A 57,605-nucleotide genomic window follows, 5' to 3' on the forward strand; every position below is an offset into this window, starting at 1 on the left:
TTCCAGCAACCAAAGTAGTCCCCGTCTCATTGAAAGTGCTACGCTCTCCATTTTAGAATGGTCCAAGATATTTATCACGTGAGAAAAGTCAAAGCAAATTTTAGTTTGTCTTTTCAATATAATTCTTATTTTTAAGAGTGAATGGCCCAAAAGGTCATTAAACTATTAAAAATGGCACCCTTTCGTCATCAAACTTTTTTTGTGGTCCAAAAAGTCACTAAACTCACAAAAACGCACTAGCGAGGTCATTTTACTGATTTTTAGCAGTTTCTCATCCGGTGGCACCGGCAAGGTGGAGTGGAGGAATATTTTTTAAGGGGTAAAAATGTCCAATAAAATATGACAGACCTGTTTTGTCCCCGCAAGCCATGCCCTTGGATCTAAAACTTCATTGAGCCCTTCTTTCATCTATTAGACAAATCTTCTTTCATCTTCCCCATTCTTGCGGCTCACCACTTCAAAATCTACTCTTGTGGCTCTCGGAATGCCATGACTATAATAGACTCCGACAAGACTCTTATTTGCCTCCGCAACGCCTGCAATTTCGTCGGCAACCTCGTCAGGTTAAAAGGGCAGTTTCTTTTCGTCAACACCAACACCCTTTTCGACGAAATCATCGAGGAAATGACGAAAGCTATTGGGATTAAGAATGACAAGTCGTGGCGTCTTGAAGGCTTTTTAACAAACAGTTCGAGTCCCAAAAAGTTTCGCGGCCGGAATAAGAAGTTGAACTTGGGAGCCATTCACGCTCCTGATTGTGTGGTGATTTTCGATACGGAGAGGAAGTCTTCGGTTATTTTGGAGGCTGAATGGTTGCAAGTTCCGATTGTGGGGCATGTTGATTCGAGTATGCCGTGGGAAACTTATAAGAAGATTACTTATCTGGTGCGTGCCAATGATTCAGTTCAATTTGTTTACTTATTTTGTAATTTGATCACTAAATTTTTTTTGTATGAGCAAAGAAAAATGAAGACTGCACAAGGGGCAGATGATTTAACCGCTGGGACTCGGTATGAACTCTACTAATTTTACTTTTTGTGTTCATTTTTGAAGAAAGAAGATTTCTCTCTGAATAGATGAAAGAGAGACTCAATGAACTTTTAGATCTAAGGGCACGGCTTGCGGGGACAAAACAGGTCTGTCATATTTTATTGGACATTTTTGCCCCTTAAAAAATATTCCTCCACTCCACATTGCCAGTGCCACCGGATGAGAAACCGCTAAAAATCGGTAAAATGACTCCGCTAGTGCGTTTTTGTGAGTTTAGTGACCTTTTAAGCCACAAAAAAAGTTTGATGGCCAAAGGGTGCCATTTTCAATAGTTTAGTGACCTTTTGGGCCATTCACTCTATTTTTAATCGTATGCATATTATCATTCAAATTTAAAATTTGAATTTATAGGGGTAAAATTGAAAAAAGAAATACAAACATCACAATCAAATCACTATTTTTAAAAAGTTGAATTTCCGAAACATAACTAAATAATTGGAACGGAGGGAGTAGTAGGGTTGTAGCACATGAATGATGAAACTGTAGTGCGAAAATTTGGAGCAATGCAAAAATAACTCTCTTAGGGGGTATGTTGGTCGTTGAATTGTAGTAATCAAGGATATAAAGCTTCTTAGAATATTCGATCAATGGATGTTTAGCTTGGCTTTGTGCACATGCGATGCATACGTAAACAGCAGTACCGTAATCAAATCAGGTCCGTTAAAATGTGCTCTTTATCTTCATTAGGCCTATATTTATAAATATTAGCGGGGAATAGCACATACTATGTGTGTGCACATTAAGCAAATATTTTTAAAGCAAGGAAAAAAAAAAGGGCATAATTTTTTTTTGGAGATTATTGAAAATTTTTTGGTGATTAAAACGTGAGTATATTATGTTGAATTTTGAAAGGATACACTTCAAATAAGAAAAAATAATGATATAATTTTTTAACATCAAACTCGTGAGCCATCCATTATATATGGAGTGATATATAGAATTCAGCCTCAAACATAATAAGTGTACAGCGTTGATGTCGTTTCAAGAACCGACCGACCAGATTGTGTGATGTGGCAGTTTTAATTGTTTACTTCCTTTTTAAAAAAAAAAAATTAAAGTCATGCATTTGTGGCCCAACGACATGGTGGACGTCACCGGTCTTGTCTTCCCGTACTCGATTTTGTCCGATGAATCGATATTTTAACCATAAAATTGTACTTACGTCTCCTGGTAACTATTTTACCCCAAAAAGAATGGAGTATTACGGTATATGGAAACAAGACAGTAGTGATGCATGATAGATACTATAAGAAACAGTTTCCTGGATTATGATCAGCTGATCATATGATTTGTCTGTCAACCGAAAAAATTCTTCCCATGTCCGCACCGGAGAGTAGTTCCTGCGTACCAAACCCCGTTTATTTTACTCCAGAGCCACACTGAACATAAAGATGAACATTGAATGTTAGGAGGAAAGATTGTAAGTAAACCTTTAAGACCTCGACATTTATTTGATAAAAAAAAAAAAAGAAAAAAAGCAAGTAGTAGAAGGACGGTTAACATTTTGTTGAGTGATGAATAAATTTGATGGTACGGAAGAAGTAATTCAAGAGATATGTCTCGAGTTTCAACACTTTCACTTATATTAAAAAAAGTTTTTTTAAAAAAAAAACTGATATTACTGACGTGTCATATGAGATCTCCGACGTGGTTAAGGGACCAGTGGCACACACGTAATCGGCGTCGGGATGTTGTCATAATCCCCGTGCCAGCCCTGCGCTGCACCACGCCTCCCCTGCTTCCGATCCACTTCTATAGTTTTATATACTCCCCTGCTACCCAGTCTTCCTTTACACCAAGTCCAGTCTAATCAACAAAAAAAAAAAAAAACTTCTCCAATACGTAGTCCTCGTACTTCACTTACCAGAAGTATATTTAAATTTTCCTTTTCCATTTTTGTCTCCTCGGTGAAGTTTGAGTTGATCCGACTACCCGACAAGAGAAAAAAAATAAATGTCGATTGCTTTTAGGAACGTCATTATTGAGTCGTCATGGTACGAGAAGAAGATGAGGAGGCAGCACGCAGATGGAGATGACGATGATGATAATGGCGGCTATGATTATGCCCCAGCCGCATGCGTTGAAGGCGATGGCGACGACGATGACGGAGATTATGACTATGCTCCGGCTGCATCCCTGGAGGAGGAGGGTGATGACGACGATGACGATGACGATGACGGTTATCATTGTGCTCCAGCTGCATGAACTTCATTTACTTCACCCAAAATTTCATACTTGCACCTGGGAATCTTTTCGCATGTTCTTTTTTTTTTTTTTTTTTTTATCAAATCGAACCTTCCAAGTTACAACTCAATTAGTATTGATTAATTGTAGTATTCCTCGTTTCTGATATTTTAGTCTCAGAACCCTAATAGCGAAATCTATTAACTTCCTTTTGCCGGATTTTTATATTTTCTGGTTCTGCTGCTCTTTTTGGTTTGTTTAATTGTACTGCTAACGTTACGTGGGTTGCAGTGCTGTTTACGTATTTTTGGACTTTGACCGACCAGAGTTTTTTAGGCTTCCAGTCAGTCAGAGTGATAATTTAAATAAAGTCACAATATTACATAATTTATTTGTGACAGTATAATACTACCATCAGCATGAAGAAATTTTGCAACTGACGTGTTTTAAATTTCTTTTCAAACGACAAAGCACAACTGAATGGGCTCTCTTTGGGGTCGCGGGGCTTATAAAAGAGAAAGAGGAGGAGGAGGAGGAGGAGGAGGAGGACAGAAAAAAACAAGGGAAGGAGGGTGTCAGTTGGCAGTGATGGGTTGAGGTAAGGGAGGAGGAGGAAGAAAAAAAAGGAAAGAAAGGAAAAAATTGTGTGTGTTTTTGTAGCATGTATTTTAAAACTCTTGGGGATATTTTAGAGGGTTATTATAGTTAAAGTTGCTACAAAATTTATCTATTAAAAATCGGCCAAAAAACCCGTCTCCCAAATAGAGCCGTAATTTCACCTCCTCTCCCATAGAGACAAATATTAATTGCAAAGAGAACAGTTTTCCTTAACTAAAATGAATACGCAAGAAAATAATTTGTTGGCTTTGTTTGAACAGAGGATTATTTGTCAAAATTTATTTGCTTACATCATCATTACAATTTCCAACACACCTTTTTATCTTTTCAATTACCTTTTTATCTCACATACATCACATCACAATTTCCAACACACCTTTTTATCTTTTCAATTACCTTTTTATCTCACATACATCACATCACAAAAAGTGCTACAGTAAAAATATCTCAAATAATTAACAATCCAAACAGAGTAATTAATGATATCCTATTGGTTAAGAAAGTCATAACAATTTTGCCCAAATTAAATGGATGACGCAGCTAGATACCTTGCTGATAAGTGACGGGGGCAGATTTAACCTATGGATAATTGGAAGTCAGTCTTCCATTGTGTCGTGTCATAGCGATATCCAATAATGATCCAACAGGACCGGTACTACAACTCAAAACAGGTAATATCTGGTAATACTCGTTCATAAGTCCCTGGAAGGACCTCAAGAGTTGCCGGCTTTTGAGGTTTCTTCTGGGATTAGGTTTATAAAAGCCGAATTTCTAGACTTCAGTTTAGAAAAGGTCAAGAAGTGGTAATACTCGTTCAAAATTCAACATTCAATGACTTGGCAGAGTACTTGCAGGCCCGTGCTTTTGCTGATTGATGAGTTGTAATCTACATGTTTACATGCATGATTCACTTCAACATATCTCGTGTAAAACTGGATGTGGGTGATCAGCATAAAACCCCCCTGGCGAATGTCAGCCAGGTGTTGCTTCCGTTTCTTTGCTCTTTAATAAAGGAAAAACAAGCCATAATAAGATCCTTATCCTTTCTGAACATGTAGCTTGGCTACATTCTTCACGTAAAAATGGCATCATCTACGTTTAGCTGTCACCAGTCACCACCATGCACAAAAACTTTCAAACTCTTTTGACTGATTCTGGACTGACAATTCGCCTTTTTGCCCATCCATGATGGTGAACTATTGACTTGCCAGCCAATGTGCTTGCTGACTTGTCATATGAATATCCGATCTGGAGTGCAGTTTCCTGATCTGGCAAAGCTATTTGATGCCACATACAACCCGAGTTGGGTATTCACATCCATCAGGTACCACTCCACAAATTTCCACGAGCTAGCCCTGTGCCAAATTCGGTATACCAGTGCTTATTAGAACTCGCTTATACAAGCTTTTATGGCATCCTCATCCATGCAATCCCACTTCCCGTTTCTTTCCCAGTCGCACTCTTCAACCCAGAAACCATCCATTTTTCCAACTACTTGCCCGAAGTACAAGAAGGCCATCCAAATGGATTTGATGAGAGCATACCAAAGAATCATGCTCCAGCAGAATGTCTGGAAGGAGATGAAGACAATGTTAGGCGGTTTAAAACTGTGCTCTGGCAGGATTCCTGGAAATTGATGATGTTGGCAATGATCAGGGGCCAGCTGCACGAATGCACCCAAAGTAGAAATATATATCAACAAATTCATATCACTTGGACAGTCAAGCAAACCAGCAAGAAGCCAGTGAAGGTTGTAATGATTAAAAAAGACTAAATGATTTCAAATAACACCAATGCTTTGTCAGTTGTGCTCGAATTCAGGCTCACATAACAGCTTAGGCCTTCAATCTGCTAATATTATTATATGGGGACTACTCTGAAGAAAACGCTAACTTCGTTAAGCATGTATTTATGGTGCAATCCATTTTATTAGCTCGTAAGCAAAATTCTATTGCGGTTTTTCTTGTTTAAGTGGGCAGTTTAGTTCTTTCTGGTATAGGAAAGAAAATTGCTTGATTGGCAGCTAGTAATGACAGCAATCATATTGAATGGTCTCTGTTATGAGTAAGAACAGCAACTTAGCCATGGTGATAGTTCATGTCACTCTCCAAAGAAAAAATTACATACACGACTTTCAGATACGTTTGAGTTGTGTTTAGTAGTTGAGCCGGACGAATTACGAGAAGACAATTTCCTCAATGACAGCTTAGTAATTCATAGTAATAAGGCTTAAATATCTAGGCAGATTAACAATTGCATTCTTGATTTTCATTTTAAGGTAACTTCACAGTTCACATAAACCCGGCTGGCACAAAGGCTTACTTATATGTGAAAAGTTTCTTTTGTTTGGCCAATGATTCGAGAAATCTCTCCACACATCAGCAATCTTCTATCAAAGTCTAGATATATTAAGCATCATTGTTAACCTAATAGTAGGAACCTCAGAGATCCCTACTCTCTAACAACAATAATTTTCTGATTCACTTAAAACTTGCGACTACAGTAACTATGTGTAGAGCTAGTATGGCTATTACTTACCTGATCTTGTGCTGCCCACTCCCTCTAGACCTGCATGATTTGTGATATGCTTGTGTTTGAAGACCCCCACTTTCGTTGATGCAATTCCCTTGAGTACCTTTCTTGTCAAAGAACAAAACAAGAAGCTGAGCAAATCAAAACACATGCAGCGTGGCAAGGATTGTTGTCTTCATCTGATACTGGCTTTGCTTGTGTTAATTATTCCTCAGCCCTCATTAAACTGATTTAAGTAAAACCAATAGTTTGAGAACCTCTTATCAAAGATGTGAAGTTTACATTTTTTATGTTTCCAGCACTTAAATGTATGATCATTGTCATACTAAAGAACTTCAAAAGCTCTGAAGAACTTCCAGAAGATCAAGGCTTAGAAATCTGAACTACTAGAGTGGTGAAATCACTGATTCCTGATCCATCACAAAAGCACATGCCTTCATTTTGTTGCCTTATTCGGCTTTTGTCTCTTCTATGTGCAATACTGGGCTAGCCATGCTAGACAAAGTGAACTTAGTCTATTTCATTCCAGTGCTGCAAATGGCCAGCAATCAACTCATGTATATTGCTATCAACTTCAATTGAACTGCATCCAGGGGACTTCTTAAATCCAAGGGTGCTCATTTCCCTTCTGACCTTTTTGACATCTTCCCACCTGTTGGCAGACGCATAAATGTTGGCCAGAAGAGAATGAGTACTAGAATCACTACATTGAATTTGTATCAAAATGTTAGCAATGCGTTCACCCATATCGACATCACCATAGGTTCTGCAAGCGCTGAGCAAAGCACCATAAAGGGGTACTACAATTTTGTTATCTTCATTGGGTATATTTGCTATCATGTCTTGAGCTTCCCCTAATAGTCCAGCGCGACCAAAAAGATCTATCAAGCACCCATAATGCTCTAACTTTGGTTCAATGTGATAGACATTTTTCATGGAATCAAAATGTTGGCGGCCTTCCTCTACTAGTCCACCATGACTGCAAGCACTTAAAACTCCAATGAAAGTGATATCATCAGGTTTAATTCCAGCTTGTTTCATTCCTGAGAACAGTTCCAGCGCCTTGCAGGACTCACCGTTCATGGCTAGAGTACAAATAAGAGCAGTCCAGGATGCTGTGTCTTTCTCCTTCAACGTGTTGAAAATTGCCAGGGATTTTTCAATAAATCCACACTTTGCATACATCTCTATCAAAGCAGTGCCGACAACAGCATCTATTGATATCCTGTTTTCCTCAATGCAAGCATGAAGCCATTCCCCTTGTTCCATGGCACCCAACTGAGCACATCCAGTAAGTAAAGTAACCAATGTGAATTTATCTGGTATTATCCTTTCCATTTGCATCTCCCTAAACAAGGCGAGTGCATCATCGACACGATTAAACTGTACATACCCATTGATCATAGCTGTCCAAAGAACAAGATCGCGAACTGGACTTCTATCAAACAATTCTCTGGCATCATCGAGCTTACCATTACTGATATAACCTGAAACCATACTTGTCCAACATATGACATTCCTGTTTGGTATGGTATCAAAAATTTGCCTAGCTATATTCAAGCATCCACACTTGGAATACATATCCAACAAGGCATTTCCAATTATAACAGTCAATTCAAGTTCATTGCTCACATAGTCATGTATTTCTCGCCCAAGTTCCAAATTTCTCAGTGCAGTACAAGCAGATAAAGTACTCACAACCGTAGCCTCATCAGGTTTAAGATTTGCTTCTTGCCTCATCCTCGTATATACCCCAATGGCATCCTCGAATTTATGGCACCTAACAAACCCAGATATTAAGACATTCCACGAGACCAAGTCTCTCTGACGCATTTCGTCAAACACCTTTCTCAAACTGTCCACAGAACCTTCCACGCCATAACAATCCATGATTGAGTTACAAACATAGCAATCAAATCCATCCCCACTTTTCAACACAAAGCCATGAATCTTTTCACCTTCTCTTACCGATTTCAACTCTCCAATGGCCTTAAAAACAAAGGGATAAGTGTAATTATCAGGCCACAAACCGTGCTTTCTTAGCTGATCAAACAAACAAAGGGCTTTTCTGAAATTTCCAGCTTTCGTGTGTGCTTTGATCATCACATTGTAGATAAATAGACTCGGGGTTTCAACGTGGTCAAAGATTCTTTGTGCATAGCCGAGGTTTCCTAGAAAAGGATCAGCAGTGAAGGCCACAAGCTTGTGGATAATGTCTAAGTTTTGGTGGAGGCCTAATATCAAGACTTGCGCTTGGATTTGCATCAGGTGGGTCATGGATTTGCAAGTCTTGAGGAGGTATACGGATGATTTCTTGGTGAGGATTGTTGTTCGTGAAGAGGGGGCAGTTGACAAGTGCGAAACAAATTGGCGGGAAATAGGTTTCATGGGCGACGGACGGCCGTCTCGCTCCCCCGGTATTTGTATTTGCTATTTGCCTCAAACTTCCTGATTGCTTTCATCAGCGAGGAATAAAGGCCTTTTGCGTCTTCAAGGCCACATCAAATTTGGCCTCAAATTTAATTGATTAAGAAAATCTTGGTTGAAGTTTGAGCGCCTTCATTTTTTCAAAACAACAGAAGAATGGTACACATTTTTTGCTTGCATTTCTTTCTTTTTCTGAGAACTATTTTAAGAGACTTGGCTGGGAAATGTTTGAGTATTTGTCAGTGACAATTGACAGTCGAGATTTTTTTGCAACATGGTGGGAGTGTTTTAAGAGATTTAGTTCTGTTTCTATGGAGTGTTTTTCAAAAACTAATTTTTCAAATACAATAAAAATTTTTAAAAAGTACTCTAAAAGGTAATCTAAAAATTAGTTTAAATTTTTTAAAAATTTTAAAAATATCTCAAAATATATTCTAGAAACTCTTCTACTCTTGAATATCCCAAAATATTTTCTGAAAATATCCCAAAATATAATCTAAAAACTCTGCTACAACAAAATTTTTAAAAAACACCCCTATTCAATCTAAATAGTATCATTCACACGTTTAAATTATATTTATTCAACAAACTCATAGAAGTACTAATGAAACCTCATAAATTAATAATCTTTGAACCTTACAAAATCTATTAATTAATTGATAAATTAATAATTTATCGAGTGTATTTATAATTCAAATAAGCGCTCATTTAATTAAATAGAGTACTGTTTTATTTTATAAAAATATGAATTTTTTATTAATAAAATGAGGCCAAAAGTGTAAGGAATATAAACCAATCCATAACAACTTAATTTGGAAGTATATAATTTAATTATGTTAATGTCTTCAATGTACATATGCAACTAATATCATTTTTCTATCATCGAAAGGTCAAAAAGAATTATAAATACTAAATGATAGATGTCCACTACCATTTTATGAAAGGAAATGTTATTTGCACTTTCATTTTTATTAATCACACTTCTGCTATCATTTTATTCATATAGATTTTATTTAGGGATAATTTCAGAAACCTTCCCTGAGATTTTTACTATTTCATTTGCCTCCTTCCATGTTCTGAAAATTACATTAACCTTCCTTGAAATTTATTATTTTGTAACATTTAGGTTCAACTAATAATAAAAAATGATATTAGAAGAAAGAAGATAATATGATTTCATCATTGCCCCTCATCTACTAAATTATTTAATTAATTTAATATCAATCTAAAAATTAAAGAAAATACTAGAATTTGTTGTTTATCATTATAAATTAAATCGTATATGGCATCAGAAATAGTATATCATTCTATATATTTCATTTGATGTAAGATTCAAATTGCTCTTTTCAGTTACAAACTTGTTATCAAACATGATCAACAATAAATAATCAAAAAAATCTGTAACAAAAATATTAAAAAGAGCGAATTTTAATATTATAAAAATCTTAGTGACTAATTTTAATATGTTGACAAGAATATTTATGATGTTAAAGTTTGTTCTCTATAATATTTTGGTTGCAAATTTTTTGATTATTTGTTATTGACCATGTTTGACAATAGGTATGTAATTGAAAAGATTAATTTAGATCTTACATTAGGTGAAAATATAAAACGATACATTATTTTTTGATATTATATGTAATTTGATCCCTAATGATAAACATCAAATTTTAGTGTTTTTCATTAATGTGTGGGTTGGTATTAAATTAATTAAAGTAGATGAGAGGTTTGATGGAATCATATCATCTTTTCTCTTCTAATATCATTTTTTAATTATTGATTGGATTTAAATATTATCAAATAATTAATCTTAACTGGGGTTAGTATAATTTTGAAAATCTGGAATGAGGCCAATGACATAGTTGAAAACCTCATGAGAGGTTTCTGAAATTATTCCTTTTATTTATTAGATTATATGATAAAACAAATAGTGAGAATATAAATAATAAAAAATAGAGTGCAAATAACATTTTTTTATCAAATGCACATAATGAATTAGATCAACAATATTATGTATATAGATGATAGAGAAATTTTTTTTTATATAATAAACAAATACCAAGTTTTTTTTTACACATTTCATTGTTAAACTATGGTTGTGTACATAAATCAATCACGACTCATCGAATATGCAAAGTATTAAATGAGAAATAGGAAAGAAAACGATAGATTAAATGAGAAATTGGATCATCATCATCAACTGAGTTGCCAAATTTACTTTTCAAAAACTATTCATGTGATGGGTTTATGACCTTTTATTGTCAAAATTTGACTGGAAAGATGACGATTGGTTAGTGTAATTTATATTTTGCTGCAACAATAATATTTTTATAACTTAATTTATCATATTCTACAGGGAGAGAGAATCTAAAGAATGGAGAGAAAGTCTAAAGAAGCTGTATAAGGGGTTAGAGTCTAAAGAGGGACAATGATAACATTTTTATAATATAATTTATCCTATTTTACAATGAGAGAGAGTCTAAAGAGAGGAGTGAGAGTTTTAAAGAAGAGGCTGTGTAAGGAGTTAGAACCTAAAAACGGACAACGATATATTTTTATAACTTAATCTATCATATCAACATGCAGAGAGAGCCTAAAGAGAGAAAGGAAAGTCTAAAAAGGTTGTATAATTTAATCTATCATATTTTACACGGAAAGAGAGTCTAAAAAAGGTAATGGGAGACTAAAAAGATTATGCAAGGAATTAGAGTCTAAAGAGAAAATGAAGAATCTAAAAATCCTGTGTAGGGTGTTAGAGTCTAAAGAAGGGAGGAATAGCCTAAAGAGGTATGGTTAGAGCCTAAAGAGAGGAGAGAGAGCCCAAAAGGGGAGTTGTGTTAAAGTCTAAAGCTCTGTTTTCAAATTCGGACCGGACCGGCCGCTCGAACCGGGAACCGGCCAGGCAGTCGGTCCGAGTCACATAAAAAAACCGGAAATTTCAAAACCCGGTCAAAGTCGGGTTTGACCGGAAAAAATCGGTTTTTTCGGTTCAACAGTATTTTTTTTAAAATAAATTCAAACTTTTTAATATTATGTTTTGACCCCCTAAATTGTTAAAACTTATTGATATACCTCAAATATTTGATACTTTATAAATATTGTCCTAAAATTTGATGTTATTTTTCAATTAAATTCATAATTTTAATTCTAAACTTGTTAATATTTATTAAATAATATAAATTGCTACTTGATTGTTCTAATTTCTTTGTATTTTATTGTTAAATATATTTGAAACATCAAATATATATGGATATACCTTTATTAATATCAATATATTATTAGATATTATATATATAATATTTTAATTTTTAAATAATTTTTATTTATGACGTCATCCGGTTCGACCCCCGGTCGAATCCATTGACCCCTGACCCCTGACCTCGGCCGAGTTGCTATCCGGTCCAGTTCTGAAAACATAGGTCTAAAGGAGGAGTTTAAAGACACTGTACAAAAGATTATAGGCTAAAGAGGGGATCAAGAGCATAAAGAGATTGTGTAATGGATTAGAGGCTTTAGAGCCTAAAGAGGGGAGGGAGAAATTAAAGAAACTGTGTAAAAACCTAAAAAGAAAGCCTAAAAACAGGTATATTTTTTTTCAAAGCAGGTGGGTTCGAACCTGACATGCAGCGTAACGAGAAATGGCCATTGAGCATTTGAGCTTATGCAAACGTGGAAAACGAAAACGTTCTTAACTCTAACCCCAGCCCTGCCCAATCTTGATTGCTCCCTCTCTCTCTCCTCTGTCCATTCATTGAAGTTACTCCGTACTTTTCTCTGAATCTCTCTCAGATCATTCACGTGATAAAAGGTTTTGCATTTAAACCCTCCTCCTGGGATTTTACCTCCATCCTTAAATTAATCAACGACAATTATCTGTGTCGGCAGTGCAAATTGGATTCTCATTAGGGCTCTCTCTGTCTCTTTTATGTTTTTTTCACCCACCCAACCACTTTATCTTCATATGCTCTGTTTTGCTTATTGCTATTCGCCAGATCATATGATTTGATCTTTTAGTTCAGACCCAAAGTTTACTTTAATTCCATTTAAATTTGTTCCTTTTTAAAACTTTTCTCGGTCTTGAATCCATTTTCTTTCTGCACATTAGTTGAAATTAATAATTGTTTTTAGTGAAACTGAAATCCCACCGGTATTTAGCGGTTATTTTTCTGTTCTCCCCCTTCTTTCCCCTCGAAATTCAACTCAGATAGGGAGAACTAACTAATAATTGTGATTTTTTTTTTGGGCATCTTGTTTATCCAAGTTTCTTAGATCGAAAAAAATTTGAGTCAATATGTTCCCGCTCCCAAATGTACGCCTTGAAGCTTATATTTAGCTCAATTTCCAGTATTTCCAAGATCAAATCCTTGCATCAAGGTCCCTGATCTTGGTGATACTTGCCAATCTTGCTTGATCTTTGTAGAGAAGGAAGGGGAAGCGAAAATTCTGAAAACCCTTCTTGATTTGAAGAAAATGGCTTCGATTCGATTTGATTCATCCAAGCAAGCTTATGCTACTAGCAGTCTTGTGGTGGGCTATGCATTATGCTCTAGTTTACTTGCTGTCATAAACAAGTTTGCCATAACTAAATTCAACTACCCGGGTCTCCTCACTGCATTGCAGTACTTAACTTCAGCTCTGGGCGTTTGGGTCTTAGGGAAATTGGGATTCTTGCACCATGATCCATTCACATGGGACATTGCCAAGAAATTCTTGCCTGCAGCTACTGTTTTCTACCTGGCAATCTTCACAAATACCAATCTTTTGCGACACGCCAATGTGGATACTTTCATAGTCTTTAGATCTTGCACACCCCTTTTGGTGGCTATTGCCGATACTGCATTTAGGAGGCAACCATGTCCATCAAAGTTGACCTTTTTATCGTTGGTGATTATTCTGGGTGCCGCCATTGGGTATGTTGTTACTGATTATGGTTTTACGATAACTGCTTATTCGTGGGCATTTGCATATATGGTGACTATTACGACTGAGATGGTTTATATTAAACACATGGTGACTAATCTTGGATTGAATACGTGGGGTTTTGTGTTGTACAACAATTTGTTGTCCTTGATGATGGCTCCTCTATTTTGGATCATTACTGGAGAGTATGTTGAAGTATTCACGGCTTTGGGAGTGAACAGGGGAAATCTCTTTGAGCCTGTTGCGTTTCTGGCTGTATCGTTGTCTTGTGTGTTTGGAATGCTTATTAGTTTCTTTGGCTTTGCAGCCAGGAAGGCAATATCTGCTACCGCATTTACTGTGACTGGTGTGGTGAATAAGTTTCTGACTGTGGCTATTAATGTGTTGATCTGGGATAAGCATGCTAGCCCATTTGGTTTGGTCTGCTTGCTACTGACTATTGCTGGTGGTGTCCTTTATCAGCAATCTGTTACCGGAGTTAGCAATGCCCCAGTTCAAAGGGAATCTGGAGCCTCTATGTATTCGGAACGTAAACAAAGTGAAGATGATCGTAGTGCAGATGATGTAGAAAAGGGTATCCAGTAAATTTTCTGGTGTATAAGGTATTTTGCAGCATTGTATGTTGCTGAAAGTGGAATTTAGTATGGACTTTGATGCATATTCTTTTGACTTGAATATTCTCATGTACTGAATGGTATTATCATTTTTGAGAATCATTCTAATTTTTCTTGTTAATTTGGTTTAACAATGATCAATTATATTATCACTATCTTGATTTTCTGGTGAATATTGCAATTTTGAACTATCATGTATTTTGTTGTGGTTCATCTGGTGACCGGAGTATATATTCGATATTGGAAAGCTCATATTGCCAAATTCGGCCATTGTGTTTCCTTTTCTCAGACTTTGCTTTAAGGAAGCGCATTTGTTGTGCCGAAAAACTTCTATTAGGCTGATCTTCTAGTACATGTTTTTCTGTTTCAACATTACCCTGTTCAATTGCTTTAAGCAGGCCTTGGTAGCTGTAACCTTGTAATTACCGTACATGCGGTTTATCTCTTACACATTACTTTATGAAGTCTCTTTTGTGGCTCTTCACAAAGAAGGTAAGCAGGTTTTGATTTTAGGGTCTATTTTTGATATTCAATGATTGGATATACTATCTTTGTTCCACTCATAGTGGTGCTATGTGCTTTGCTTATCTTGATATACACTGTTTGGCTATCTGTAAACTTGATTTGGAATAAAACATCTGGAATACTATCATATCATATGTTGCGATACAACCTTTTAGCTCATGATCTCTTGGTACATTATGTTCAAGACCATGAAATTCACATTTCTCCTTTCCCCCCCCCCTCTAGACCATTAAGATTGGCCTCTTTTCTGAAGCATCAAATACCTTCAGATACTGGCCACTTCTGTTCTCCTGTTCTGCTCAATCAGTAACTGTATCAACTATGCACCTTTCAACGTGCTTTCGATCTTTTAATAACAGTTGATGGTCTCGAACATTTTTACTGTAGTCATTTGCATCCTTGTCTTGAAATAGACAACCTGGTTATAGCAACTTGGTACCAAAATCTATGACTTACCAATAGAGAAGAATTGTGAAGTTTTTCGGTTCTTTGCTTGGAAAAAAATGTAGGGAATGAATGGACAATCACTTTCTTTGCTTTCCCTGCTTCTCGCTCTTTCTGCATCTCTCACTTTCTTCCTATCCTTGGTCGCAGTTCCAAAAATGGTTTTGGTTTTTAGGTTATTCAAGTGTATGATATGTTTATAGCCGTGTCGATAATCATGCCTTACGGCATAAATCTTCTTGTCCCGTGGCATAATGTCCCCCGGAATTTCAGATATCGCGAGTTTAAGCTTTTGCCATGCTGGAATCTGCTGCGCAGTGATTCAACTGCATGGATGACTGTTGCTATGAGAACTGGCGAGTCATAACTTTATTGTTCTTCCAGGGAGGGTATGATTGTGTGCTTCGAAGTCTAAAATACCCTCTATTCTGTTGATATAGATAGGTGCCGGCAAGCTTATGTTTAGACGCGAATATTCCAACTTCTGAATATTTATTTAGGGTGGTGACTTGCGTTTTCTGTAGAGAAAGATTTTTACGGCAACGTCCAGCTAAAGGACGACAAAATTGTGGAAACTGCTCTGCACTTAATGTCACCAGGCATCAAATCAAAATTTGCATTCCTGCCTCAGCAGAATTTGAAGAAGAAATAATTCTCACTGATAACTTGTTTCTGAAAAATGATTCTATGGAGACTCTCTAAACACGCTACTGTCTTTCTCTTTGGTTTAGTTATTATTTTAACTCACATCTCAAAACAGATTTTTGCATTTCTTTTTTCGCGACTAATCTTCACTCCAAATGGGAATTTCAACATAAGCATTGCAGATATGAGTACTGAAAGTATATTTTCTTAGCATTACATAAAGTGTATCAGGAGCCCGTGAAGCACAATCTGTATTTTCCAAAAGCATTCATAAGCTATTCCAGCCACGAGGACCATCGAAACCCTACTTTATTTTCGTTGATGAGCCCGTGCAGGCATTTTACTGTATGTGTAGGTCCCCTGCTCTTCTTTTTTCTGGTAGAACAGGTCCCTTGTTGTTCAACAAGCCTTCAATCAATTGAGCAAAATAGTCTGATTGGCCCTAAAGTTTGCTCTTCTTTTTTTGGTAGAGTAGGTCCCTTGCTCCTCAACAGGCCTTCAAACAATTGATCAAGGTAATGTCATTGGCCCTCAAGGTTGCAAATTTTCATCACTCGATTATTCGTCAAACAGCACAATGATACATGAGAGCTCGATATCAAAGTTTCAATCGTGCTGTGAGGAGAGTGGTCTGACTTTTTTGGGGTTTTCTCCAAATTAAAATCAGGGCGGTCTAAATTTAGCCCAAATACGCCCTTTTGTTGAAAAGTTAAAAGCTCCGTTTGGATTTAACAGTTTTTTAAAAAATTATTTTTGTCTTTCAAATATACAGTAATAAATTCTAAAAATAATTCAAAAAATACAACACATCTCAAATATATTTAAAAAAAAAACTCTCTTTCTTCTACCATACACTATCCACCACCACCCATCACTCTCCACTAACACTGCCATCACCTCCACACCCAAGACCCTCCCTCCTCCTCCTCCTCTCTTCTTCTACTTCCTCCTCTCCCTTCTCCTTTCACCCTTCTCCCTTCCCTTTCCCTGTCCCCCAATCCCCCCTCCCCTCCACTGACCACGACCTACCTGGTCGAGACTATAAATGTCGCGGATAGAAGCCACGACTTGTGGCTTCTGACCGGAACCTTTCTGGTCGCGGCTGGAGTCACAGTCACCACGTGCGAGTAGGAGAGGGATTTGGGGGCAGGAGAGAAGGGAGGAGGGAGGAGAGGAAAGAGGGAGGAGGAGGGGAAAGAGAGGGAAGGAGTAGAGGGAGAGAGAGGAGAGCGGGGGTGGTGGCATGGGTTGTGTAAAATTTTTAAAAAATAGCCCAAAAAAGCTGTAAATTATAAAAATAAACCAAAATATATTTTAAAAACCCTTAAAAATATTTACAATAAAAGTTTTCATACGTACAGCAACAACAGTAAAGTTTTTCAAAAATACATCGAATTGAAAAACAACTAATCCAGAAGATTGTGTATTTTGCCTGCGTCAAATACATTAGTAAACAGTAACAGAGGTCATAGTTCAATTCTGTCTGATTAGTTCTCCATTACCACTTCTTTAAAGCAAAGTCACTAGAAGAGCGTCAACATCAAAGGAAGCCTCCCATCTTCCGTAACACCTCCACCATGAATGATCCGTCCAACCTTGTTTGTATATTAAGAAAGATACCAACAACTGCTCTAGGATTTCACTTATTTTAGTTACTTTGCCCAACTCATCAATCTCCACCAATCAATTTTGTCAAACCCTTCTGTCTTGTTTAAATCGCATGCCTTCCAGTTTTGTCCAAACTGTGACCATAAAATCAGCATCAGCCTTCAGGTTCCTTGTAAGCACAATTTGTCTTTTCCTTGGTGACGTTAATTCGCTATAAATCTAAGCCATTATGCATGTAGTTAAAAAGCATGTTTACTTAAAAAAATCGGTAAATCCAAGTTGACTATCACAATATAAATGAAAGCATACTCCTCTAGAACTTGAACTTCTGCACAGAAGCAAAAGCCAGCAGCCCAGATTGTCTCTCCTTTTAGTTATGGAGGGTTATCGGAGTTTGACCACGAATGCCATCGGTTTTTGTCTACTCCCATCGGAACTCATACAGTACATAATTCTCCGGTTGGCTTTACCTGATATTGTCCGATTAAAATCGGTCAACAAATCCATCTCATCGATGATCTCGGACCAAGACTTTGTCCGAGACTATAATCTCCATTCCAGCTCCGTCACCTGGCTATTTATATACAAGAAAAGATGGCATCGGGATTCCATGCTTCAGGGCTACACCAACTGTTCCAATCGATGGTTCAAGATTCTGATTGCTGATATGTTGAAGTCCGTGGCTCCACCAGGGGAGGACCTGTACTTGCTGACGGCATCGGGTAATATTTTTCTGTTTGCCTTGAATAACCGCCTGGAAGTTATTTCAGTTAACCCCATGTCCAAAACGGTTAAGAAAATCCCCCCAAGTCCATTAGGTCCACGGGGCACGTCATCCTGGCGACGATCGGGCATCAAATTACTATCTGGCCCCCCAGGTTCAGATCATTTTCGATTTTTATTCGCAGAAATGCGGGAAAATCAACCAATTCTATTCGAGTATGATTCCAGAAGCAATGAGTGGAGCTCCACTGAAGCAGGAGAAAATGTTGTCAGTGCCGAAACAGGAAGAGATTACGGTACCATTTATCTGAGCGCATACAATGGAACCAGTGGAAGTGTGATCATTGCCAAAGGCAAAGGGACTACCGACCAAGATGAACGTGACGCGGCCGCGGTTGTACGGCCAAGATTTGTGGGATGGGGAGGAAATGAAGGGGGACAGCTAGCTGTTGGATTTAGCTGGGGAAATGCGATTGATCGGCTATACGTGTACGGCGATGGGAAGGCGATGATCGTGAGATCCAACGGCGTTGAAGATGGGAATAGGAGGGCGATGAGGATGTTGAATGGGTTAGAGCTGTGGGGGCTGAGCTCAAGTGGGGGGCATTGGGAACTGATATCAACGGTTCCGAATGAACTGGTTGAGAAAATTAGGAAGCCTTATGGGGCTATGATGGGGTGTTTGGAGCAAAGGCTGGGAGTTGTAAGAGCCATCTTGATGTCCAACTTGGAGGGCGTATGGGACATTATATGGCTATGTTATGAATTAGAAAGCAGGATTTGGAATTGGGTTCCAATTCCGGATTGCAAAATGAAGGGTGCCAACATGGCCGGAATTGCCTTTTCTTCTGGCCTCACACTGAAGTAAAGTAGCACTAAATTGATCCAAGTACGCTCCCGATTGGTTGTTAGTAGTAACTATTTCATTTTTTGTTGAAAGTTTGCTGTGACCGTAAGTTATCGATTGGAACCATTTGTTGTTGTTGTTGTTGCTGTTGCTGTATTGTTCCAGCTCAGCTATGGAATGTAATTATCACATTTTTCTTCTTGGCAAAGTATTTGTTCTTTACGATCCATGTATTGATTAGTATAGTATGAGAGCTCGTCCCATATTCTTTCCCAAATTCTCTTTTTTCTTTGAAGCATTTTCCCACATTCTCTTGGGGAGAGAGTAATGAGAACTTCTTTTATGAGGAATGGAAATAAAAATAGACCATCAGATCAATAGAAAGCGTAAAATGGGAGACAGAAGCCCACAAAGAGCTAGCTATTCCATGAGATCATATTGGGCTGACAAAAGCAAGAGAAAAGCACAGGAATGCCCAATCCATAACGGATTTCAGATTTCTCATGGTGACTGAATGCTAGAAAGAAGCCAGCAATATGAGTCACATTACAAGGCAACTGTTCTTGATGGTTGACCGAAGAAAGAAATTCAAGGAAATGATAAAACTTGTTACTCTTTTGTAAATTGACATCTACCTGAACCCCCAAAAACCAAAAAGAAGGAAAAAAGAAGGCACAACTATTAGTACTACACTGGTGCGTCGAGTTACCGACAGTAAAAGTAAGCGTACTAACGCACGAGATTGCAGACTGTTGTTGGAGGATATGTTTATGTTTATGCCCGCCGGGGAACGGGAAAGATGCCTCCTTGTTGAACAGTGGAATTCCAAAAGCTGCCACAGTTTGGACTCGGGGCACGGACGGTTGCAGGTGCAACCGTCCAGGGCAATTTTGGCCATTATCAACTGCGCGTAACTTTTTTTGTACATCGTGTAACTTTTTTTCCACAGGATGTATTTTCACAACAGATAGTGATGGGCCCCACACTTGGTGCGGAAATCGAGTTACATGGTGTAATCTCAGCCGCACAAAATTTTGAGGGTAAATCTTGGCTCTTAACCGTGCAGGGACGGTCATCAGTATGACCGTCCCTGCCCCAAATCCCCACAGTTTGACCTCTGTCATATTGATTTTTTTTTTTTTAAATTTTCCTTGGGTAAAGCAAATCTTCATTAAGAAAGAGAGAAAGCATAACAAAAAAAAAAAAAAAAAAGGAAGAGTACCGTGCTGCAGCTCTCCAGGTAAACTTTTGGTGCAGCGAAAGTAAGGGTCGAGTCAAATTTTAACTTAATCGAATCGAGATTTAACATAATTTTAAGAATCTCGAACTCGATGAGTTCAAATTATCAAGTTCAACCTCAAGTTAAAAAAAAATAAAAAAAAATTATTATTTTATTTATTTTTAATAAATAAAATAATAATTTTTAAATAAATAATAAAATATTATATATATTATTATATAATATATATTATATATAAACAATTGTATTTGAGTCGATTTGGGAGCTAACGAGTTAGTATTTTTGAATTTTTTTAATAAATAATAAAATATTATATATATATATAAATCGAATTTGAGTCGACTTGCGAGTTAACGAATTAGTATTTTTAAACTCGAATTCGACTTGATCAGTTCAAATTCGTCTCGAGTTCAATGTTGACCGAACTCCAGTCGTTCATGATCGAACTCGATTCATTTACAACCTTAAACGAGAGACTAGTTAATCTTTAAAGTAAGAGACCAAGAGACATAATTGAGCATTAAGAAACTGAGAAAAGGAATCAACTTATCTCCCAATTCAGTGGCTATGAGGCCATCATGAGTCTATGACAACCAAGGAAAATATTTTAAACAAAAGATGCAGACGTTTAGAGGCTATAGTAGCTAATCAAGATTTAATCAACAATGAGGCCTTTTTGGGAGCTATCTAACTCGAAATTTTAAGTTTATCCCCTTGCAAAATGGAGATCTTCCTTTTGAGAAGTCGTCTGGAAAATTTGCCTCGTGTACGTTCCTCAACATCAACTTTGTCCCTTCAAAGGCTCCAACGGCAATGGTGCTGCCCCAGCTTTACCCGTGATGGCTACCTTCCTCCGTGTGTTCCTTTCTCCAGCCTTTTCTTTTTCTTTTTGTGGGTAGCATCCTTACTCCGGCATTCGTTGTTGTGGCTAATTGCCTAATAATTAGGGCTCTCTTTGAAAGTGAGTTTTTTTTTATCAAAATTTTCTTCAATAAGTATTTTAACAACTTTTATTACAATAAACTTAAATTTTTTTTTAAAATTTTCAAAATATGCACATCAAAATGCTAAAAGATAAAACACAAAAAAATTTCCTTCTTTCCTTTCTTTTTATTCCTCCCTCCAATCTCAACCCACCACCACCTCCGCCACTAATAGACGCCTCCACTGACGCCAGTGCCGACTTTTTCTTTGTTTTTTTGCCCTTTCTTTCCTCTCTCTCTCCTCCCTTCCTCCTTTCTTTCCCTTTCTTCCCTCCTTCCTTTTCTCTCTCCACCTTCTTCACCCTGCCAACCACAGTGGACAATAGAAAGTTAGGGTCCTCAGGGAGGAGAAAAAGAGGCAAGAAAAGCAAAAGGAAAGAGAAAAAGAAAAGACAAATGAAAAAAGGTTATTACTTTATCCCCTTAAGGTTAGATGTCACTATCAATTTCCATTTCCCCCTTAACGTTATCTTTTAGTCACTTTACCCCTAACACTAACGGTCAATTTTAACGGAGTTTGTTAATTAAAGTGAAAAGACAAGTTTAGCCCTTAAAGTTATTATCACTTTACCCCCATAAACTATGGTCTCATTATCAATTTACCCATAATTTTATTTTTTAGATAATTTATCCGACCATTAAACCAATTTAGCAAGTTAAAAAACTTTAGAAGAAAGTACTCTTCTCTTTGTATAATAAAAATAATAAAAAATTTAGTGTGACTCTTCTCCTCTGTAGTATCAAGAAAAAAGTCAAAATATTAATTTCTTTCTTCTTGACAATCTTATTAATATTTAAAAAAAAAAAAGATGGTGAGAGGGAGGGAGAGAGAGATAGAGAGAGAGCTCAATTCTTTTTTTTTAAAAAATACAAATAAGAAAGAATTAAATACTTTTATTATTTTAAAATTATTTCACTTTACTGTTTACCATTAGATTTCAATTCTAATTCCAATAATCTTAAATTAATACAATAATATTAGACTTTTCTTTTTTGTTTTTTTACAAAATCTAATTTTCTGCCTCCTTCTTTCCTATCTATTTTTCTTTTCCTAGTATTAATAAGTGTGAAAAAAGAAATTTGAGAAAATCTTTTTATTTTTATATTTTTGGATCTCTTAAAGTAAAAAAAAAGAAGAATAATCATTCCAACTTTTTTGTTTTTAATTATATATATAAGGGTAAATATATTTAAAAATTTTTGACCATACTAGTTAGATTAACGATGAAGTAAGATGCCTAGAAATAATGTTAAGAATTAAAACAATTATATCACTATAATTTAAAGAAATAAAGTAATAATAACAATGCAGTAATGCTATAGAATAAAAGGATATTTTTGTCCAAAATTTCTTAACAAGTTGAATTGAATTACTTATGGGGGTGAAGTGACTAAAAGATAACAACGTTAGGGGGTAAACTGATAGTAGTGATATAGTTTAAGAGAGTAAAGTGATAATAACCCAATGAAAAAAGGAAAGTTTTTACACACATTAGAAATTTTTTTTTTATTACAAATTTTACAATAAGTTATATTAATTTTTTTTTTTTTCAAAAGAGAGTGAGAGGTCAATCCCAGTTTTTACCATACGCAAAACTCAAACTTGTGTGTCTGCCGACTTTTGCCGCATCTTCATCTAGACAAAAATCATACATACATGTAAAGAAAAGTGTACGTCAATTCTGGACATATATATAATTACTCTTATATCACAGTCAAGTGTGTCATTTGTGGTGTGTTAAATGGATCGATCCCCTGTCTGCTTGTACTTCTCACATGGAAGATGCATCTAAAAATCTGCAGGCTGTAAATGTAATTACCCATATTTACCATTCATGATTTAAATTTTTTGTAAGAGAGTTTTTTTCGGAAATAATTGTACATCACAATACTGTGTACTCACTAAAAAATGTTAACCCTAATCTATAGAAACCAAAGTCCCAGCCTCATCACTCATCATCAAAGATGTGTATAACAGCACTAATATTCAATAAATACTCGTATTATATCTATATAAGACACGTTTATATGCATTATTCAAAAAAAATTTATATTTTATACATTTTTAAAAAATAAATTTTATATACAGTAAATAATATATATACTATTACGATAAGAGAAATGATTCATTGCAAATTTTGATAGGTCAATGAATGATAGTTCTTAAAAAAAAGAAAGAAAAAGAAAAGGGTATGTATATACGTGATAGTGTCAGCTATAATGACGGGGCGGACAGACACTACTAGCAATATCTGTTCTGGACTAAAACTGTGAATTATAATTCAGGGCAATTTTGGCCATTATCAACTGCGCGTAACTTTCTTTGTATATCGTGTAACTTTTTTTTCAAAAGATGTATTTTCACAACAGATAGTGATTGGCCCCACACTTGACGTGAAAATCGAATTATATGATATAATTTCAACCGCACAAAATTTTGAGGACAAATCTTGACCCTTAACCGTGCAAGAACGGTCATACTGATGACCGTCCCCGCCCCAAATCCTATAACATGCGTTCTTGGGGAGAATGATTATCTACCGCAATTTATGGTCCCATAGCCCCAGATTCCCAAATTCCCGTGCCCGCCTTTCAGTGCCACACAAACTCCCAACTGCCTAACTCCACCTCCACGTAGATGTAGTCTCGTAGCGTATGCAGATGAGACGATTAGGTGTCCATCCTCAGAGCAAGGCTATCTACGGACCTAGGGGTCATATATATGCATTTATTTATGCAATCTTGGGTACCTGGATTGCAATTACGCTGGTAGAAAATCGTGCCTTTTGGGCATCGTGATTTCTGATGGTCCATTTTTCCATATTCACTATGCTTGTATAAATATTCACTGTGGACCATCATTCCCCCTGTCCAATTGATCTTGAGTGCATTCTCAGTTCTTCGACGCAGTTTTGAATTTATACTAGTACATGTCTGGAGCACTTTTATTTCAGAATTCATCGCGGTGAAATTGTGCCGAATGTTTTAGAATTGTTTTTCTTGCCCCGAAACAGCACATTATGTTCTAGTGAGCAATTTCATTAGTTTTATCCTATACAGTATTGTTCGTTCGGAACTAGTAGGAACGTGTTTACTATTGACTATTGAGAAGGAAAAAAGCCAAAAAAAAAAAAAAAAAAAAAGAAGTTTCGTTCGAGAAAGGTCCAATCTCTTCCGTTAATTTTTCTCCTTGGAAATTGATAATAGGAGTTGAAATTCGTTGAATCATGATCAGATATCGGACAGGCCATGTTTCGTGGAAAAATCTCTCACATATATCTATAGCAGAATTGGAATCCATACTCTCAGATTTTAGATTTCAGCTGAATGAATAAAACTTTGAAGCTCAGAAAAGGAGGGATGCATGCCTAGCCACGAGCCCCTCAAACATCGATACGATTTGCGTAGCATCATTTTCTGCTTCAGAAAGTTGAGAGAGACACTTCTGCAGCTCTGCTGGTCGGGGGAAAAAAAAAAAATACTACATTAACTTAGTGGATCAATTCAGCATAACCAATACCTTAAGCACAATTGATGGTCCCTTTCCCTTAAATCCACGATGAATTAAACCACGTCCAACCACACCACGCACTTTTCCCGTCCCAGAAAACACAAATACAATGAACAGCTCAATCACCTCTCCTGGGCTGCATTGTATCTTTTATATATACATATATATATATACATACACACACATAAAAGATTTTATATATGACGTTAATATGTAGAAACAGCCAGGGCTGCTCTTTAGGCTCTCTATTCAATCGAAAAGTTGCTATTATATACATGCATTTAAAGTATTGGAATACGAATTTGTATTTTGCAAAGCAATCTTCATTCAAAATTTGAAGTAGACAGCAACAAGGGCAACCTCTAGCATTTGTAAAGGAATTTTATACATACCAACTGGAGCTCACACATCCTTCTCGTTGATTTGTCCAAGCCTCCAAGGTATGAAATCAATTTTTTTTTTTTTAAAGGGTTGCAAAAGCACTAGAGAGTTTTCAAAAACACCATAAAGCTATGTAATAGAAAAATCTTCATCTGATCTAATGACTCGATCTTAACGTCGGCTTGTCACAACCTTCGAAGTTTGCCATGCATAAAATACAGCACCATAATACCACTAGTCTATTTTCCAGATTGCTAGCACCATGACCCCATGAAGCGAAATAAAAAAGGGTGAGATTTCTTCAATAAATTAAAATTCCTTAATACGGTATTGTCAAATAAATATCAACATGTTTTAGTTTGATCTGGATGCGCACATCTCTATTAATCCATTTTCATCTTTCCGCTCTACAGCTTCAGAAAAAAATGTTAGAAAAATTTTTGACTATCCTTTTTTCTTTTTTACACTCATAATCTTTGTTCTAATTTTTGTCTTTCCTTCCTCCAACATCTCCCCCCCCCCCCCCCCAATGCTCTAGAAAGTAGATTGTAAATAGTCACGACTCACAAGCCAAAACCTCAGTCACCGTGCTTCCGTTGCCGGCAATCTGGCATGTATATCATGTAGTTAGGTATATTCCCTCTATGGGAAGGGAAAGGCGCTTGTAAGGTTTATTAATATTTCGACAGAGAGCCTGTTGAGATGTCTTCTATGCATGAGCGGACCAAGTTCCAAGTATGTACTCAGCCACATTCCCTTTCCAGAGTTTTTTATTTATTCAAAATATTCTGTGACTAACATTTTTCTTTCTTTTCTTTTTTTAATAAACACTAGTGTTTGCTGTGACTTTATAACTTGGCAGAGTTAGAAGAAATTTTCTGATATTAGGAAAGGATCTTTGGAGAATGGAAATCTTGTTATGGGGCAATGGATTAGGTCCTTTTCTTTTTTTCTTTTTTCTGTTATTGTGGTTCGTGAACTGTTAACTAGCTTGACAATAAAACAATACGATGAGTATGCCAGTGCCAGATTACATCACCAGTGATAATTAGTACTAGTATTTGTTATCTGCTACAGCATTATATTTTGTCCATGAGGAACATAAATTGGACTTCTTTATGATGGCGTTGATCCCAGTACTTCTGTTTTCCAGCGCAATCTGGACCATCAGTTGCCATTTTCGGCTCATCATCCTCTTGCAGCAGTTAATGTTGTTTCAGGGTCATTTTCCTAGGATTATTTGTGGCAATATAAGGTCATTTGTCATTGTCAAAAGCATTATTAAACTCCTCTTTTAAGAAGAATAGTTGGCCAACATGATGATATCCCCATCAGATAATTTCTGCACCAATTTCTGCCCCAATTCTTACATCCTTATCTTACTGCATTTTCTGTTCCTAGTTTAATACACATGTTAATATATGTTACCACAACCAGTGTGATTGATCAAATGCACGTCCTTGTTGTGTAGCAAGTACTATTTTAAAGTTGAGTTCATTTATCATAGGTCAATATCTTGAGAGAGAGAAAGATTCTCTCTCTCTTTTTTTTGTGGTGTTATTTTTTTGGGGGGGGGGGGGGGGGAGGGAGAGAGCGATCCTGCTCGGATATGGTAGCTTGTTATCTTTGCCATTTTCTCTTTTGTTTGCTGGTTGTTGGTAATATGATCAGGATTCATATTTTAGCAAGAGAGCTAAAAACATACAGATAGCTAGATTGATGATTTGAGTCGACTACAGCTGCATATAACGTCTTCAATAACTAACCTTCGTGCATAATTTTGGTCAAAAGTTAAACAAAGGGAGAAAATCTTTACTAGTCTTGTGGGTGTGATAATGTTCATTATATATAATGGAAGTTAATATATATAATGTCCATTATATATATATATAATGGAAGTTATATTTAGCTCTAGAACTGGTTTTTCAAATCATTTGCGGAATACGTAGACTACTGTATTACATCCTTAAATAAATATGCGAGCTAGATGGCAGAAAGCTACCGTCTTTTCTAATAATGAAGAGTCATGAAGTGCAAGCAAACCTTGGCTTGCTACGCAACCTGATATTCTAACTGCAAACTACTCTCTCATTTTCCTAAATAGTACGTGTTTTTTTTTCCTGCCAGACTCTATGGCGTAGTCACATATATAATTAAGCACTTAAGGCCATTTGGCTTGACACAATTAACGCACTTCTTCCCAGAAAGTTAAAACTTAAACATCCATAATGCAGGAATAGGGTTGTTATTTTGGGGTTGCTCCAAAGTCATACAGAAAGTGACATTCCCCTTTCCAGTTTTCTCTTCTTTGGAAGCTTGAAATGACAGCAAGAATGTGGCTTGAAAAGGAACAGTGAAAACGCCAGGAACAAATGGCACTAATCCAACTCCAAGGCACGAAAATTTGCGATTCAGAAACAACAGTACATGTCAGTCAATGATAAAAAATTACTTGGAAATATCAGCTTCAAGGTCTTTATCAAGCTACAGTTGAGGCTGGAGTCCATTCTTGATGAAATCAATTGAGACTACAAAATGGTCCCTCACACACACTCCACCCTACTCCTCTTTGAACAATCATAATCGTCTAATTAATTAGAGTCGTGAGTGAAGCAACCACCCCTTGAAGTGAAGTCAGCTCAAATCCTTTTGCTATCCTTTCTTTCTTAATTAGTTTTATTTTTCTCCTTCTTAATTAGTGTGTAATCAATATAATTTGTGGGTGGAGTATTTCATTTCCCATTTCAATATAAAAAAAACGCTCCACATATCTTTCATTCAAGAAAGGGTTATCTTCAATTGAATTAAATGAAGACAGGCAGTAGCACTACTTAACTTAATCCTTTCTTGCATCCTCCATTCATATCAGTATATTACTACAAGACTGCTGTCGCTCCGAACGTCCAAAACCCTTTCTTTTCTTCTTCAAAAAAGCCTCCTCACCCATAACTCCCACTCTTCCCACACCCCTGCACACACACACACACAGAGGGTCGCACAGTAATACACGATACGAGGAAAAAAGGCATGTTCCACCCAGTCCATCTACTGGGGCAGAAGCCCTACCCTTCCTCCGCGGCATTATAAGCCCCAACCAAGGAAAAAACAAGAAAGGGAGACGAAATAAAAAAATACGACTACTTCATAAGAGATACCAAAATGGGCCCAGAAGGATCCTCCATAACCAGCAGCAGTGGCAGCTCGTCATCATGCTCCGCGGCCGCCAGAGCACCTGATCATCACCATCATCATCAGATCGACCAGCTTCTGGCCGGAGCTGGGTACTCGGTCCGCTCCTCCCAGCTCCACCAAGTGGCCCACCGCCTCGAATGTCTGGAGAGTGTCATGGTCCACAACCAGAACATCCCCACCCACCTCCCCCTACAATATCATCTGGCCAACGACGTCGTGCACTACAATCCCTCTGACCTCTCTTCATGGGTCGACAATTTGCTGTCGGAGCTCCACCAACTCCAACCCGGTTCATCAGCATCATCTTCAGGTCTCCCGCCGTGTCCTGGTAATTATGAATCCACCGGGTGGTCTCCGTCTGAATTCCATGCGCCGCCGCCTCCTCGGAACGGGAACGGGAACGAGAGCGAGAATCAGCAGCCCCAGGAGGCTCTATCCCATGTCTTGCACCAAATGGACCAGGAAGATTCCAGCATTCAGTTAGTCCACGTGTTGATTAGCTGTGCGGAGTCTGTCCAGTGTGGCAACCTCCCGTTGGCTGGTTCCTTGATAGCAGATTTACAGGCGCTGCTTACACGTGTCAACACTGCATGTGGTATTGGAAAAGTGGCTGGCTATTTCATCGACGCCCTGAGCCGCCGGATATTCACGGCGGTGCCTCCAGGAGCCGCCAGCTTCATGAGCTGCTGGGCATCTGAGGATGAGATTCTGTATCATCATTTCTACGAAGCGGCTCCTTACTTAAAATTTGCTCATTTCACGGCCAACCAGGCGATATTGGAAGCCTTTCAGGGCCACGATTGCGTCCATGTCGTTGACTTTAATCTAATGCAAGGCTTGCAATGGCCGGCTCTAATCCAAGCCTTGGCTCTCCGCCCCGGTGGGCCGCCGTTGCTACGGCTGACTGGGATTGGCCCGCCATCTCCTGATGGGCGCGATTCTCTATGCGTAATTGGGTTGAGATTAGCCGGATTGGCTCGCTCGGTGAACGTCAAGTTTGCCTTTCGTGGGGTGGCAGCTTCGCGGCTTGAAGATGTCAAGCCATGGATGTTAGAAGCCGACCCGAATGAAGCGGTTGCGGTAAATTCGATCCTGCAGCTCCACAAACTACTCGGGCCGGATCAAGTTCATGGATCATCATCAGTGGAACAGGTTCTGGCCTGGATCCGGGGCTTGAACCCGAAAATCGTGACCATCGTGGAGCAAGAAGCTAGTCACAACCAAGCCGAATTTTTAGATCGATTTACTGAAGCCCTGTACTATTATTCAACGATGTTTGACTCGCTGGAAGCTTGTTCAAATCGGGCTGATAATGTTTTAGCCGAGATATACATGCAAAAAGAGATATGTAACATAGTGTGTTGTGAGGATTCAGCCCGGGTGGAAAGACACGAGCCATTAGCCAAATGGAAAGCTCGACTGAAGGGGGCTGGCTTCAAGCCACTGTATTTGGGATCCAACGCATTTAAGCAAGCCAGTATGCTATTGACATTATTTTCAGCTGAGGGATTCTGTATAGAAGAAAGTGAGGGGTGTCTAACGCTGGGCTGGCATAGCCGGCCCCTCATTGCAGCTTCGGCTTGGCAACCGGTATCTGACTGAGCAGGAAGCTGTATAAACTTTGAGACGAGTTCAAATTCAATTAGTCATTTTTTTTTTTACTTGAGACGGGATCAAATTCAATTAATCCTTTATTAAAGATTGTAATTGTCTAGGCCTTAATATTATTATCTTTAAAATATTATTGAAGCTTCGGAGACATGGCCGTGTCCGCAAGCGCATTCAAAAGTCCAGATAGCGAGCTTAATTTCGGGCCTTTAATTTTACTCCGTCTTAACTTGCGGAACAATCACCACGGGTGGCCACTTCAAAGTATCATATCCAACATAACACGTTGTCGACCCTCTCATTAGGATTAATCATAATTGGGACATGGAGTAGGATGTTCATCGGCCCATAATTAGAAATTTGATTAAAAAAAATTTTCAGAAATTCGGTAATCAGTTTGTCAAGATCAATATTCGATTATTGTTCAAATTTTAGTTTGATAAATAGGATATTGATAATTCAATTTTGGTTGAAAAATCAGTTATTCGGTAATGTTCAAAATTCGAAATGCTAATAATAAGTTAAACTATTTCAATTTTTTTAAAAAAAAAATTACATCAAAATAATATTCCATATGTAATTTCCGACAAAATTAAATAAAAAAAAAATCAGCACATCAATCATCACCTCATCATTACGTTAAAGAAACAAAAAAATAGCAAGTCAACATGGCAACTTGCCATTTCCACTGTCCAAACTCCAACCAATTCCGTTACGCAGTGAACCTACTCAAATGTCAAACAGTTAGTAGTTAGTACTCAGTAGTCAAAGAGTCAATAGTTCAATAAATATGTGTAAGATATTTACTAAGATAAAATATGTGTGGGGAGGAAGAAGAAGAAAGAGGAACGAAAGGGGAAAAAAAAGAAGAAGAAAAGGGAAAAAAAGAGAAAATTTTCAAAAGCTTTTCTACCAATCCTATGGTAAGTCACACTAAAATTTAATACAAATACTTAAAAAATCAGCCTTTCAAGCACACCCAACGATTTAGGATCAATCTAGTGGTCAGTTAGGGTCTTTCCTACCATCAAATTCAAGGTTCGAATTATGGGAAGGGACGTAAGAGTGAAAAAAAAAAAGAAATAACAAAGACTTAATTGATGTCTATTGATTCTCTAATACTATGATTTAAAAGTCCATTAAAACCTTAAAGCATTCATGTTAAAAATTCCCTTGCCTCAAAACAAAATCGGAATTAAAATTAAAAAATAAACCACTGGAAACTTTTTTACGAGGACATCTATACTATATACTACTAGTGTTAAGGGTGCACTCAATGTGGATGCAGTTTAGAAATAATTATTAATTTTTATGAATATATTAATTTTGTTTTTATAAAATTAATTTTTATATTCTTCGTGAAAAAAATTGCAATTTATTAGTAATTTTTTCTTTAATACAGTTATAGTTAGTTTTGTAGTTATAATATTTAAGAGAGTTGTGAGAGATTATATTAGCAAATGTCATTATGTGGTTGGAGTAAAAATTAATTTTTTTAAAGATAAAATTGAAAGTTCAAAAAATGACACTACTTCTCTCCCTTTATTATTGTATAGATATCCTATTTATAAAGAATGATGGAGGAGTTGGTGTAAACTTTTTGTGTCATTTTTTTACAATTCCTGCTTAACTCTCCAAATAAAGGGTAAAATGGTACTGTCATCTCCTAAACTAAACACACACAAGCACATACTTACACCTCCATATTTCTAGTTTAACATAACTTCCAATAAAGCAATAACTGTCAACAACTTCCTACCAAATAAAAAAAGACCACAATTTTTCTATCCATATTTCTGAAAAAAAAATACAACAACTACTAAAAATTTTAATAATTTTTTCTTTTAAAAAAATTTCCTTCTAGATTTACACACACATAGAGTGTGCCATTCGCACTAGTACATATAAGACTCTGAGCTTTAGATCACTAAACTTTACTTGTTTGAGGGGTAAATCGATACCTTTTTTAGTTTGAAATTGAAATATCCAATCGCAGAACTGTAAGTATTAATTTCCTAGAAATCCAACTTGTCGTGTTTTCGGTTAAAAAATGTTTTGAAGAAGACCACAGAAAGTGACTTCAGAATCCACGAACCTTTACAAATAAATAATTTCACAAACCTCTCTTAAAGTTTATGACAATTAAAGACAGTAACCATCAGGTTTGAAAAATTACACAACCCTCCTTTAAAAAATGAATTGGAGTTTCATTTTGCTGATGTAAAAAAGAAAAAAAAAATCGCTATTAATAATCCTAAATGACAAAGATTATTGCCATTAGCCCATTACCTTAACAAGTCGTTTACAAATCTTCTTTCTCTGTCTCAAAATCAAACCCTAAAAACTCACCGAGTACACCTACCTCTTCTTCGTGCCTTGACTTCCAAACCTATTTGAGATTGGAATGCACCACTCTACCAGAAATTTTTATTTCTTGCCATTTGACTTCCTTGAATCTCCATAACCTTTTCTTTTGTAGAAGTACCTTAAAATCTAGGCACCAGTGTTATTTTTTTACCATCCCATTAGCTCTAAATACCTTTCCTCTTAAAAAATATCACCGAACACCATATCCATATCTTAAGTCATGCATGGCAAAATTCGTTTAAGAGGGTATTTTTTGTTTTTTCGGCTTGTATTTGATCAAATTAATTCGGTACAAAAGGGAAAGTGATTTAGATGGTGGACGGTGAGTGGGAAGGTGGAAAAAAGCGAACTTACAATGATGGAAGCTTGATTACGGGAAGTTGAGGAGTCTTTCATGGCGTCTTAAGAGAAAGGGAATAAGCAAAAAAATTCCGGAGCAATGGTGCTTACTGGTTTCTGGGAAACACGAGATTTTTTTTTATAAGTGTAAGTGAGAATTATCAAATTCGAAATCTCACATGATAATATTTTCTCTTTCCGTACCACTCAACCTATTTCTATCCCTCAACTGCTATTGTCCTGCAGCGCTACGGCTCACAAGTTCAACTCACAAAGTAGATGCAGACCATGTTACCATTTCTCGTGTCCTTCTCGGAAGATGATATATGGTAACAACTTATTCTTTTAGATACTTTCGAAATTCAATATATGGGTTTAATTTGATGTTCGCTAATAAAGAATGTACTACATCTTATCGATTGATTACGTACTGTAAATACAACATGCAAATAGAAAATGGTTACTTGTCTTCTACTCTCTCAAACCTCAACAAGTATTTAAAAGTTGAGGGCCGAAATCCTTCATGAAGTTAGTTGATGCTGAGTCATCTTACAACCCCCCCCCCCCCGGGGGGGGGCAACAAATAAAAGAGTACTCGATCGAGGGGTTTGCAGAATATAAGCACGATAGAATGAGTCAAGAATGTTTGAAGACGGCTAGCTAGCTAGTTTGGAGAAAGCAAGGAATCAATGGTACAACCTTTTTTTACTGAAAATGTGTTGATACTCCTCCAAGTGGTGCAACTCTTGCCTCTCTTCCATCATACATCAAATTAACATAGGATACCAAACGAGGAAAACATCACCCCCTAGCTAGCTTTTCTGTACATCTAAACTTGCGAGTTGTGACCTGTTCTGATGTTACATGACCCAAGATCACTTTATGACACTGGAGCAAGGGTTGTAATACGTACTCAAAAGATACGCTGTTTCTCAGGGTTCCCACGAAAGTTACCAGTAGTGCATATGTAAGAACGAAAAAAGGTTCATTGCATGATAGGTGTATATATATATATATATATATATATATGTGGGATTACTACAGTTAATTTAATTCTTACCAGAAAAGGAACCCAAGAAGTTGTAGTTATTGAGGTTCAACCTTTAGTCGTTTCATCACTCAGCCAAGCCTCATCAGAAACTAGCAGAATTGGTTAACTATTGTCTTTATAATTCTTCATAACTTCGAAAAATTGGTTAAACATCCGAAACAATCCAAGAGTCATCAATTATCAAAGCCAACGGGACCCGTCTAAACGTAATAAATGGGAGGCTCCAGTCCAGACGAAAGTCCTGATCACGTTCACATGAACCTGCTGTCCCCCACCTTCCAACCTTACCCGTCCGTTATGTGCCTTTTTTTTCTTTTTCTTTTTTTGGAAAATAAATAAGTTACGCAAGCCCATCTAATCTAGTGCAAATTAAAATATTTGGAAATTATATTTTAATGTGATTTATTTAAGATTTTTCGTACTATTTTGGGCAAAATAAATGAAAGACCATGAATATAATAGATATAAATAAATAGAAGATGAAGATACAACAATAATGTGTGGCGGTGGTGCTGCGAGTGCGAGTAAAGTTGGGGTTCGCCACTTTTGCCAAACGGGTTCACGTGCTTCCGTTCCCTGCTGTTATCTGACCAAGGCCAACTAGTCTGGCCCGGGCCGCGCTTACGGTCCCACATAGATACGGAAGCAGAACAGAGAAGGGACCATCCTCGTGGACTTCGGCCCAAAGTCTGCTGGGCCACGCCCATGTTCTCAACTTGCTTCAGAAAGTCCTAATTTTTCCTCACGTGTTAAGACTGAGAATATCTGAATTCCCCCTTTTCCCCCAAATTCCCCACCGCCCCGTTCCTTTCAGACAGGCTGGAATAGGAACAGCCAACTTGCATAATGGTAAATAAAAAAAGTTTCTTTTTTTTTTTGGTTGGGGTGTAAGAAAATAAAAAATAAGGTTGAAATCGAGCAAAAGTCTGATAAAAAAAATCGGGCAAAAGTACAACAACACTTTTCAGGTTTTGTTTGACTTGTTAAATATTGAGGTTACCATCTTAGGGTGTGTTTTGATAAAATTAAAATCTGAATTAATTAAATTGTTAAATATTAAATTTAATACATTTGAGTGTATATCACATTCAATGAGAAGTGAATTTCTTATCACCTAATTTTGAGAGCAAATTTTGTTTAGAAAATTCAGTGCCACTTAATTAATTCATATGTTTAATTTTTTGTTATCAAACGATTTGAATATATTAAGATCTGATTCCATTAAATTTAAGTGGCGAATTGATTTATCAAACAGGACCTTAGTTTATTTTGATTACTACTCTGCCAAAACAATCTTCTGAGGCCACAAAATTCCTGAGCGGTTAATGGAAAATAAGTCCCGAAAAAGCTTGCTAACAAATCTAGCAAAATTTCAGCTAGCACATACATATATATATATATATATATATATATATATTTACATCATAAACACAAAGAGCATACAAAACCCAAGATATTATTGTTACACTCTAGTGCAGTGCATTGCGTCTTTCCGGCAATTTCTAGCAATAAAACATCACATTCTTCACTTTTTCTTTCAATGCTGGAAGAGGCCGCACAGCTGAATGAGTAGTGTTGCGGGAAGCGCTCTCGTGAACCTCAGGATCCATGTAAAATCGAGCTCTGTAGGCTGCCAGATGTGCATAATATGCAGGAGGCACTGCATCCAAGAATACATTTAGTATATGCTTCTAACAGATATGTCTGGTAACAAAAAAGGTGACTGAAACTACTGCACCATGTACCCCCTTTCATAACTCACAGTTTTTTGTATGAGTGTTTCGATAAATGGACTCTGCGAAGACACTTCAAAAGCCGGCAACTTTTGAAGTGCTCCGCAGCACTTAACTACTAAACCCCCCAAACCCCCCCCAAGCGATGTGGGAACTTAACCCCACAGGGTGCCCCGCTGCTAAGAGATAAAGACCCCCCAGACTCCCCGAGACAGGTTTTTCCCTTTCATAACTCACAGTTTTTTGATTGCACCATGTACCAATGTGCTTGAATTTTGATTACATCTTTGTTCAATGCAATGGACACCGTGATTGACTGACTAAAGTTATTCTTCCTATCCTTGAAGAATAAAAGTTTCAGTGCAATGAAACTCACCTACAGATACAGATCGAGTACACCTAGCATACCTGCAAATTAAGTTCAGTTGCCAAGTTAGCACCACGAAATGCACCTGAAAATTTTCATTGTGGTGTGGGTGGCGGAATCTTAGAATTTTTGGTAAAGAAAGAAAGGAAAATTTTACGTGTAACAAAGGTTGTTTGTCAGGGACTGGATTTCGTCTGCCGTAAAATTATTCTCATCCCAGAGGACATGATAATGTGCTGGTCGACTGGTTCCCTGTTATTTGCCAATCAAAACAGTTCGTAAAGGACGTTGAACAACGTTACGTGTTAGTAGCAACGAATTTAATTATCGCCCTGAAAAACCTCCATTGAACTTTCCCTACCACAAAAGAGATCTTGAGATCCCACAAAAGACCTGGAACCAGTTGAAATACCTGAATTCCGGCATGACTGCACAGATAGAAGTCAAACTCGGTAGGATGACATATCTTAGTATCCACAACCGTACCTACAATAAATTATTTTGTCCAACATTACATCATAACAAGAAATTTCATTCGAGAGAGAGTCAACGGCTCATTTAGTGAAAGGCACGTGGATTCCTTGAGCACCTGATAATTTTTTTCCAAATTTTGGGAAAATCTGATACTATGATGGCTCTAGTAATAAGGGTAAAAAGAAAAAAAAATAAAAATAAAAGCTCATTTAGTGAAGCTCACAGTACATCTTATCGCGGTAGCTGGATTAAGGAATTTAATGTTTTCTCAATAATGGTAACCAGATATCAATGAGCAGCAATAGCAGAATTGAGGCATTACCAGGTAAGACGTTCCCACTCCTGTCTATGTTGCTTTTATCATTGTGGTTGTTTGCAAAGAGCCGTGTATGATGGCGCTTTTGGACAACAATGAAAGTAACTGGTGGCTGGTAATTCGGTTCAAGGGAAGCACAAGCCTGGAAAGGGTAAAGAGTGTAAACAAAAACAAAAGCAGTCATGTCTTAAATACGGTAACTACGTAATTCACTAACCTTGCGAATTGCATCAAGTTCATACAGTAGAACCTGGTAAAACTGCCCATCACTGACTCCATCCCTGTACAATCATGCAACAGGAAAATGAAAATCAGCATAAATTGTACTTAGGCTTCCAGCATCCTAAAAGCAAACCAACAGGCAACCATTATTCCGTGATTATTGCTCTAGCATCGTAGCATAGGCAATTAAATGCATGATTTCTTGTGATGGAGTTGGTTGGGTGAAATTGACCAAGTACCGGTAGAATATTATTCTCGATGGTTTCTGTCCAGTAGACTTCTTGAATGACAACAGAAGCTCTCTGGTGAAAAATCAAGACCAACGTTAGCAAATACAAGATTCTACGGGTTAATGCATTTTAAGCTTCAAGATATTGACATTTTGTTCATCATGTTGATCTTCTTCTTTTCTTATACTGGGAAAGGGCACAATTGCAGGCATTACATTCACGAATTAAGCGATCTCATTAACAAGATAGAAAAATTCCATTGCATGTTATCAAGCAGACAGCAAAATTCATGTTAATATTTTAAGAGAACCAAAGGTGGACCTGATCATGCCCCCATTTAGTGTGCCCCTTCGAGGATCTTTCCAGGTTCTATATAGATCCTGAATTAGTTCTTGTCTTCGAGGCTGAGCGCACACCAATCCTGCATATTTAGTAACTTCTGGCCAGTCTTGGGAGGCGACAACCTATGTTAAAGTTTCATATTGAGGTTCATATACTCTGCAATATAAGAAGTCCCAAGCAATACAAGTTGAATTCTTACAGCAGCAATAGATGGGCTATACTCCTCTCCACACTCAGGATGAGTAACATCAGCTCCGAATATTATTGTTGGAATGTCGCTTACAAGAGGAATTTTCCATCTTAAGGCATCCAAAAGCACAGTGTTCCTTCCTCCCATCTGGCGGGTTGAAGAACGAACATGCAGAAAAGATTTTGTATTTAAACATCAGTTCTTTGAAATTGTGTCATTCAACTAAACCAACAGTCAATGCAGTAGTTATATTCAGCAACAGACCTTTACATTAATCTTGAGAGCTACGTTTGACAGATACTGCTTGTTAACTTTTAAGACATGCTTTGTGAGGCAGCACTGAGAGATCAGACCCAAATCAGTTTCACAAATTCGCTTCAGGTTACCTGAATATTGTTGGGCATGTTGCCATTAAGAAGCGATGTTTCCATTGTAATATGCTATAAAAACTTGAAATAATTGATCAAACAATTTTATAAGGCGCAGAAATAATATTAGTTTAGTAACAAGCAGGTTTACGCTAAAATAATATTAGTTACTAAACTAATATTATTAACAAGCAGGTTTACGCTAATTCTCTCTTTTCTCAATTAAACTTCTTATTCCACACTTTGACAAAGAAAGCAAGACAGAAGTTAACAAGAATTGTTCTAATACTATGGGGATGAAGTTGTGTCGGAACAAGTTGGACGCATACCATACAGAGACCCATTGTTGTCAGGAAGGATGGCAATAAGAAGCTCTAACTCTTTTCCTCCTAATCTGTTTGCAGCCGCATTGTATACATATCCCAGAGTCTTCTTTACTTGATCAGGTCTGGCCACATAGATTGGGATCACAGGATCACAATTGATTTCCTGAAATTAAGGACAATAGTTTGGCTTCTGATTATTCATTAATCAGTCAAATTGTCGAATATGCCCAAACTTTTTCAAAGGAAGAAATCAGTCAGTAAAAGCATATTACAAGCTACTGAAGCTGCAGCCTTTCATACGAGAGAATATATTACCATTCCTGAGTCTTGGCACATCTGGACCAGCTGCTGACAAAAACTGCAAGCAGTACTCTCTTGGACACCTCTTGAGAAGTTAATGCATGCCCAATAATTAACAGTGCTACCATTTATCACTTTCTGAAATGTGAAAAGAGTTATACCAATCAAGAATCTAGACATGGATCAAGGCATTATATATCTTCAACTACTTTCTTATACCACAAAGATTGCTTTACCTTATTTATCATGTTCCACTGACCTAGCTGAGGAAGATATTCTTTCTCTTTCCCAGTTTCGTGGTACTTCAACTAATTGAAAGAAAAGAAAAATTACAACTGATTCAAGTCATGACATTTTGGATTCATGAAAGAGGAACTTTTGAAATTACCCATGGAGCTGGAAGAACTCGAGCTTCAACTGATGCAAGCTTTTCATCAACAGTAATGCCAAATTCTTTGGCTAGGGGATCTTGCTTGTAAGCATTGTGTTGAATTGTCTGGTGACAAGCAGGCACCTTTTAGTGTAACTGTCACTGGAATTGAAGATTTTGCAGTCTCTCTTGTTTTATGAATTTTTTAGATTGTGCAAACTACCACAAAAACTATGAGCTTCAAATAGCATCATGATCCCAAGTATTTAATGCTTCAAGATTATCCAGATACCAAGAAGTTGCAGCCAAAGGAAGTTGAGGTTTCAGAATAAAATAAAGCACAAAGAAATCCAACACAAAATGTTTATACCTGCATAATGTCCAATTCTTGATCCTGGGGTCTTTGGCATGAGAACTTCAACAGAGAAGTTATCTGCTTCTCATTCAGCCTTTTGGTGTATCTCTGTCCCTCAACAATCTTGCAAGCCTGATTGGGAGGAAAAGCTTCATGATAGCATTACAAGATAAATAGTAACGGGGAAAACTAGGAGTTTTTTATCCATAGCATTTACCTCCATTGGCAAGTAATTCAATTTCTTTTGACTTCCCACTTGGAGGCAAGGTAGATGGGAATGTTGAATGGTGAATTTGTACACCTCTTGAAAGTATTCAATGACAGTTTTCATGTTCTTTTCCTCATCAACTGGAAAACTGCAAGTACATGATCATAGCTGAACTGACTAGCAACTCAGGGAACAATCACTAGAATTAAAGGCCAATAACAAAAACATACATCAGTTCTCTTGTTGGCTGTGAAGTCAACCCTATTATCCGATATTTTCTTCGCATATTTCCCCTGTGTGTAACTTCAACTTTGACACCTCTAAGGGCTTTCTTAACCTGATCAAAATAGGAAGGTCTATTCGTTGGTAGTTCTTAATTATTGCCATGAGAAGTAATACTCATTACAATGACTTTCACCGCAAATAAGTTTAGTAATGAAATGGTTATGTCGTGGAAAACTAGAAATGATCAAATTTAGCATAACTCTTGGTTATGCGGTAACCAGATAAGAAGCCAAAGCTGATAAATGGTGCAAAACACATCTCACAACCTGCCCAGCCAGCACCCCCCCTCTTCCCTGGGCACAAAAGACAAAAAGTCGGAAGTTTATATTTTTATTGAGTAACATCATGGCTACATTAATAGAACTATAAAGTAAAAGTTAGCATCATCTGCCCCTTTGCTAAGAAAAATTAAGACGCAACAAGGCAAACAAGCAAATCATCTGTATGATTTCATCAAGCCCCCCAGTCCATATAAATAGGATGCTGAGTAAGAAAATCCTGAGTTTTGCTACATCACTATGACAAATATGGTCTTCGTTGTTGAGGATTATGTAAAAATGGAAATGCATGGATATGTTGAAAATAAGGACTAAAATGAAATAGAGTAGGTCTACCTTTACTCGGTCTGCATCAGACAAAGGTCTTATGCTTATATCTTTTCCCAAAACTTGAGCAACAAACTCAACAACTGGAAGTGGTTCTATAAACGCAGTCGATGACATGTCTGATCAACAAATGAACAGCACTAAGTGATTGACGGAACAGTAATTCACTATTACCAGAAGGTTAGGCAATAAAAGTTAGTAGGTGCTAAGTGATTGCAATACCAATGTTTAGTGACAACCCCATCTGAGTAGGTTTTATGCTCTGATAGAAGCCCCTCCAAGACTCTAACCCGTTGCCTAGTGACTGTGGTCTCTTAAGAGTAGGGGAGTAGAAGAATCTCCCAACTGAAACATACCTGAAAACAAATGAGTAAGAAAGTAACTGATAGTGATTAATAATTGATGAAACCTCCATCAATAGCTACAGAACTAATGACATGCACACGTTGATTCACAAAAATGTAACCTTTGTGCTGCAAGCTCCCTCAGTACAACATCAATAATCTTAAGAGCTTGTGAGTTGGTCTCGACTTGTTTCTCAGAGAGAACCTCACGACATTGAAGCATGTTAGCCTGAGCTACAAATTTGATCGTCACCATAAATCTGCATTTCCTTATGTCGTTATTGAAAACTGGAGCAAGTATTTCTTGCATTTCTTGAGGTAAGATAATCAAATCTTTCATTAACTTATGAATAGCCATATATATTCAAATGAGTTCAACACATATAGAGAATCTATATCAATGATCACTTACTTTGTGATGCTCATGGACTCATCTAAATCAGACAAATTTATGGTGAAGTCTTTCAAGGTAAAAGGAAGTAATCCGGCTGTGTAAAGGGCTCTTCTTCCATCATAAACGGGAAGCATCATCCCCAAGTCAGTATGTCCATGAAGTTTAACCAACTGTTTCATAATAGCTCTGTTCAATGGAGAAGAATTAACTTCTGGAGTTATTGTAACCTGCACAAACAGAACATCTACCACAATATGATTCCAGTGGACATTATTATGTATTCAGAAGTAAAAGAAGAACGAAAGAAATAGCTTACACTATAATGACACAAGCTCTTTTCTGATATTTCAGCAATGAAATGGTTGGCTTTTACCACACATTTGGAACCACGTGTTCCATAGCCTGGCCTACAAGGAAAGGTGAGACTTCTTTCTGAAAGAGGAGGAGAGACAACACAAATTTCCGATGTTATATCCTGAATCTTTTCTAGTTGTGTCCCTTTTCCTCTTCTCCTTCTCCTCCTCTTTCCCACACTGTTCTTAGTATCTTCAGTGTTATCTTCACATGTTTTGAAGGTTTCAGATTGGGTATTTTGATTCATCGCCTCCTGTAATGGTGTCCGAGAGATAAGGTGCTTTTGCTCCGTGTGCTTCCTTTGCCAGTGAGGCATTTTGTAGAGTCAGCAGCACCTTCACATGATAAAAAACATTAGCAGGGCTTCGTTAGCATTTTTTTGATTAGCGGTCAGCATGGAAAAAAGATCATAAAAAACGTTTTGGCTACTCTCTCTCTCTCTCTCTCTCTTTTTTTTTTGGCTGACATGGTAACTTTCTCGAAGAATCTTAGAAAATAAAGACTGGGAAAAGGAAGATTCAAAAGTGATACAAAAGAATCAACATTTTTCAGTATCTTGTCATCCTCCCTGGTACTTCTCTGCTTAAAGTCTTAACCTAAAAGTAGCAGGGCCATGCAACCATGCAGACACGCAAAATATTATAAAAGCAACCACCTTTGATTTTAACTTCGCAAACCGAACCCATATGAGCTTCTATTTCTCAATTCTCCAACAATGAGAAAAGAGGGAAAAATGGAGAAAGAACAAAAGAAACAGTAGGAACAGCCTCAAAGAGGCACTACAAACATTTTACCGTTAGGGAGAGAGTCATTACATCAGCAAAACAATTATACTGTTTCTGCTTATTTGTTCTTTCATCGAATTTGCAACTGTAGAACTAGCAATAGTTAAATCCAATAAATGCTGAGCCAAAATATTTTGAAAATAAATGACGAAGCAATTTACTTTTGATGCATGATAGTCTCAAGTGCATACTAACTTTTATCCTTAAAATGTTGCAACAGTTAAATCACGTCCACGGCTGCAGTCTGTAAAAATTTTGGCCCCTAAATCAGCTGGGGGTTTTACATGGTAAGTAAAGCAATACAAGAGCTACTAAAAAGAGACAAAACATCAAGCAAAAATATGAAAGAAGAGACAACCAACTGCCTATTCAATGCTTAACAACTCAATCTTCAATGGAAATTCTTTCTTGGGATGACCAAAATAGCATGCAGAATCCCCATTATATCATCAGATTTGCAACTCTGTATCAGCAATATGAGGTTGACAATTCCACCTCTAGCACTTTTGTAAGACAAACGTGCTAGATATGCAGCAGCCCCTTTCGAGACATGCAGCGGTAATTTGGTTGGTATAGAAGTGTCAAGTGTACCTCAATAGCTAACAAGATGACAGTGGTAGAGTGCCTGGCTTTGCATTTGATTACTGAACAATGATGCCACGTATCGCTAGACGAGCAAGATGGAACTAACAAGAGCAGGTTCGGTACTTTTACTTGGGCCAACTGGAGAAGAGAACGCCAATTCGTTATAGATGAACTTAAGTCCAGACCCCTATAAACTGGAATATTCATGATATTCATTGCGTTGTTATTCAGTCAATTGAGTCATAGCTAAACTAAATCCTCTCCTGCGAGACTTGAGTCCAACTTCAGCGTTCTATGATGTAGCTCCTAATTTCCAGCAATTATAGGATATGATCACTTGTTAAATATCCGAGAGGAAGAAAAGGAAAAGGAAAAAGAAAAAGGGTCTGCTCACATCCAGACTTGTAACGGTCAAAAGAGAGAATCCATCGGACGGCCCAACACAACACAATGTGGGCTATCCGTACTGCTGCGGTTCGCACTATCCTAAAAGGAGTGCCCTGCATGCTGCAGCCTTCTTCTTGCAATTATTTTTTACTATATATCCTATTCAATGGACTCTTCTGATTAGCTCACTAACATTTCTTTTTTGTGCTGAAGCTGTTTTCCTAGCAAACTCAGTATATATGTAAATTAGGTTTAGCTTTGAAATGGAGAAAGGCGAAAGAATAATGGCCCGGAAGCATATACTGACGAATAGCATGAGAGACAACAACGAACATGGTACTGTAATTAGTAGTGTAAGTACACAGCCAAATATTGAGCAGCCAAACTCCTATATACAGTTCAACTCAAATAGTACGTTTGTAAAACAATTTAATTAACATTCTTGACAAATAAAATAAATGCAGTTTACGATTCGAATTCTGAATCTAACAGTCGATGGTGGAAAAGGGTGTGGAGAAAGGTGGAAGACCCAAAAAAAAAAAATCCAACATGCCTGAGTTATGCTGGACACTATTTTTTTCTTGCGGACTGCAAGCAGTAATTCAAACAAATAAGGATCCAATGGCCAGTAAAGGAGCCACTGACTGCATGAAAAAGACGAAGCACTGCCAAAGCTTATTTTATAACCCTTTTAATACGTGTTGGTACTATATGCATACTTACTGCTGCTATTTCTGCAGTCCAGCAGTGCACTACACCTCCTCTTCATGTAGGGCAGTGCAGACCACATCCACATACTCATTCAAAGTTCAAACATGCATGTATAGCTCTACCACAATCGTTCAAACTTGAGCTAGCTTCCCCCCCACAACACTCCCGCCAATCCCTTATTCTCCTCCACTACTCGTACGAACTACTTCCCATGCAGTCACAGCAGATATACCACTAAATTCTTATTTCGTTATAGTAGTATAAGATTTGACATATAGAAAGAAATTAAAAACCACCTTATCTTTGTCGGGACCAATTAGTTCTACGTCTTTGCAGTTTGCACTTACGTACGTCGTAAAGCCAAGGCAAAATTCTATGCTACAATCTCTGCCAATGATAAGTCACTTGTCTGATTGTCCCAAGCTAGTTAGTTAGGGGACACCTCGGCAGTTAATTACTCTGAGGAAGCATTAACACAGGGTGCCACTTTATGATTTTTTTTTTTTTGGTGCATGCCGCATGACATTTTAAAAATTCCACTAAAACAAGTTGATGTAGGTAGAATTTATCACTACCAGTTAATTCTGTTTTTTTTTTTTCCTTGTGGGTGAAGGTGAGAGAAAGAGGAAAAGAAAGTGAATTTATATATTCCCAAAAAAAAAAAAAAAAAAAAAATTCACGGTCTAGCTTGGTAGTAAGCAGTAAGCTACTCAACACAGCCGACCGATACATAGCTGTAAAAAATCTACAACCACCATGCATCACTATCAAGAAGGTACGTACAAGCATTTTGATGCACGTATTGGGGTATCAGTGACGAGACCCGACCAGACCATAGTGGATACCATACCATACCCGAAAGTCCTAATATATAGAAGAGTAGTCGACCACATTTCAAAAGCTTTCTCCACGCAAAGGTCGCATTCGTACTCTCAGTCTCGGCTATTAGAGCCTGGTCAGCCATGGCCCTATAGATCTCTCTTTCTAACAACCCATCACGTGTGGACAGACACACCAATGTGGTTAGAGAGTCAAATAAATGCAATGACAAGAAGGAGGCTCTTCAGAAGAAAGAGAGAGAATAATATCCTGTAAATTCTCTGTGCATCTGTAGATGGGACGATGGTATACGGTAGAGTTGTAGAACTAGAAGCAGTGGTCGTTGAGAGAATAAAATGCCAAAAGACTAAACAGCTAGCAAGTGCAATGATGAGAATGTACAGACTACAGACAGATGCGCCCAGCAGCAAGCAGCATTGCTCCAAAAGTCTGATTACGCCGACCCCAGCCCCCTCCCCCCACTCTGCCCTTTTCTGCTGTGCTCCAAATAAATGCACAGGGGATTGTGGCTCATATTCTCACGCGAAAGTGAGAAATTAATACTACCATATAGCGGTAGTAAGTAAAACCTTGTGGTTTACGTTTGTTTTTTACTAGCTAGCATTCTTTACCTACCCCAGCTCAGCTAGCTTCTTCTGTGCTTGTTCCCCTTTTATCGACTGAAAATCTTGCACTTCTGCAACCATAAATAATCCAACATGCTAAACTAAAATTTAGGTCTCTACATGCTTGTGCAGAAAGAAAAACTGTAAAATTAATAAAGCTTTGGGAGAGGTGCAGAGAGCGGGAGAAATGAGGATTAGTTAACACTGAACTGAAGGCTATGTAAAATAGATCTTGAATGTAAAACGATCTTGAATCTAGCGTTCTCTACCCCGTAAATAAAGCTTGATTTTACTGTTACACTAAAAGCATGGGAGTTGTTGTTGTCATGTCTGCATGCACGTCGTTTTACTCAAGACGTTTTAAGCGTCAATTAATGTTAGAATTGCAGTTTCAAGAAAACACACTCGAGTACTAGGAAAAGTTCTAGCATGATTAATTGCATAGAGCTGGTTTTGACTTTTGCCACAGAAAACTTGTGACAGTAGCTAAAGAAGTAAAAGCAGACATATAGATTGACTACTGGAACTTGGAACTACATGTTTTGAGCAACAAGAAAAATATATATATAGTCTCTCCGAGTAGTTGGAGGCTTACCTAGACACTAGGCTTCAAGGTTAACGATCTTGGAACAAGATTTTACCAGCCCAAATACTAGCCAGTTGTTGCAAGAAAATAATTCGCAACAAGCTAGTGACGGTGGTATTACTGTCTTATAGGGAGCAAGAACACTTCCAAGGAAGAAAGATATGGGAAGAAGGGATAGAGAAGATATCCTCCCGGAAAAAATGCCGATTTGGGCTTGAAAATGGATGCCCTCCTTGTGACTTCGAATTCTTTAGTAGAGGGAGGGTGGGAAAAAGCTAAAAACGAATGTGTTTCTGAGACGAAGCACGGTGAGCCGTGTGAGGAATAAAAAGAGTTTTTGGGACTCGCAAAAAGAATAATGAGCAAGTGTGCTCTTCAGAGAAGAGAATATATTTGTGAAGTTGATGGATTCATCTAAACTATGTAAACTAAGCAAAAGCTACAAACTCTACCTTTATGGAAGAAAAAGAGAACTTTCATTCAAAGAAGAGGAAAACTCCCAGTGAGCTTTAAGAATTTAGGCGTGCTGATGGACAAAAATGTTTTCATTGTTTTGCAGGCTTTATGAATAAAAATATCACTGAAACTTATTTAAATAATACCCAAGTGATTAAAGAAATGAACGAGAAAGATGTAAAGAAATCCTTACCGAGGATTCTGGTAAGCTTCTTGTGTTTTTGTGATTCAGAGTTTTATCTCAGCTGCAGTTCCAAGGTCCAACTTCCGAGTACCTTCCCTCCCTCGGTTTGATGTCATGAAGCCCGTATCTCTAACCCCCTCTCTCTCTCTCTCTCTCTCTCTCTCTCTCTAACACACACACACACACAAAAAATACAGGGGCAAGAAAGAAAACAGGTTTTTGCTTTCCAAGGTTTTCTAATGCAAAATAAAAGAGGGAAATCCAAGAAAATCAGCGTGGGATCTGAAGGAGAAGGAAGGGGGCTAACCGGGGGAAGGAAAGCAAAGGCTGAGAGCGAGCTTTGAAAAAAGGAGTGGTGGCGGGCGCTGCTCCCACGCCTGCTCCTTATTTATATAGTAGTACTAGTATACGTACGTCTCGCCTAGCCTTGTCGACTGGTGACACACCTTGTCCAATTTGCCTCTTTTTTTTTATTATTAATATTTCTCTCTGTTTACTTATTTATTTTGGCACAAATACATATATAATGCTAGCGTATAAAAATATATATATACATGGACTAAACGTGATGTCGAGTGATTATGAGAACAACAATAAGATTGTTGAATCAGTTATCAAATTCAATTTGTCTAATTTAATATGTCATATCCCTTGAATCAGCCACTTTAAACTCCAAAGACTGTGACCCTTATAATAATATATATCAATGAAATTTTCTAAATTCTAGTGATATAAATATATTTTTAATGACACAACGCTGCTATGTCACTATTCCAATCCCTCTTTTTGGGCGGACACAGTTGTAGCTACATTAAAGAGTGAACGAAGATAAAAGAAAACCTGAAGGCATGTGCTAATAAATTCGGGCAAGCTCCTGTATCAGCACAACCTGCTCTTTTCTTTGTAAAAAGATCTCATTTTGTTGCATGCACCGCTTTTTTCTTTTTCTTTTTTTTTAAAAAAAAGATTATCAAATTTAAAGATCTGCATCGAGTTCTCCCGGCCCTTGGGTTCAGCATGTGTAACAATGATGAGATCTGTGACAAAAAAGATACCAAATACGATGCATGCACGTTGGGACTAATTGAATTCTACCTACTCTTTATTTGATTTACAACGTCAAATGGAAATTAATTTGCTCCCACAGAAGCTTCAGAATAATTTTTTTTTTTTTTGGCAAGATACGTACGTAGTAAAAGAGCAGCTAGTTTTTCACTTGAATGGCTGAAATCAGAACTGAAATATGAAATGTTCAGTCATCCGTCGGTTGATTCCAAAAATCAGCACGTACGCGGGTGAAGCATTTCTTTCTCCTCCTTTCCTTGCTTCTCCATCTACTAAAGAAGCGCATGTACTAGAACGTGTCTCAGTGTTGTGTTGACAAGTTACCCGATCGACTACTCTGAGCTTTCAGCGGACTAACCCAAACAGCAGCTGAAGTTCCATCAAACTCAAATTCTGAAATTCTGAAAGAGAGAGAACCTCAACATGCAAACCAAGCTTGCCAATATATATATTATATGTATATGTAAAAACTTCAGAGCATGCAGGTGAAACTTAATTAACTAGTTCTTAAAATGTAATGTAAGTTCCTGCATTTTTATTTATTAGCACATTCCTCATGGTATATATATATATTCAAAAATACGAACGTCCTTTTATCAGTTTTATAACCCCCCCCCAAAAAAAAAAAAAAAAACAAAAAGAAGAAGAACCCCCTTTTTGAATACGGGCTTGTCATTGCATCTTTATTGACAAATAGTAAAAGGGTCACGGAATTAGTCTGCTAATCAAAAGTTTAATCATTACATCATGTTGTTAGAGATGGAAAGGAAGTAAGTGGCAAGGTACGTGTGTTAAAAAGGTGTCTCTACCGCACCCTAAATTCAACTCCTCAATGATAAGAACAGCAAGGTGAAATGATCGTCAAACGTGCTAGCTCAAAGTCCCACCAGGACCAGGCCACCACCATTACGCTGTACTAGAGACAAATTATCATGCAAAGCACCATAACAAAGAGCAACCAAAACGCAGCCTGCATCATGCATGTAGATGAAGTGCAAGCACTTTGTTCGATGCCGAAGATTACCTTTATACGAGCATTATATATGGGGTGATAAGACCTAAGTGCTTCATAGCTTATTTTGTCCCTCTCCCTTGCAGAAAGGGACCGATCGATGATGATGATACGCATAATATAGATAGAGCTCTACTACAGTTTTCACAATCCATGCACACAAACAAAACGTAAAAAGACACAGTTTCACGGCATCTTTAACAACCTTTAGTCTTTTTCACCTATCTACTTTATATCTTCACATTCTTTTTGCCTCTTCTTCATCCTTCAGCAATGAATTGATCAAGATTTGTACTTTTGCGATCGATCTTCAGTCATTGATTTGATGATTAGCAAACAATTATTGATATTTACGTGCAGTTTTTAACGCAACATGCACATGAACTATTAAGGCCAGCAGGAAACTGACTCTCACTACTTTTAAGTGCTTATTGACTCCTGCAGCTTTGCTTGTCGTTTTTGGTGGAGAATTTGGATAGGAGGTTCCCTAAAAATAATATCCCAATAAAAAAAGAGAGAAGGGGAGGATGGCGAAGCTCACTATAGTGGTGGTTCGTCTCTAATTTTGAAGCCCGCAAAATTGGCAGTTCTGTCTGGGCTCTATTCCTTTCTTGTTCAAAGCAATTAACACAAAATCCTCTTCCTTTTCATGATAAGGGAAGCTACATAAGATCTTAACTAGACAAGTTTCTATTTATGTAAAAAAAAAAAAAAAAACAGAAAACACTAGTTAAAAGCCTAGCTAGATGACTTGTATAAATGTGTGGCTTCCATATGTATATATCTTTGTCGCTTAGCTCTCTGGTTGAGAATTTTAGTATATAAATGCACGGAGTCTTTTTCTATAAAATGCTTATACATATGATCAGATAATTAAGTTTGGGCTAATTTGAAGTGCCGTGTCCTCCCAGACGATTCATAAGTATGCCTAACGCAGCAGCGATAACATAGAACAACATATCTTTGTGCCTAAAATGATTTTTTTTTTTTTTTGTTTACATTGGCAAGGGAGGGGTAGATTTAAGAAACGGAAAAAGGGGAAGAGAGATATTGAACCTATGACCTCTCATTTTTGGAATCTTAACTTTAGCCATTAGATTAAGATCTCTTCAACAAAATTAATAATTTGTGTCTCAGTGCTGTGATTTTTTATGAAGTGTTTTGCAAATTCAAAATTTAGGATTGAGTTTGGTGAAGAAGCACCCTTAAACAACTAAATTTACTCGAGAAGTTCTAATAAATGTCCTTCAAGTATAGATGGAATCAAACAATTAACTTTGAATGCACGAATTTAATAAATCTAAATTTGTGTAGTGTAGCATATATTCAATTTTTTGTAGGGCAAAAAGTTGAAAAATTCATCAATTCGGTTCCTAAACTTTTATACTTTAACCAATTTCATCCTTAATGATTTTTTTTTTATCCAATTTAATCTTTGAACTAATTTTTCAATTCCAATATAGGACTTTTGCAGCGGCGTCACCACATTTTGCCTCAGCCTCATAATCAAGCAGGGATATATTTGTCACTCATGCAATTTAGAACTAATTGTTTCTCACGAACGGGTCCTCATCCGCATGCAAAACCAACACACTCTCGAAGACACTTGTTTGGTAATCCTTCATTTCTATCATGAGATCAGTAGAAGGCCTAGGTAGTTGGATTCTGTCGTTGCAATAGGACTACCTTATGTCTGTAAAGTTCAAATTATTAACTAACTTCCCAACCAATACACTTGCACAAGAAACCCATACAAAATCATCATAACGCATACCCTAGCCCAACAGGAACTTGCCCAATGAAGATGCATCTTTGCGGATTTAGAAATTATAGAGCCTGCAAATAAATTAACCTTTTTATCATGCAAATCAATAGACCTCAACGCAATGATATGTGGCAACTTTGGAGAAGGCAGTACGTAGTCTGCAATATACTTTGTTGGCTGTTAAAAGTTGGTTGGATAGGGTCAGGTAGGTATTAAGGTAGTCTTTAGAATCTATTGGTCTAGCTATGAAGCTGTCAAAATCTTTTTTTTTTTCATGTTAAAAATGGTTTAGAGGATGGCCATATTTATATTATTCTAATTCCTAAATTGCAGAATTTTACCTTGAATGACAAGTATACCCCAACCTGATCATGAGAAAGATGCAAAAATGTGGTGGCTCAGTCCCTTTGAATCGAAAAATTAGTTCAAGAACTAAATTGGTTAAAAAAATTGTTAAAGACGGAATTGGTTTAAATAAAAAAAGCTCAGGGACCAAATTTCATTTATAGAGATTATTTTTGAAAATTTTCAATTTCAAGACCATTGTTAGAGTCATTCTTGACACATAAATTATCTCTAACTAGAAATTACAATTCACGGTCGGTGCCCCTAAGGCCTCGTGCTTATTATAGTAAATCCATTTAAGATGAAAATGGTTTTCTTAGTGAATTTTCTGATAATGAGTTAGAGGAGTACAACTTATTTGTGAAATTTTGTGAAATTGTATATATTACGTCACCCCGACTCCAATTATGAACTTCTTGTTCAATTGCATGTCCACTCTTTGCTTTGACAAAATTGCCTTCACAAAGCAAATGAATTGAGGAAAAGCAAAGCATATTTTTGAAATAAATGTATGGATAGCAGAAATGGTTCGAGTACTTTTAGAATGAATGTGAAGAAATTGCAATTCCAAAACTTTGCGAGTAAATTGAGACGTTGTTATTTTCAAGAAATGCATGCCCAATTTTAGTAATTCCCTGACCAGTGACCCTATATTTTGTTCTTGTTGATTGAAAAATAAATTTCTTGATAAACACTTTTTTTAAAAAAAAAAAAAAAATTTGTCCAGAAATGAAAGTTTGAACCCGGCCATACATGTTCAAATAAGAAAATCTAATGAACCTTATAGTAGAAAAATATATCCAACCAATACTACTAAAGAAGGGAAAATGGAAAAAAGTTTAAAGAAAAAAAGAGTGGATTTTTCAACCAAAACTTCATATGTCAAAATCAAATTTATATTATGTAATAGGTTGGATCTTATCCAAATTCAGCCTAGGTCCAATATAATTGGATAGGATTTGGATTTAATTTTTCAAATCCAAACCCAAACCTTGTAAAAATGTCATGAATTTGGGTAAGGTTCAATTTTCTGTGACCCATACCCAAACTCAAATCCAAGTCAAATCCTACCCAGGTATATATATGTAAATTTATAAACTAATCTAATGTTATATATTAGATTGGATCGATTATAGTAATTTCATGATTGTTAGATTAAAGAATATGCTCTTAATCTAAGAAAATACTGTCAAAATAGAAGTAGTTGATAATAATTCTTTTTTTGAATTCATAATATTGCATTCAACTTATTGAATGTTAATTTTATTATTTGAAAAAAAATTGGATAGTATTTATATCATTTTTTAAACTGTGTATATTTTTAAAATATTTTTACTTTAGTTCTTTGCTATATGTCTAGAGAAATATTTACGGATAGTTACCAATTAAATACATAAACATACAAGGATCTGGGTTTGGGTTCACTTTTTCAGACCCATAAGGGTCTAGATTTGGATACAAGTCAATTTAATTGGTTATCTGGATTTAAAATATGCTAACCCAAACCCTAACTATTGACATGTATATTTGCTTGTGTACAAGAAAAAAAAAATGCATATGTTATAATTGAAGGGGTAATCTCCGTAAAAAACGATTTTATGAGCCAACTGTATCATAGGCTGATTTGTAAGGGGGTCCAGTGCAATTTACCCTAAACAATCCCGCGGTGGCTGCCCGGTGGATGGTGATATACTGATATTGGCGAGGGAAATCCTCTGAAAATCAGAAAATGACGATCGACGATGATAGTTCAATATACGTCGGAGGGCTTCCGTACGACTCTACCGAAGACAGCCTCCGGCAAGTCTTCGATCCCTACGGTTCCGTTGTTGCCGTCAAGGTAGGAGCACTTAAACTTGCTACTTAAAACGCACTTAAACAGAGCTAGGGTATTATACCATTTCAAAATTTTCAATTTTCTTCAAGAGTTACTTTAGCTCACAATCATTGAGAGAACTGAATGACCGATACTGTTCCAGTATGTCTGGAAACTATTGTATACAGTTGAAGCGCCCATATGTGCTATTCTGGTTTAGTTAGAAATACAGAAAAGAATTGATGTCGTTCAAATATGATATTAGATCAATTTTTACATCTACAGGAGGAGATTAATATCTTAAAATGGTAATATATGGCAATCGTTTTGGATGCAAAGGTGTGCTCCTAATTTTGTTGAAAAGAAAAGAGAATGATTTCAAACAGGATGAGTAACATTTTCAAACAGGTCCATGTCTCCAAAATATGTGTGCAGGATTTGGGAGTTATTACGTTAGAACCTTTCTTTTATGCTTATTGTTCTAGTAGGTTTGTTCTTCTTTTAAAAATTGCGGTATTGAAGAAAACTATTGGTTTGCTTCAATTAGGCATTCCGTTTACTTTTTATTTATGCAGCAGTTGTGAAGGAGATTTTGATGTATGTATACTCAATGTTTTTCTATGCTGTTTGTTTGTGGCTAAAGACAAATAATTTGTATTCCAGATAATCAATGATCGTACTGTTGGAGGAAAATGCTATGGTTTTGTTACATTCACAAATCCTCGATCCGCAATGCGTGCCATTGATGAAATGGATGGAGGGGTATTTGTCTTCCTGTGTCCTCATTTAATATGTTCTAGTTATTCTTCTTCTTTTTTTATTTTTTTTTTGTGTCTTTAACCCTTCTGTATATGCTTATGGTGTTGGTTATATTAAAGTTTTAGTGAAACTTCATTTGATTTTCAATTAGACTATTGAGGGGCGTACAGTCCGGGTAAATGAAGTGAGGAGCAGAGGCGGGAGATCCAATTTTGGTCGTGAAAGTTTTCGAAGAAATTCAGAGAGGGACTTTGATGCTGATAGGGGTAGATCTCGAGAAAAGGATTATGATCATGATAGAGACCGCTATCGGGATAATCATAGAGAACGATCACTTGAGTTTGATGAAGAGAGAGAAAGAGGATATGATCATTTACGTGAACGTGATCGATCAAGGGACCGAATAGCTGATAGAGATAGAGTTCGGGATCAAAATAAAGGTTTGGACATTGTTGCACGAGAGCGTGAAAGGATCCATGACTATAATTGGGAAAGAGGCAGGGTTCTGGACAAGGAGACACAGAGGACTAACAATCACCACAAATCTTCTGAGAGGGACAAGGATCAAATGCCTAAGTTTCTGGATAGGTAACATATATTTTGATTCCAGGATGCTATTTGCGATCAGTAAAATGTTTTGGTTGTGAGATAATGTACAAAAGATATATAAGATCTTATATCATATTTAGGTGCTTTCTTTAAACAGTATGTCTGAATTCTGAGCAGATTTCGTGGTGTTGTATTCCTGCTTTAGGTGTTTTTTAAACCCTTCCACCTGACAACAAAATGCCCCTCCCCCCAGGCTGATGATATACGTGATGAAGTGGAATGAACTTGTTTGTATGATCTTCTTGATTAGCATGTTGCTTCAATTTTTAATGTGTAACAAGTTTCTTTTAGCTGAATCATTGTCTTGATTGGTGCGATATAGTCTGAAAATCTTGTCGTGACCGATTCCTTGGAGTGTACTCTCTGTTTTAGCAATTACTCCACTTCCTGGAAAAGAACTTATACTTCATGAGGAGTAGAAAGTGCATTCATATATCTTCAAATGTTACATTTTGCAGAGTAGAAGGTGGGCAGTGATGCCTATGCTTTATTGGGGGTTTACCAGCTTTTAGCTTTTAGATCTCTGCTTCCGTGCTGCCAACTGCAGCTCCTATCTTTTTGTTATATTTCATGCAAAACAATGAAGATCTAACTATGATTGATTTAAGCAGATCTTATACAGATGAGCATGGTAAAAGAGAGCATTTGTCACAATCTAGTGGTGATCATATTGAGGTAGAGACTCATAATTTTTGGTCCACGTGACATGTTCATACACTCTGCAGAAAACATTTTTCAGTTGACATGGAACCCCTGTTTGATGTCATTTTTTTAAACTCAACTTAACAGGTTACAAAGCAACTAGAGGTATCAAATCAACAGTTTCAAGAACTTCAGAAGGAGGTATGTCATAGATTTGGATTTGTTCACAAGAGAAATATTCTGATGCTTTAAGTTTTTGCAACTTTACAACTGATCCTGAAATTAGGTACTTTAATGATGTTTTATTCGATCTTTACAAGTTTTCCTCCTTCTAGCTCTAACATTTGCTTAGGATTTTTTATTTGTGTGCTTTTACAAGTGTTACAAATTAAGGGTTGTGGGGGGAGGTGGGGAAGAAAGATGGTACAAGTTGAATAGGGTGAGTCTAGCAATTTGTTGCATGGCCAACTAAATTTGTGCCTATTTACCTTCTTCATGTGGTATAATAATCTAAAAATTCACATTATCTGTGTCATAATTTTTCATCATTATCGCACAGCCAACTGAAACTTTGTGCAGAAAGTTTTATTTTGCTCTATGTATTGGAACTTTCTGGAGTTAATGAGCTAAAAGGCTACTTTTAATGGCCATGGTGCCTCAATTGCACTTGTTGTGATGGATAGAAACTCAGGTATTGTTTATTTTCCAGGTATCTGAGATGGAAGAGTTGGCTAAAGAGAAAAATGTACTTGTTCTGAAATTGCAGGAGAAATCCCAGGTTGAACCTCCCACAATGATATATTTTTGCAGTCCACTATCATTTCCTCCTCAGCTGTCTGTCTTGCTTTAGTTGTTTTAGTAATAATTGGCAATTTATCCTTTCTCCAATTTTCTGATGAGAATGCTATGACGATTGTAGAAATTGGAGGACTCGTTGACGGCAGCTAAACGACTGACTTCTTATCGGCAGATGCAATTGGCTAAGGTAATTCCTGTAAGCATCTCATTGTTTAGCTAATGTCGATTAAACACTTGACTTCATAGTTTTAGTTTCTGATTTAACAGTTAAACAAATTTTACCTGCAAGTAAGAGACTGCAATGAGAGGCTTAAGCACTCTGAGCACGAGCTTCAGGTTATTCCATTAAACTCTATTCTTAATGCTTATGATGTGCTATAGTCTTCGTGTTTTGCAATATAATAACAGCTGGACTCCTGTATTATCAAGTATGTAAATGGCATATAAATGATGGCATTGGATGCCCCTGTCATACTCTTGCAGTATCTGAACAATTAGGAATTTAGGATTATAGGATTTAAAGGGCCTGGTTCTTCTGTATATCCAACAGTATATGCTTGATGTTGTCTTGTCTCTTGTTATCATATTTGGTTATCACTGATTGTCCATGTCATTTTTGAGCATGCAAAAGTTGTGGTTGTTAGCTGATCTGTTTTAAATGTAACAATATGCATTTGTGATTTTTGAATTAAGTATTCTTCATATGCTTTATTATTGTCCTGACATAGTATGAACTTTGATACCAAATCTTGTGTTATCAGCTTGTTGCTTTTCTTTGTACAAAATGCCATCTTTTTTCTTCACATCTGGCAATGTGCACTAGTTCCTAATGAAGGCATTATCTTCTCCAATTTTTCAGTCACCTAGACTGTTCATTGCCTTCCTCTGTGTGTTCCTAGTCTTTGTGGGTTTAATTGTTTGGATAGCCTTTTGGTCTTGACATTGGTCATGAGTAAATCTTTGATCTAGGACAAATAACTATGTGCATTTTTTCATGTATGTGTACTTTCATTTCAAACAATGGGTGCTTTTGCACAATCTTTAATGGTTAATACTTGTGGTTAAATGTTTAGATATTCTTGAACTTTTCTCATGCAGGCTCTTGTTAGTTCAACAATGTCTGAGATGGAATATGGGGATGTTATGGGTGCAAGGGATGGTATTTTGACAAATGGCAGTGCACAAGCTTAAGTCAGGCATAAGAGTTTTTATCTAGTTATAATGCAGCTATGAATTCATTGATTGTTATAAATATGTGTACTATGTAATGCCTTTCAAGTCATCCCTTTTGTGCTTTATAATTTATTTACTTAACTCTCAGAGTTATCTGATGGTCAGTCCTTGTTAGTTCCGATCTTTTCCTTTAGGGGATTGAATGCTGTAAATTTTAATGAGATGATTTTGTTTGGGAGAGATGAATTTAAAAAGGTGGTAAAACATGTGACGTGTTTGGAGGTACATTTGTGATTATTGCTCTATTTTGAGCTAAAATAGAAAGGAATTTGGCTTACAGTTTACTGTGTGTTTGAATGACACCTAAAAGCATAAAATGCTGTGCGAGTTGTTCTGTAACCTGTTATTTTCTATGGTTGTGTGAAAGGCTTGCTCCTGCCAAACTGTGGGCTTGTATAGCCGTATCAATGAAGCTGGATTGCATAGCATTCTGCGTCCAGTTTACATAGTGATCTTTTTATTAGCATCTTCTATTCACCCTTCCCCCAAAAAAGTAGGCTTGCAGCTTCTCATTCTGGGAATCCACGTGATGAAAACCAAACTCAAGGATTATATGATTGTACTTTTGTTGAAGGACTATAATTTTTGTTATGGTTCGTGGCCACTCCTACAATCTGGAGAACAGATAATATAAGGTCTGGAAGGTACATTCTGGATACCTGTGAGGTTCCTTTTTCTTTCGTTGCGGGCCGTGCCGCCTGCCCTGCCATTGATATACAGGTGAGGAGGCCGTTGAAGGGGTGTTGTTTTGGACAACGCAATAGGAGGAAATGGTATCACCTTGTGCCTGTTGTTGCGCTGGAGAGTTACCTTGGTGCAAGGTTGTCTTT

General features: G+C 37.0%; 7 protein-coding genes across 10 annotated transcripts; 5 read left to right on the top strand and 2 right to left on the bottom strand.

Annotated features, from left to right (window-relative positions):
- Positions 1-384: 384 nt before the first annotated feature.
- On the top strand, positions 385-3,459 carry LOC113695217 (small ribosomal subunit protein uS2m-like; the record flags this gene model as incomplete). The annotated part of the gene is made up of 1 exon (XM_072055744.1): positions 385-3,459. A coding segment is annotated over one exon (642 nt), but the record flags the coding sequence as incomplete, so codon positions are not given.
- Positions 3,460-4,284: 825 nt separating this feature from the next.
- LOC113695388 (pentatricopeptide repeat-containing protein At1g31430) lies at positions 4,285-9,048 on the bottom strand. Of its 3 annotated transcripts, none has more exons than XM_027214469.2 (2): positions 6,391-9,048; positions 4,285-5,422 (listed from the first exon to the last, which is right to left on the bottom strand). In XM_027214469.2, the coding sequence occupies exon 1, from the start codon at positions 8,770-8,772 to the stop codon at positions 6,895-6,897; it is 1,878 nt and encodes a 625-aa protein (XP_027070270.1). In that variant the 5' UTR covers positions 8,773-9,048; the 3' UTR covers positions 4,285-5,422; positions 6,391-6,894. The 3 variants fall into 3 exon arrangements, with proteins under 3 accessions (XP_027070270.1, XP_071910943.1, XP_027070268.1); XM_072054842.1 differs by having other exon boundaries at positions 4,285-5,478; XM_027214467.2 differs by having other exon boundaries at positions 4,285-5,515.
- Positions 9,049-12,480: 3,432 nt separating this feature from the next.
- On the top strand, positions 12,481-14,518 carry LOC113697461 (GDP-fucose transporter 1). Its single transcript, XM_027217075.2, has one exon. The coding sequence runs from the start codon at positions 13,282-13,284 to the stop codon at positions 14,314-14,316; it is 1,035 nt and encodes a 344-aa protein (XP_027072876.1). The 5' UTR covers positions 12,481-13,281; the 3' UTR covers positions 14,317-14,518.
- A 2,774-nt stretch (positions 14,519-17,292) lies between these two features.
- Positions 17,293-19,359, top strand: LOC113695456 (uncharacterized). Its single transcript, XM_027214568.2, has one exon. It carries the CDS (start codon positions 17,944-17,946, stop codon positions 19,156-19,158), a length of 1,215 nt encoding a protein of 404 aa, XP_027070369.1. The 5' UTR covers positions 17,293-17,943; the 3' UTR covers positions 19,159-19,359.
- Positions 19,360-27,991: 8,632 nt separating this feature from the next.
- LOC113694747 (protein SLENDER RICE1-LIKE 1-like) lies at positions 27,992-30,232 on the top strand. The gene has a single exon (XM_027213610.2). The coding sequence runs from the start codon at positions 28,412-28,414 to the stop codon at positions 30,044-30,046; it is 1,635 nt and encodes a 544-aa protein (XP_027069411.1). The 5' UTR covers positions 27,992-28,411; the 3' UTR covers positions 30,047-30,232.
- A 4,930-nt stretch (positions 30,233-35,162) lies between these two features.
- Positions 35,163-47,105, bottom strand: LOC113697092 (protein argonaute PNH1). 2 transcript variants are annotated; one of them, XM_027216554.2, is made up of 23 exons: positions 46,741-47,105; positions 41,555-41,927; positions 41,257-41,465; positions 40,967-41,104; positions 40,723-40,856; positions 40,510-40,619; positions 39,841-39,947; positions 39,620-39,758; positions 39,418-39,534; positions 39,066-39,173; positions 38,914-38,985; positions 38,693-38,815; positions 38,381-38,540; positions 37,948-38,069; positions 37,693-37,830; positions 37,473-37,615; positions 37,161-37,223; positions 36,917-36,980; positions 36,706-36,841; positions 36,322-36,395; positions 36,067-36,161; positions 35,919-35,950; positions 35,163-35,469 (listed from the first exon to the last, which is right to left on the bottom strand). In XM_027216554.2, the coding sequence occupies exons 2-23, from the start codon at positions 41,906-41,908 to the stop codon at positions 35,312-35,314; spliced, it is 2,796 nt and encodes a 931-aa protein (XP_027072355.1). In that variant the 5' UTR covers positions 41,909-41,927; positions 46,741-47,105; the 3' UTR covers positions 35,163-35,311. The 2 variants fall into 2 exon arrangements, with proteins under 2 accessions (XP_027072355.1, XP_071910944.1); XM_072054843.1 differs by lacking the exon at positions 46,741-47,105 and adding an exon at positions 42,969-43,417.
- A 5,397-nt stretch (positions 47,106-52,502) lies between these two features.
- On the top strand, positions 52,503-57,054 carry LOC113697510 (uncharacterized). The gene is made up of 9 exons (XM_027217160.2): positions 52,503-52,758; positions 53,398-53,496; positions 53,645-54,081; positions 54,714-54,777; positions 54,892-54,945; positions 55,454-55,522; positions 55,664-55,729; positions 55,810-55,878; positions 56,641-57,054. Exons 1-9 carry the CDS (start codon positions 52,648-52,650, stop codon positions 56,731-56,733), a joined length of 1,062 nt encoding a protein of 353 aa, XP_027072961.1. The 5' UTR covers positions 52,503-52,647; the 3' UTR covers positions 56,734-57,054.
- Positions 57,055-57,605: the final 551 nt, after the last annotated feature.

This window comes from Coffea arabica, chromosome 6e (genome assembly GCF_036785885.1).
Source record: "Coffea arabica cultivar ET-39 chromosome 6e, Coffea Arabica ET-39 HiFi, whole genome shotgun sequence".
Lineage (NCBI taxonomy): Eukaryota > Viridiplantae > Streptophyta > Magnoliopsida > Gentianales > Rubiaceae > Coffea > Coffea arabica.

Bases quoted from the DNA above. Each gene is read 5' to 3' on its own strand.
- LOC113695388 (XM_027214469.2), bottom strand. From the start codon at position 8,772: ATGAAACCTATTTCCCGCCAATTTGTTTCGCACTTGTCAACTGCCCCC.
- LOC113697461 (XM_027217075.2), top strand. From the start codon at position 13,282: ATGGCTTCGATTCGATTTGATTCATCCAAGCAAGCTTATGCTACTAGC.
- LOC113695456 (XM_027214568.2), top strand. From the start codon at position 17,944: ATGGAGGGTTATCGGAGTTTGACCACGAATGCCATCGGTTTTTGTCTA.
- LOC113694747 (XM_027213610.2), top strand. From the start codon at position 28,412: ATGGGCCCAGAAGGATCCTCCATAACCAGCAGCAGTGGCAGCTCGTCA.
- LOC113697092 (XM_027216554.2), bottom strand. From the start codon at position 41,908: ATGCCTCACTGGCAAAGGAAGCACACGGAGCAAAAGCACCTTATCTCT. The intron at 38,986-39,065 runs GTAATTTCAAAA...TCTTTCAATTAG, and splicing joins GAGTTCTTCCAGCTCCATGG to TTGAAGTACCACGAAACTGG. The intron at 36,842-36,916 runs GTTAGTGAATTA...TACCCTTTCCAG, and splicing joins AACTTGATGCAATTCGCAAG to GCTTGTGCTTCCCTTGAACC.
- LOC113697510 (XM_027217160.2), top strand. From the start codon at position 52,648: ATGACGATCGACGATGATAGTTCAATATACGTCGGAGGGCTTCCGTAC. The intron at 52,759-53,397 runs GTAGGAGCACTT...TTTGTATTCCAG, and splicing joins GTTCCGTTGTTGCCGTCAAG to ATAATCAATGATCGTACTGT. The intron at 54,946-55,453 runs GTATGTCATAGA...TTTATTTTCCAG, and splicing joins TTCAAGAACTTCAGAAGGAG to GTATCTGAGATGGAAGAGTT.